This window comes from Bubalus bubalis, chromosome X (assembly GCF_019923935.1).
Source record: "Bubalus bubalis isolate 160015118507 breed Murrah chromosome X, NDDB_SH_1, whole genome shotgun sequence".
NCBI lineage: Eukaryota > Metazoa > Chordata > Mammalia > Artiodactyla > Bovidae > Bubalus > Bubalus bubalis.
Window position 1 is genome coordinate 65,375,903 of NC_059181.1, and position 72,089 is coordinate 65,447,991.

General features: G+C 36.4%; 1 protein-coding gene across 6 annotated transcripts; it reads left to right on the plus strand.

Moving 5' to 3' along the window:
• The first annotated feature begins 5,436 nt into the window (after nucleotides 1-5,436).
• Nucleotides 5,437-47,960, plus strand: CHIC1 (cysteine rich hydrophobic domain 1). Of its 6 annotated transcripts, XM_006055624.3 has the most exons (8): nucleotides 5,437-6,284; nucleotides 21,188-21,242; nucleotides 26,964-27,119; nucleotides 32,882-32,914; nucleotides 45,979-46,035; nucleotides 46,276-46,335; nucleotides 46,445-46,493; nucleotides 47,641-47,960. In XM_006055624.3, the coding sequence occupies exons 1-7, from the start codon at nucleotides 5,986-5,988 to the stop codon at nucleotides 46,469-46,471; spliced, it is 687 nt and encodes a 228-aa protein (XP_006055686.1). In that variant the 5' UTR covers nucleotides 5,437-5,985; the 3' UTR covers nucleotides 46,472-46,493; nucleotides 47,641-47,960. The 6 variants fall into 6 exon arrangements, with proteins under 6 accessions (XP_006055686.1, XP_025131945.1, XP_006055684.1 ...); XM_006055622.3 differs by lacking the exon at nucleotides 46,445-46,493 and having other exon boundaries at nucleotides 5,443-6,284; XM_025276160.2 differs by lacking the exons at nucleotides 46,276-46,335; nucleotides 46,445-46,493 and having other exon boundaries at nucleotides 5,439-6,284.
• Nucleotides 47,961-72,089: the final 24,129 nt, after the last annotated feature.

Below are 72,089 nucleotides of genomic sequence, written 5' to 3' on the forward strand. Positions count from 1 at the left end.
TTGATAAAAACCCAAGACCCATTCCTGATTTAATTTTTTTTTTAATTCAACAATCTAGGAATAGAAGGAAACTTGTTCAACCTAATTAAGGACATTTACCAAAAAAAAAAAAAAACTACAGCTAACATCATCCTTAAAAGTGAAAGACTGCTTTGGCTCTGAGATGGCCCTGAGGGATGGGATGGGGAGGGAGGTAGGAGGGGGGGTTCAGGATGGGGAACACATGTACACCCATGGCTGATTCATGTCAATGTATGGCAAAAACCACTAAAATAATGCAAAGTAATTAGCCTCCAATTAAAATAAATAAATAAATTTTTTTAAGTGAAAGACTGAGTCATTTTCTCTTGAGATTGGGAACAAGTCAAGAAATTCTGCTCTCAACCATTCAGTTCAATATTTTTTTACTGTAAATTTAAGGCCAGGTAATCAGACAGGAAAGGGAGGAAAGGAGAGAGGGAGGGAGAAGAGAAAGGAGGAGGAGGAAGAGAAGGAGAAGGAAAGGAGAAGAAAGGAAGGGAAGGAGAAGAAAAGGAACACATAAAACTATGCTTATTTTTACAGGTTACACAATTTATATGTAGAAAATCCTAAGGATTTCACATACACATAGACACACATACACAGGCTACACATCAATACACAAAAATAAACTGTATTACCATAAACTAACAATGTGCAATCCAAAAGGAAATCAATTGAACAATTCCATTCACAATAGTATTAAAAAGAACAAAATCATTTAGTAATAAATTTAACAAAAAAAATTACAAATTTTGCACACTGCAAACTATAAAACATCACTGAAGGAAATTAAGGATCTAAATAAATGAAGAGGTATCCCACCTTAACAGAGCAGAAGCGTTAACATTATTAAGTTGCCAATATTCCCAAATTCATATGCAGACTCGATGTGATTCCTATCAAAATTCCACTTGTTTTTTCTAGAAGAAATTGATAAGATGATCCTAAAATTTTTGTGGAAATGTAAAATATTCGGGGGGCAAAATATTATTGTAAAAGAGCAAATTTGGTGGACTTACATTTTCCAATTTTAACAAAATTTATAGTATCCAAGATGGTGTGGTACTGGCATGAAGATAGACATAGATGAACTGAACAGAATTAAGGGTCCAGGAATAAACCCATACATTTATGGTTAACTGATTTTCAACAAAGGTATCAAGGCAATTCAACAGGGGGAAAAAAGGTCAGTCTTCAGGAAACGATGCTGGGACATGCAAAAATATGAATTTAGACCCATGCTACATGCCATACACAAAAATTAACTCAAAATTCATCACAGATATTTAGAAAAACTTTCAGAAGTAAACAAAGACCAAGTTTTTTGACAATTCACTGGCAAAAATTTCTTAAGATATATTATCAAAGGTACAAGTGATAAAAGAAAAATTGATAAATTGAATTTCATCAAAATTTAAAACTTTTTTAGTTCAAAAGACACCATTAACAACATGAAAAGGCAAGCCACAGACTGGGAGAAAATATTTGTACACCATATATCTGATAAATAATTTCTATCTAGAATAAAGAACAGGCACCTTATAACCCAATAATATGTAAACAAATAACCAATGTCTTAAGAAGGAAAAAGCTATACACAAATGTTCATAGTAGTTTTACTTATAATATTTAAAATGTGGGGAAACAATAGTAGGTGAATAAGTAAACAAACTGCTGTACAGTCATACTGTGGAATAGTACACAGCAATAAAAAGGAATGAACCATTGATGTACTCAATAACCTAGATGATTCTCAGAAGTATAATGAGTGAAAAAGGCCAATGCCCAAAGGTCACTCACTGTATAATACAATTTACATAATATTCTTGAAACTATAATAATTAAAGTTGGTAAACAGCTTAATGGTTATGAGAAAGGAGAAGGTGATTATAAAAGGATAACAACTGGTATCCTTGTGGTGATGTAACTCTTCTGTATCTCGACTATGGTGGTGGTTAAATGAACCTACATCTGTGTATAGAACTAAATACACACACACAAATGAGTACATGTATGACTAGAAATCTGAGTAAGATGGTGGATTGTGTTAATGTTAGTTTCATGGTTGTGATAGTGTACTATAGTTACGGAAGTTGTTACCATTCAGGGTACTGAGTAAAGGATTAAATGGGACTTCTCTGTATTATGTTTTACAATTGTATATGAATCTCCAGTTACCTTAAAGTTTATTTTTTAAAATGGATCAAAAAATTTGAATAGACATTTTATCAAAGAAAGTATAAGAAAGTTCATTTGTAAATGAACAACAAGCACGTGAAAATATGCTTAACATTATTAGTCATTCAGGAAATGCAAAGTAAAACTACAAAGCAATAGTACTTCATATCCATAAGAATAGCTATAACCGAAAAGACAATAACAAATGTTGGAAAGGATGTGGAGAAAAATGGAATCCTCATACATTGCTGATGAGCATGTAAACTGAGTAAGCAACTTTGAAAACAGTTTGTCAGTTCTCTTAAATTCAAAACAGTCTTACCGTATGTCCTAGCAATTCCACCCATGGGTATTCACCCTAGAGAAATCAAAACATATGTTCATACAAGGACTTGTATGTGAATTTTCGTAACAGCATTTTCATAATATCCAAAGGTGGAAGCAATCCAAATGTCAACAATTGGTGAATGGATAAGCCAAATGTGATATATCCTTACAAAGGCATGCTATTCATCAATTAAAAGCAATGAAGTATTCATACAAGACACAACATGACCAAACCTCAAAAACATTATGCTAAGTGCAAGGAGATCCAACCAGTCCATTCTGAAGGAGATCAGCCCTGGGATTCCTTTGGAAAGAATGATGCTAAAGCTGAAACTCCAGTACTTTGGCCACCTCATGCGAAGAGTTGACTCACTGGAAAAGACTCTGATGCTGGGAGGGATTGGGGGCAGGACGAGAAGGGGACGACAGAGGATGAGATGGCTGGAGGGCATCACTGACTCGATGGACGTGAGTCTGAGTGAACTCCGGGAGTTGGTGATGGACAGGGAGGCCTGGCGTGCTGCGATTCATGGGGTCGCAAAGAGTCAGACACGACTGAGCAACTGAACTGAACTGAAGTGAAAAAAGCTAGACACAAAAGAGCACATATTGTATGGTCCAATTTATTTGAAATGCCCAGAAAAGAAATCTATACAGAAAAAAAAGTAGATTAATTATTTCCTGGGGCTGGGGTAAAGAGTGGGGAATGACTGAAAGTGGGACTGTGATTTCTGTTGAATGTGACAGAAATGTTCTAAAAGTAGTTTGTGGTGATAGTTGCACAACTCTGTGAATTCACTAAAATCACCAAGTCATATGCTTTAATAAATAAATATCTAAATAGAAAAAGAGGAAGGGAGGAACAGAAGGAGGGAGGGAGGATGAAAGTTGTTTTTCAAAAGTTGCAATTGGTTTCAGCTGTTTTAAGGTTGAAATCCACCCCCTCAAATAGTTAAACTTGTGATCTCTTGCCTCAGGTCCCCTGCCATCAGATGCGACAATTACCCCCATGCCCTGCTTAGCACGTTGGACAGAAGTTGTGTGCTTTCTTCTCCATCCACTCCTAGCTTTACTATCCTTGATGGCAGCTAAAGTATCATTTGAAAATCATGTTCTTGTGTTTTGCTGAAAAAAATGTGTTTTTCTCAGCTTGATCAATTCCAAATTCTTCTATAGTTCTGCAAAACAAATTAAGCTTGAAATCATATATGCCTTTTCAGCCCACCATATATACAGTAAAAACAGATGCGCAAATTTAACTATACTTGTGAGTTTCTCAAAGCATAGCACTTCTCTTAACTGCTTTGTTCTTTTGACATCTGACCATCAGGGGCTTCTTTGCATTTTGACTATGGAATGTCACTGTTCCTCTCCTTCCCTCCCATCTCCCACAGCCTTAATTTCTTCACTTTCACCATAGTTCCAATACCTATTTTATACCTATCACAAGTACACTCCTTATAATCCTTTCCCTTCAAATATCCCTATGTAGTCTAATCCTGAGTGGTGAAAAGAAGAAACTTAGAGTCGGACACGACTGAGTGACTGAACTGACTGACCGACTGACCAGTTAAGCAGTCATCAGCACAATACTTCCCTCTAGAGATTGACTTGGTAGACTTTCATGGATAATATAAGATGTTTGGAAATTTTTTTAAATATTGCCTGTGAGGTTTTTTGTTTTTTGCTTTTTGAAAGAGAACTGGTGCAGAATATTGATTTGATCTTAAGTCTAAGGTATTTTGCTCTGATAAATGACATATGACACATTATCAATGCCCAAGATAACAGACCTAACAGAAGTCTATTATAAAATTCTTTAACATTCCATCTTTAATTACAATTTCTGGTTAGTAGATAAAGTTCTCTCTGTTATAAAAACCTAGATTTTTTTGCTGAGAGTGTTGCAACTTATTTTTAAAGTTCCAAAATAATCAAGTTTTTGAGTACAATTTTTTTTCATTTTAATAACACAAATTCCTTGATAATAATGATGGTTTGGCTCAGACAGCCTAAATGCTTTGTTTTCACTGCTATACTGTTAATATAATACTCACTATACATTAAAGTGTGGCTTGGCTATATCTGTTTCTTCAGTCCCATCAACTAATTGGGATGCAGCCGTCTTGTAGCAGAAAGAGCAGTGAAACTGATATTAGAATACCTGGATTACAGTATTTGTTTTATCCCTTAGCAGCTGTGTTACTTTATTGTCTTAATGATCCTTGAATTATGGCATGAATTTCTGTGCTATTGCCAAATATGAAATAATTTGAGACATGGATTGGAAACTCAAAATACGTGATTTCTGTAACATTTAGCAGATGTAAGGAAGGAGGTGTTTGAAAAAGAAAATCTTAGACGAAAGGTCACCAGAGACCTTAATACATTATTTAAACTTCCTGAGACTGCTTTGTCATCTATAAAATAATGATGATGATGCCTACCCCCACAGTATTGTTTAAGGGCTAATTGAGATATTATATGTTAGAGTCTAGCCCAATGTCTGGAAAATGGATGATGTTTATCGATGTTTCCTTGGGTTGGAACGCTCCCTTTACTCCCCCCATTTCCCTCCTCCCCGCGGAAAAAGAAAAAATAAATGTCAAAATTCAAACATCTTTCAAGACGCCCAAAAGGCACCGCTCTATGAAGCTCTTCCAAACAACTTTAGGAAGTATAGCCCTTTAGTTAAGAGTGCTGGGCTTCTGGAATCAGAAGCATTGGGCAAGTTACTTCTCTCTGCATCTAGGTTTCCCATGCGTAAAATGAAATCATCATGGTACATATTTCATAGGGTTGTTTAGTATTAAATGAGACATGTACACAGAGCACTTAGCACAGTCCCTGACACTTAGTAAGTCCTCCATAAGTATTACATAGTAGAAGAAGTAATAGAAAGTTTCCCCTTCAGTAAAATGTTAATAAAAATGCCTCCCAGGGTGTGGCAAAGTTCTGCAGCAAGTCTTTTAAACTGTAATGCTGAACAAGTGTAAGGGATTGGTGAATATTTTAAGATATATGATGCAAAGTTCTAACCTCACTTTTATAGAATATCCTTTCTTTGCACTGGAGGCAAATCGGGTAATAATACCATTATTAATTAGTAGGAAGTAAAATCAGAAGATACATCCCTGGGAGACAAGCAGCAGAAGCCCAAACAGCAGTATTAAGAGCAGCACCCGCATACCGGACCTCGATAATTCCCTGGAGTTCACCTCTAACGTCCCTTTTCCCTTGGAGCCGCGCAAGCGTACACTGATTTTGCTCCTCTCTCCCTTGTGCCCTCGCCTCCCCCCGCCACCCCCACGTCCACCCCACCACGCAGGCGCATCTCCTTAAATCCAGTCCCTACACCCCTCCTGTTTGCCTGCATTAAGTTCTCCCTCCTCTTTCTGCACCTCAGCAGGTTCACACTCTTCTCCGTGAGGGTGGCGGCGATAGAGAGGTCACGTGATGAGCATCTTGCTGCCCAACATGGCGGAGTTCGATACCATCTCGGAACTGGAGGAGGAGGAGGAAGAAGAAGCGGCAACGTCGTCGTCGTCGTCGCCGTCGTCGTCGTCGTCGGTATCAGGGCCTGACGATGACGAGGAAGATGAGGAGGAGGAGGAAGAAGAAAACGAAGAGGAGGAGGAGGAAGAAGAGGAGCAGGTGGAGGAAACGCCGCCCCCGCCTCGGGTAGTGAGCGAAGAGCATCTACGGAGATATGCCCCCGACCCTGTATTGGTGCGGGGCGCCGGCCACATCACTGTGTAAGCCAGAGGGAGCTATGGGGTTTGAAAAGGCTGAGATTTGGCGACAGAGGAATAAGGCGATCGAGGGGCGTGTGGTGTGGGGGAGGGTGACTGAGGCATACAGTTAGAAAAGGACACCTGGTCTAAATGGAGAAACTGAGGGAGATAGGTGTAAAGGAAGTGAGGAGAATGCAAATACGATGCACCAACACCAGGTAAAGAGTGAGTATAAGACAGGGAAGTCTGGGGTTCGGAGCCAGAGGGATTGGAGTAGAGGTGAGTCTCCTTGCTTCTGTGTATGCTGGCGAGAATAGTCTAAACTGCAGGATGTACCAGCGGATTCTTTGCTGTTAAGATTGGTGTCTAGTGGAAAACGGTGACTGCTGTAACAAGTGACAAGACCGAGGCTTGGACTCTTCAAAACAGAAACAGGATATATTTTGTGAATAACGTTATAGAATATCCACTCACCTACATTTGCATCCATTCTTCTGTTTAATTCTTATGTAAATGAATACAATAATCCTTTCTATGTATTGATCACTCTGACATTCCTTGAATATCACACAATTAGATGTTCAGGTTGAGAGGCAGCTATGAAACGTTGAAAGAGCAATAGATTGAGAGTGAGGGCTCTTGTATGTTAGTCCCAGCTTTACTTCTTACTGGCCCTGTGACCTTGGTCAGGTTACTTCCTATTTCTGGGGCGTAGTATCTCTATCCATAAAATGAGGGGTTTGGAGTTAGATGGTTTCTAAACTCTTTCACCTCTGAGATAATTTAAGATACCTTCAGGAGATTTTGTATGTGCAAATAGTAAATATGCAAACATTAATTATGTATGGCCATCAATCCCCTAGGAGCTGAGAATGATTTTTTGAAAACTTATGCAGAGTTTTTAAAAATTGAAATCTTGGATCATATTTGAGAAAATAAAAGGGAGAGGGCCCTCATAGCATAGTAGTTGCAAAGCCAAAGAAAAATGTAGTGGTTTTCTGGGCTTTGAAGAGTGCTTTCTCATTTTTGTGTAATGCAATGGACTGTAAATACTTGAAAGTTTGAGTATTATATCATGTTCATCATCTTAAATATGCTGTCATTTACTGCATTTAAAAAACAGGACTATTTTTTCCTATTAAGTCATGCTGCCTATAATTTTGATAATGGCTCACCTACCACATTGACTTTCAATTGAGTCCATATTATCTGAAATCATGTAATATGCACCACCTCCCCCCATCATGTTAGCTTTTAATTTTAACATGTTGAGTATCTTGATTGTAATATACTTTTGTGATCTTTGCATGAAAAGATTTTGCAAGAAAGATTTTGAAATTGTGGAAGAATGTGAGGAGATTTTTAGATCTGCCATTTGGTTAGGCAAGTTTAACACAATTTTTCTTGGTTCAAGAATTTTGCAGATAGTCTACAATGTTCAGATGCCAGCTTACTACAGTTTTACTTAGATTCCTTTCATCACTATGGAGACAATCTATTACTCAAATTGATTATGATTCTGGCACCAAAGTTTATTTTCATGCAGATTATTTCACATGACTAAACAGAAAAATACTTTTTATTCTAGTCTGTAATTTTATATTCCAACACTCCTTCCCCTCATTATTTTCTAAAATTCAGAAAACAAAGAACAAGCAAGAAAACAGAATTTAAGTTCTCCAAAACTTATTTGTGGTTTCATTTTACTCTTCACACAACTTATAGATCTATTTTCAATTAAAAGCACTTGCCATGACACTTGCCATGCTCAGGCCCTTTTGATAAGTGTAATGTCCCTCCTAGCTTAATAATTATGGAATAAAGAGCGTGAAATAGTGGTGTTCTTAGTAACTGTTGGCATTAATTGAAGGTAAAACCTGAAAAGCAGCAAACCAGTACTTGAATTGCTAACCAATGTACATAGTTTGGAAAAGTATTTAGTTGTACATGTTCTCTGACCTAGAAAGAACATTTGATGTTAAATGTCTGAGATTTGGAGAAAAAAAAAAAAGGTTGAATGTTTAGGAGAAAGTTTTACTGGATCTGAGAAACTGGTCTTTCTATGATAGCAAAATCTTCCTTACAACAGATCAAGTAAAGTCCTTAGGAAATAGTTAATTTAATTTTGAAATGTCTAATATATCAGCCTTTGTTTAATTTTTTCTGACATAGGGGTATTAGTTGCCCTATCTGAATGAAATATTTCTTATTCTCTCCCATCCTTATTTTTTTCATTGTTTGTGTAGTCACTTGTTCTTTAGAGGATGTTGTTTCCTTTCAAAGTTTAAGATCTGAGAACCATCACTTCAGATTCAGTATATCTTAAACCTAATATTTTCTCTCCTTACATTGTCTGTATTCCAGTTGCCCCATTTCTGACTCTGATACTACCATTCCAATCTTCCCAGGTAATATTTCAAGTCATTGAGTCATTTTTAACTCTTCCGTCTCCTTCAATTGTCCATTGCCAGCCTGTCCCAGAATTATGTCTTCATGCCTTTTAAAATGTCTATTAGATTATTCATTTTTCTCCATTTCTACTGGCACCTTGCTAGTTTGGGTCACCATCATCTTCTACTTGAATTGCAGCCACAGTCTGCTGCCTCTTCCCACTCCAATCCATCTGGATGCTTATGCCAAACTAATTTTCTTAAAACACAGTTTAAAATGTCACTTTCCTGCTGAAAAACCTGCATTGGATCTTAATTAGGTTTGAATTTTATGCTTTCCTTCTCCACTTTCAGAGGTCAAGGAGTCCCTCCACTTGTTCAGAGCTCACCCCTCCACTGATGCCTTCCAAAACCTTTTGCAACCTCCTTCCAGGCAGCCCCTCTCTATATACTATTACCTCACTTGGCCTCTATTAGCTCAGCCTATAACTGTATTCAGAATCTAATTCTTTAAAAATAAAATAGCCTTCTTAGACCTATGTTCCCCGTTAGCTACTGTCTAATCTCTTTTCTTTCTCCAGATTTCTTAAGAGTAGCTACATTCACCATGTCTATTTCCTCTTCACCCTTCTGTTACCTGGATTTTGCCACCATGACCTCAGACAAACTGGCATCAATAAGATCATCATGACCTTCCTGTTGCTAAATTAATGGGCATCTTCCATTTTCTATCTTTCTGGTCCTCTCTATTGCATATGAGACTTATAATGACTCTGTCTTAGAGGCTTTTACTCCAGGGGTCACAAACACACAGGCCTTCAGAGGCAAGACAGGTCACAGAAAATGGTGCAGCTTAAGTAATGATGGGCCTTAGTTGAACTAGAAGGTATGTGTTTTGCCTAAAGGGTTTCAAATTCTGTTAAAAAACAAAACATTTTACCAGCCAAACAAACCTAGGAATTTCTTGGCCACTTTACTCTCCCTGGTTTCCTTATATTTTTCTGGTTATTCCTGAACTGTCTCATTCATGGGTTTTTCTTCCTCCTTTGCTCCTTGAATACCAGTGATCTCCAGAGTTTTGTTCTCATCCCACTATTCTCATTCCTTACTCTAGATAGGTGGCCTCATCTTGATTCCCATGGTTTCAGTTATCTGATGTCTCCCAAATATGTATTGCTATACCAGACTCTGCTAAGACTCTTATCTGGGCTTCCTCACCTAATGAGTCACTGAAATCTTAAATTCAATGTATTCAAAACAGAACTCATCCTCCCCTCTCCTACAACATATCCTCACACCCCCATCCCAACCCCTCAAAAAATTCCTTCTATTTCTGAGTTCTCCAACCCAGTTAACTCTGGCGAGTGGTTCGTCTTCCCCATTCAGTCTTCTCACATCTAAGAAATCAGTGAGTATAAACAATATATGGCTTAAATTTTTCTTCTTTTCCTCCCTACCACCACTTACTTCCCTGATTCAAGCCCCTTTCACCACTCTACTCATCATCTTGTCTTCATCCTAATCACCTTCACATCCATCCCTCAGTTCAGTTCAGTCACTCAGTCATGTCTGACTCTTTGCGACCTCATGAATTGCAGCACGCCAGGCCTCCCTGTCCATCACCAACTCCTGGAGTTCACCCAAACTCATGTGCATCGAGTCGTCCCTCAGTCTGCTGCTAAATGGAGACACCACTTTCCTGTTTAAGACTTCTGTCATTTTCTCTTCATCTGTAGGATAAAGTCTAAGCTTTAAAGCATGGAATATATGACTAGAACCTGCGTATCCATCAACCTGATCTCCTGACATTTCCCTTTACTGCTTGTATTTTCTTATTCATAGCATGCTATTTCTTATCTCTTTGCCTCTGCTCAAGCTGGGGCCTTCATCTAGAATTCCACCACCCACCATTCTTACCCCATATGTGGTCACTTCCTGTAAGTCTTCTCTGCCCCTGCTAAACTGGAAGTTGAAATGGCAGGATAATCACTGGTTCCCTCTGAATTTTCAGTGCCTACCACAGTGCCTTCCCTGAAGTAGACAGTAAAAGTGAGTTGAATAAATATTAGTTCTTTTAGTAAAACTCAATATGCCCACCATAGTGTGTGCTGTATTATAGGGCCTCAACAAGTGTGTGCTGTAGAATCATCCTCTGGAGAGTAGTTATGTTTCTGAGCATAAATACAAAAATACTACCAGATTGGGAAGTGCAGGGGAAGGGTATGGCATGGCCTTACCTCTGAAAGCTTTGTTGAGCAAGACTCTATGTGTCCGAAAACCCTGTCTACTTATATCACCTTTACACATTGGTTTTCTTATTTTAATAAGATCAGTCAGTCAGTTGAGTCACTCAGTTGTGTCCAACTCTTAGTAACCCCATGGACTGCAGCACACCAGGCTTCCCTGTCCATCACCAACTCCCGAAGCTTGCTCAAAGTCATGTCCATAGAGTTGGTGATGCCATCCAGCCATCTCATTCTCTGTTGGCCCCTTCTCCTCCTGCCCTCAATGTTTCCCAGCATCAGGGTCTTTTCCAGTGAGTCAGTTCTTCACATCAGGTGCGCCATAATATTGGAGCTTCAGCTTCAGCATCAGTCCTTCCAATGAATATTCAGGACTGATTCCCTTTAGGATTGACTGATTTGATCTCCTTGTAGTCCAAGAGACTCTCAAGAATCTTCTCCAACACCACATTTCAAAAGCATCAATTCTTTGGCACTCAGTTTTCTTTATGGTTCAACTCTCACATACATACATGACTACTGGAAAAACCATAGCTTTGACTACATGGACCTTTGTCAGCAAAGTAATGTCTCTGCATTTTAATATGCTGTCTAGGTTGCTCATAGCTTTTCTTCCAAGGAGCAAGCGTCTTTTAATTTCATGGCTGCAGTCACCATCTGCAGTGATTTTGGAGCCCAAGAAAATAAAATCTGTCACTGTTCCCATTGTTTCCCCATCTATTTGCCATGAAGTGATGGGACCGGATGCCATGAGCTTTGTTTTTTGAATGTTGAGTTTTAAGCCAGCTTTTTCACTCTCCACTTTCACTTTCATCAAGAGGCTTTTTAGTTCCTCTTCACTTTCTGCCATAAGGGTGGTGTCATCTGCATTTCTGAGGTTATAGATATTTCTCCCAGCAATCTTGATTCCAGCATGTGTTTCTTCCAGTCCAGCGTTTCTCATGATGTACTCTGCATTTAAGTTAAATAAGCAGGGTACCAATATACGGCCTTGACATACTCCTTTCCCAATTTGTAACCAGTCCATTGTTCCATGTCCGTTTCTAACTGTTGCTTCTTGACATGATACAGATTTCTCAGGAGGCAGGTAAGGTAGCCTGGTAGTCCCATCTCTTTAAGAATTTTCCACAGTTTGTTGGAGAAGGCAATGGCACCCCACTCCAGCACTCTTGCCTGGAAAATCCCATGGATGGAGGAGCCCGGTGGGCCACAGTCCATGGGGTCGCTAAGAGTCGGACACGACTGAGCAACTTCACTTTCACTTTTCACTTTCATGCATTGGAGAAGGAAATGGCAACCCACTCCAGTGTTCTTGCCTGGAGAATCTCAGGGACGGGGGAGCCTGGTGGGCTGCCATCTATGGGGTTGCACAGAGTCAGACACGACTGAAGTGACTTAGCAGCCACAGTTTGTTGTTATCCATGTAGTCAAAGGTTTTAGCATAGTCAATGAAGCAGAAGTAGATGTTTTTCTGGAATTCTCTTAGTTTTTCTATGATCCAACAGATATTGACAATTTGATCTCTGGTTCCTCTGCCTTTTCTAAATCCAGCTTGAACATCTGGAAGTTCTCAGTTCATGTACTGTTGAAGTCTAACTTGGAGAATTTTGACCATTACTTTGCTAGCATGTATGATGAGTGCAATTGTGCGGTAGTTTGAACATTCTTTGGCATTGCCTTTCTTTGGGAATGGAATGAAAACTGACTTTTCCAGTCCTGTGGCCACTGCTGAGTTTTCCAAATTTGCTGGCATATTGAGTGCAGCACTTTCACAGCATCGTCTTTTTAGGGTTTGAAATAGCTCAGCTGAAATTCCATCATCTCCACTAGCTTTGTTCGTAGTGATGCTTCCTAAGGCCCACTTGACCGCTCACTCCAGGCTGTCTGGTTCTAGGTGAATGATCACACCATCGTGGTTATCTGGGTCATTACGATCTTTTTTGTATAGTTCTTCTGTGTATTCTTGCCACCTCTTCTTAATATCTTCTGCTTCTTTTAGGTCCATACATTTCTGTCCTTTATTGTACCCATCTTTGCACGAAATGTTCCCTTGGTATCTCTAATTTTCTTGAAGAGATATTTAGTCTCTAATTAATATTAAATATATTTAACAAGAGTTATTTAATACCTTATCAATGAGTTATAATTTTGGGGAAGTCGAATAACCTAACCATAATAATTGTAGTTCTGAATCTGAGATGATGATGATCATAAATGGATATTTAATGATCTTTTTCCAAATAAAAATACATACATGGTTAAATTAGCTCCCACAGATTTAAGGTTTTTGAAAACAGAAATAATGAAATGTCTCTTGTAAGTGTTGTTTCAAAAACACTGTACATCTGAGTGATATAGCTTAATAGCTATGATTTTTCTTCTTGATATTTTTAGGGTAAATATTTGGATCCAGTGTATTGAAATACAAGAAAAATTTTATCTCATGAGATTATTTTCTTATTTTTAGTTATTATTAAACTCCTTATTTTTCTTAAAATATATAATTATTTACCCTCTATCAGATCAGATCAGTCGCTCAGTCGTGTCTGACTCTTTGCGACCCCATGAATCGCAGCACGCCAGGCCTCCCTGTCCATCACCAACTCCCGGAGTTCACTGAGATTCAAGTCCATCAAGTCAGTGATGCCATCCAGCCATCTCATCCTCTGTCGTCCCCTTCTCCTCTTGCCCCCAATCCCTCCCAGCATCAGAGTCTTTTCCAATGAGTCAACTCTTCGCATGAGGTGGCCAAACTACTGGAGTTTCAGCTTTAGCATCATTCCTACCAAAGAAATCCCAGGGCTGATCTCCTTCAGAATGGACTGGTTGGATCTCCTTGCAGTCCAAGGGACTCTCAAGAGTCTTCTCCAACACCACAGTTCAAAAGCATCAATTCTTCGGTGCTCAGCCTTCTTCACAGTCCAACTCTCACATCCATACATGACCACAGGAAAAACCATAGCCTTGACTAGACGAACCTTTGTTGGCAAAGTAATGTCTCTGCTTTTGAATATGCTATCTAGGTTGGTCATAATTTTCCTTCCAAGGAGTAAGCGTCTTTTAATTTCATGGCTGCAGTCACCATCTGCAGTGATTTTGGAGCCCAGAAAAATAAAGTCTGACACTGTTTCCACTGTTTCCCCATCTATTTCCCATGAAGTGATGGGACCGGATGCCATGATCTTAGTTTTCTGAATGTTGAGCTTTAAGCCAACTTTTTCACTCTCCACTTTCACTTTCATCAAGAGGCTTTTTAGTTCCTCTTCACTTTCTGCCATAAGGGTGGTGTCATCTGCATATCTGAGGTTATTGATATTTCTCCCGGCAGTCTTGATTCCAGCTTGTGTTTCTTCCAGTCCAGTGTTTCTCATGATGTACTCTGCATATAAGTTAAATAAACAGGGTGACAATATACAGCCTTGACGTACTCCTTTTCCTATTTGGAACCAGTCTGTTGTTCCATGTCCAGTTCTACCTGTTGCTTCCTGACCTGCATACAGATTTCTCAAGAGGCAGATCAGGTGGTCTGGTATTCCCATCTCTTTCAGAATTTTCCACAGTTTATTATGATCCACACAGTCAAAGGCTTTTGCATAGTCAATAAAGCATAAATAGATGTTTTTCTGGAACTCTCTTGCTTTTTCCATGATCCAGCAGATGTTGGCAATTTGATCTCTGGTTCCTCTATAGTAGAGGTATATAGTAGTAGAGATGAGAGTTTATCAATGTTCAGATATATAAAATTCTCATTAAAATTAATCTAAAAAAGCTGAAGTTATTACATATAGAATTTAAAAAGATAGCCAAATTTGTCAAACAGTGCATTTCTGCAAAAAGTTAAATAGCACTGCAAATGTTGCCTTTTCTGTAAACAGCTGTCTTTGAGAAATAACAGTGAAGCATTGTTAATTTGTGTTTGTATAAGGTAAATATTTTATAAGATTTTAGGCTTTGAAAATACTGAAGCTATAGTAATTTGTCATTTTACAAAGCAGCAAGACATATTTCCATATGGAAGATTAAAGAAATTTAATTTTTCAAAATATCTTTTAATCGTATGTCATAGACTTTCCTTTTTCTTGGTGTAGTAAATAGAATTCAATGCACATGGTTCAGAAACAGTGTTACTATAAATGCAAAGTTTTCTAGTGAAATGTGTTTTTCTTTGGCAGAATTTTAATACATTTTATCTGTTTTCTTAAACAACTTAACATATAAACTTAAAATTTGTGCAGGATTTTCAGAGGCTGATGTACAGCCATTTTCAAAAGAATTAAAGACAGTGCAAGGTGTAAAGAGGAAGAAAAGCAGAAGAGCAACTAGAGGACCCACATTTCTTTGCCTCAATTTCCTTTACTGCAAAGAATTGTCCAAGAAATTAAAATTTGGGACATTGCAGACACTTGACAAATACAATCATTAAGAACCACCAGCTGGGTCAGCTTCAAACACATAATACGCTCTTTATTTAATGAACCTGATAAAATGAAAATGTGAGCAGTTCTCAAATTCTTCTGTCTAATGCTGACAAACTCCACATCTTTACTCATGTCTCTCACTGATCACTCACTAATGGGTAGATGAGTTTGTCTAACCTCTGTGAGCTCACAGATCTTATTAACTTAATGGTGCTGAGATGTTCATCATTTAGCAGTAGCCATTTCAACATTTTCCTAGTAACTACTAAGTAAAATGTTGTGTCACAGATTATTTAAGTACTCATTTTAGGTGCTTAATAAATACCTAATGTAAAAGTTAAGGGAAAAAAACCACTGGTAGGCAAGAATGCAATTGCTACTGCCTTTTAGCCAAAATTATGAGACTATATCGGAGAAGGCAATGGCACCCCACTCCAGTACTCTTGCCTGGAAAATCCCATGGACGGAGCAGCCTTGGGGGCTGCAGTCCATGGGGTCGCTAAAAGTAGGACACAACTGAGTGACTTCACTTTCACTATTCACTTTCATGCATTGGAGAAGGAAATGGCAACCCACTCCAGTGTTCTTGCCTGGAGAATCCCAGGGATGGGGGAGTCTGGTGGGCTGCCATCTAAGGAGTCGCACAGAGTCGGACATGACTGAAGCGACTTAGCAGTAGCATGAGAATATATTGGCCCTAGTTTGCCTACCTTTATACCTTTTAAAGTAGATAAATGTAGGCCATAATGGATTATTTTAAGAAGTAAAATGACTTCTGTACCATGTCCTTACCTTCCCTTACCATTTCTGTTTTTTTGAATTTTTTTGACCATGCTGCACAGCTTGTGGGGTCTTAGTTCCCCAGCCAGGGTTTGAACTTGGGCCCTCCTCAGTGAAAGCACGAAGTCCTAAATGCTGGACTGCCTGGAAATTCCCTGCTTTACCATTTCTAATATACTTTTTATGTTTTAGAAAAGACAATCTCTTTTTATATTAGAGAAGAAAATTTGTAATGTGAATTTAGCAAGAATTTTTTGAGAACCTGAGCACTGAGCTAAACACTATGAAGAATACAGAAAAAGCAAAGTATAGGTCTTACTTTACAAAGTTAACAGGAAATTTGCCTTTAGGAAACTCATGTGGATCAGCAAAGAATAAAGGAAAATATCTTTAATACTTTTGAATTGTATAGTACAGATTAAAATTGGCTATCAGTTTTCAGAGAAAGGGAAATCCATGAAGACTTGCAGCAAGGGTTGGAACTTGGCTTGAGCCTTAAAGACTGCACTGGATTTAAACCAGGGAGAGGAAGCAAAACCAGGAAGAGGATGCTAAAGCTGAAACTCCAATACTTTGGCCACCTGATGCAAAGAACTGACTCATTGGAAAAGACCCTGATGCTGGGAAAGATTGAAGGCAGGAGGAGAAGGGAATAACAGAGGATGAGATGGTTGGATGGCATCACTGATGCGATGGACATGAGTTTGAGTAGGCTCTGGAAGTTGGTGATGGACAGGGAAGCCTGGCACACTATAGTCCATGGGTCGCAAAGAGTCAGACACGACTGAGAGACTGAACTGAACTGAACTGAGGAAGCAAGAGAAACCTCATAAGCAAAGAGCCAATGTAACAGTGGCAGTGGAAAGGAATAAATGTTATAAGAATGATTTCAAAGGAACAAATAACAGTATTTGGGACCACTTGGATATAAGCAAGGTGTGAAAAGTAGGAGATAAAAGGTACAAAAACGATACCAGGATCTAGGTTAAAGAGAGTCAATGCGCCATTGAAAGAGATGAAGAATTTGAAAGGAAGGAGCCAGTTTCAAATAAAAGGTAACATTTAATTTTACATGTGTTCACGTGAGGTATAAAGCTATCCAAATGGAAGTTTTTATTTTTGTTGTTGTTTTAATTTATTGTATTCAAGTATAGTTATTTACAATGTTGTGTTAATTTCTGCTGTACAGCACAGTGATTCATTTACATATGTATATATTCTTTTTCATATTCTTTTCCACTGTGGTTTATCACAGGATATTGAATACAGTCCCCTGTGCTATATATTTGGAGAAGGTGATGGCACCCCACTCCAGTACTCTTGCCTGGCAAATCCCATGGATGGAGGAGCCTGGTGGGCTGCAGTCCATGGGGTCACGGAGAATCAGACAGGACTGAGCGACTTCGCTTTCACTTTTCACTTTCATTCATTTGAGAAGGAAATGGCAACCCACTCCAGTGTTCTTGCCTGGAGAATCCCAGGGACAGGGGAGCCTGGTGGGCTGCTGTCTCTGGGGTCACACAGAGTCAGACACGATGGAAGCGACTTAGCAGCAGCAGCAGCAGTGCTATATATTAGGATCTTGTTAATCCATTCTATATATGTTAGTTTACATCTGCTCACCCCAAATTCCTACTCCATCCCTCCCTCGCTCCCCTCCCCCTTGGCAACCATAAGTCTGTTCTCTCTGTCTGTGTGTCTGCTTCATAAATAATTTTGTTTGTGTCATATTTTAGATTCCACATATAAGTGGTATCATATGGTATTTGTCTTTCTCTTTCTGACTTATTTCACTTAGTAAATAACCTTTAAGTTCATCCATCTTGTTGCAAAAGGCATTATTTCCAAATGGAAATTTTTAGTATGCAATTAGAGGTGAGGGTCTAGAGCATGTTGGGAAATACAGAATTGGAGATATAGATCTGATGGTCATCAGAATAGAAGTGATTTTTCAAAGCTATTAAAATAGATGAACTGTTAAAATTCCTTTAGAAAGAGAAGCAGATGACTAAAAGCTAAATTTTGGGAAAAGATAAGAGTGTTAGGAGAGAGTGAACAAATGGGAGAGTGTTGAGAAGGGAGTGGTAAACAGCATCACAGACTGCAAAGTCAGGAGGGGAAGTTCTGAAAAGAGGGTATTGAATTTAGCAATAAATAAGATGAACTTTGGAGAAGCCAATGGCACCCCACTCCAGTACTCTTTTGCCTGGAAAATCCCATGGATGGAGGAGCCTGGTAGGCTGCAGTCCATGGGGTCGCTAAGAGTCGGACATGACTAGCAACTTCACTTTCACTTTTCACTTTCATGCATTGGAGAAGGAAATGGCAACCCACTCCAGTGTTCTTGCCTGGAGAATCCCAGGGATGGGGGAGCCTGGTGGGCTGCCATCTATGGGGCCACACAGGGTTGGACACGACTGAAGCGACTTAGCAGTAAGATGAACTTGTCTTTCTAAATAAATTTGCCAAATAAGGAATTATTTTCAGTAAAATAACAATATCAAAAGACAAACTTCAAAAGATTAAAGGATGGGATATTAAGGAAATGGAAACAGAGACAAAAAGTTCATTTGTCTGATGATAAATGCAAAGAGAGAATAGCAAAGCTAATTTTTTTAATAATAGAAATATTCCATACATTTTGAGGAACACGTATGTCTATATCCTCTATGTATTTGGTATATGATAAAAGAATGGCAACTTGGAAAAATCTATAATGGCGGCAATCTCTAATAGGGGTAGGAACAAATTATAAACATTGCATCTAAAAGACAAGAAGGAAAAGGACTCCACACTTCCATTGCAGGGGGTACGGGTTTGATCCCCTGTCAAACTAACATCCAGGTGGCATGGTCATAAATGAATACATAAATAAAATTGGATTTGAAAAATAAAAGACGAGATATAAGAATGGAAATAGAACTCTACTTTCAAATGTATCATGTCTATTTTCATGAAAACTATATCTGTTTCTTTGTTATACAATAAGAATTCTGTGGAATAATGAATTGAATTACATCTTCCTGACTAGTGATAAAGCCACTGTTTAACTAAATATTATTTAAATGAAATGTTTCTTGCTCTGTTAAATATTTGCTGTTTTACTGATCACTTAGTACACAATTGCAAATATATAAATAATACTAGAGTTATCAATTTCTCTAACAGCACATGAAAGTTGTCATAAAAATTTATGTACAAGAGTACTGTTTTAAGTTTGACTGTACTCCTCTACGTAAAGACTTAAAGAAAATGTTATTATGAGGATGTTATCCTGAAAATACTATGTTTTCATTACATGTACTGACACCTAGAGAAGTAATGATATTTTTAATGAAGTTACGGTCTTTTTATAATTGCTAATTAATTTTCTCAACTCTTTTAAAAACTAGAATTTTTTGTTTTAAAATACATTTTAAACATATAAAGTAAAATTTATTTATGCATGGATGTGTTCCTTGCTGCTAGCTACTAAGTATAGAGTCTTTGTGTTTAAGACTCGCTTGGGTCCTTGTAAAGGAGCTATTAGCATAAATAATACAAGGAGACTATGATATTCTCACAGAGTTTTAATAGGACATTGGATTCTTAAGATGTCTATAAAATGACCCTAAGACCGAAATGCCATACATCAGTAGAATCAAACAGTACACACAGTAGCTCATTGTTCAACAAACTTTTATTAAGCACTTAGATTCCATTGTGCTGCTAAGCATAATGGAAGATAGCAAAGTAAATAAACCATAGTTTTTGTTCTTCAGGAGCTTAATATAGGACAGAAAGAATTTAAGGATTAGCATTTGAATTTTGGTTGTCCTTACTCCCTGGTGGCTCAGAGGGTCAAGAATCTGCCTGCAATGTGGGAGACCTGGGTTCCATCCCTAGGTTGGGAAGATCCCTCAGAGGAGGGCATGGCAACCCACTCCAGTATTCTTGCCTGGAGAATCCCCATGAACAGAGGAGCCTGGTGGGCTACAGTCCACAGGGTCTCAAAGAGTTGGACACGACTGAGCGACTAAGCACAAGAGAATACAAAATAAATAAATAAGCACAATCTCTTACTATAATAACTTTGGGCAAATCATTTAATTAATTTTTGAAATAAAAATTTTCTGTCAGATTCCTTCTCTGTAAAACAGAGATAACAATACCTCTATTGCAGGGTTGTAAAGCTTAGAGGTAATATATTTACCTATAACAGTGTCTAACTCATGGTAAATAGTTACTAATAGCTGTTACTATTATTGTCTACCTCACAATGAGTTCTTATTAACTGTTGGATGTTTTTTTTTTCCTTTTGCTTACACTAACATAAATTGTAGTCACTCTGATATATCATCTAACGTGCAGGAAGTGACTTTTGTTGTTCCTACTGAAATCAACAAGGAGGTGAAGGAAGGCTTATAAAAATCATCTTGACATAGTACAGATTTCAGTTAAGTGTACTTAAAGTCAGAGCTTTTGAGGCTGGGATCTGTTTTCTTAAAATTGGTTGCATGTACATAAAAGCCATTCATAAGGATCAACCTTTGATTATCTGAATAGTCACTGATCATAAGTTATCAAGCTCTATAGTTCCAAAAGCTACATTAATTTTTATTAGGAAAATTTTTATATATCCACAGAAGTAGAAAAAAATAGTATAATCCACTCCCACATACAACCCATCAGTTCCAACAGTTATCAACTACAATGGGTTTTACCAGAAATATCCACAGAAGTAGAAAAAAACAGTATAATCCACTCCCTCATACAACCCATCAGTTCCAACAGTTATCAACTACAATGGGTTTTAATAGAAATATTTCAATCAAAAATTACAATATTTCCAGCTCTATATCAGTGTTTCTGTATTATTTTTTAATCTCATATCATGGCTTTTGTTGGAAACCTACTTTAACATTGGCTCCTTAAGTTCCTTTTACTTTTAATTTGGATTAATAGTCAAACACTTATTTTCTATAAATATCAAATTATTTTTAGGACATGCTTTTAGGTCACAGAATCAAAGGAAAAATGCATGGCTTTGTAACTTTTTTAAGGAAAAGAGTTAAATACGCTGGGTAGAATGTATTTTGTTCTTTGTTTTTAAGGTTTGGCTTGAGCAACAAGTTTGATACTGAATTTCCCTCAGTTCTAACAGGGAAGGTAAGTGAGAGTTTGCATTGAACTTTTCAATTCTAAAAGCATTGGTGTATGGCTGATTTAGTGTTATGACAGGTGCTTTGATGCACTGTAATGAAGTCTAATAGTAAGAGGCCAGGATAATTTTAGGCTGTATCATTAGTGACTGAAAACTGTCTCCGTGACTACTAGCCTATGACCAGTTATTTTGTTCATTGTCTAATGATGCCAGCTATCATTTACTTATCTATTCAGTTTTTCCAGTTTTGCCTTTTTTTCTCAGCACTGGTAGCTATAATCGTTTTAATTTAGATCAGTAATTTCCAATGATTTTAGAGTTAACAAAATTATTGTTCAACTTTGTATCACTCTGTGAATTTTAAAGTATCCTGTGATGTGATTTGTTACACCAGTACATAAAAAAAATCAAAATTTTCTGCACTTTAGACAGTTTGAGTTTCTATAATTAGACTCACTGCAATAAATTGTTACCACCTTTTTGTTTCCTGGTTCCTCTACACTCAGTAGTATCTTCTAGCATTGAGGTTCAATCTTCAGAGACCTTCTAGGATTCATAAGTGTTTGGAAAATCCTCTTACAACAGTAATGCTAACTTCTAAGCCCAAAGGAAAAGGCTCTGATAAGACAAAAGAGAATATATAGAACACCTAGTGTATTGTCAGGTACTTATTAGTTTCACAGTGTAAGTTTGTGATTGTTACTGACAATTCTTCATCAGTATATCCTAGTTTTATCCTGATTGTTTTTCCAGTTTTCTCTACTCAACATCTTTCCATTTTAATTGCTTTTGCTACTTTAACCTTGTTCTTCTGAGTAATTTTTTGTTCTCAGTCCCACCAATAATTTGTGCTCTCTCCTGATATATAATGTCAAATCATTCCAGACAGTAATAAACAAGTAGTGATAGTCCCTGGCTAAGTGAACATTAGAAAATATGTGGCCATTTATCTTTTTAGGTTACAAAGAGCCCTTTGGTTTGAGATTTTGGCCTCATTTTCTAGTATGTTATACCTTCCTGTCCTGATCATATAGAATAATTCACCAATTTAAGCAGCAGTTCAGATTTACATTTGTTTTAGATAAATTTTTTTTCCAAGGAAAAATAGCTATGGGAAAAAAATCTCTTGAATAATAATTGGCTTGTAGAAAGATGGCAAATTCAATATTAAAATTAAAGACAATGTGAGTTAAGATATCTCCAATGGAAAACTTGTTCTTTATATTTCCCTTGTTGCTGCCAAATGTGTGGTCTTAGCAGTTGCATCCAGTTTTAATATTGGTTTAGTTAGAAAGAGTTTGAATTACAATTCCAAGTAATTCTAAAAACTGAATAATCGAAAAAGTCAGAGAATAGAGTTTCCAGGTATAAGACTTATCCATCTTTCCATCTTTGAAATTGGCCAGTTTTATGTGCTCAAGTAATCTTCAGAATATTTCTTCACCTTTCCAAGTCTTCTAAAAACTGAAATTCCACCAGTGCAAAGAATAGTACAGTTCTTTAAACTAGGGAAGTAGGAATATTGGACTTCCCTGGTGGCTCATCGATAAAAAATCTGCCTGCAACCTGGGCCTGGTTTCGATCCCTGGGTCTGAAAGGTCCCCTGGAGGAGGGCATGGCAACCCACTCTAGTACTCTTGCCTAGCAAATCCCATGGACAGAGGAGCCTGGTAAGCTGAAGTCCATAGGGTCGCACAGAGTCAGACACAACTGAAGCAACTAAGCAACAGCACCAGGAATATTAAGCTGGATATGAACTGTTCTTAAAGACATCCATTCTTTTCAGGTGACCATTTTTGTAACACATAATGATTGGATATTTATTCTAGTGTACATTATTTAAATGCACAAAATTTCTCATATGTTGAATGAGGCATAAATGATACAGTGATCCTAGTTTAGTGTTTGATGATGGAAAACACTGAAGGAATTCTGAAAGTCTGATTTTGAAAAATCATATGGTGGCTTTGTTTTCTCTTTATTTTCTCTTTCATGAGATTATTTTTCTCCAGTAGGCACTATTTCATATGTAAAGGTTATTCTGGATTATCAAAATGCATCTCTGATAACTATGAAGAAGAAGCAGAAAAAAAAATTTACATGTTTCAGGAAAAAGCTAAAGAAAAAAAGTTTGAATTCCAGACTGAGCAGCAGTGTAAATATATTTCACAATGAATAAATGCAGTAGCTAAAATAGAAAATTAAATCTGCATTTTATAAAACCAGTATTCTAGCATGAATGGAATTCTTAAATAGCTTTTATGCCTAAACTAAGCAAAATTGCAGGGTGAATTCCAAAAATCTCGAAAGCCATTTTGTTAAGCTCTATGGCTTAGTATTAATTTTGTGCTTCTTATGTGTTAGTGCTTTTACTATAAATAAAAAGATAATCTTTTACATTAAATTAAGCAAAGATTGTTTCCATCTTTCACTAAGATAAGTCCTATCATGATAGGATGTATGAAACAGGTGTATACATACAAATTTTGGTGACCAGAAAATGAAAGAACCACAGAATTTCAGAAAAGAAATAAAAGCTTTCAGCCCTCAGCTTGAAACAGTTAAATGGTGTTACAAGGAAATTAGCGTGCAGTGTTGGGAATTGTAAACCATAAAGTCCACCTTTACTATTGTGATCCAGTATGACAAGTGATTGATGGGGTTGTGTTCCCCATGACTGAAGGAGGCAAATCAGTCCTGCTGGGTTTTGCTTAGATTTTCTTCTGTTTGCAAAGTCTTTTGCATCCTGTTATAAAATATTATGACCCTTTCCCCCACTTTCATGATGTGACTTTCTTTTTTCTAAGAAAGTTAAGAGGAATTAAATGTTTCTTTACAACCTGCCATTCAGCTACAAAGTAAAAGGCTTCCATCTAACCTTCATTACTAGTGATACTCAAATTATATGGAAGTAAATGAGTAAAATGTTATTAACTCTGATTCCACACAGTTAACTAAACATTTCTTTCACATTGTTTAAAATTGGGAGTTAACCAGTTCTCATTTCCTATGCCTTTATTTCTGTTTTATGACTTTTACTGTTATTCAAATACAGATTTTTTTTTTTCAAAGACAATTCTGGCTTCCTTTTAAAGTCAAAATGCAGATTTTAGTTTATTGTGTGAAATTCTAGTAAAAGTTTTATTTTCGGTATGTTTCTGTTATGACTTCAAAAAATTTGAATTGTCATTTTTAGAAACTTGAATGTTTTAGTTTTTAATTTATCCATAGTGATAGAGTACTAGCTATGAATATTATGTATTACATGTGGAAAATATTGGTGGGGAAAAAGGAAAATTGCCACATTTTAGAAATGGTTTTATTAATTCATTTCCAGAAGCATGTAATGACAGATAAATCTTATAACAAATTTTACATACCTTGGCATGCAATTTAACAAATTTTATATACCTTGGCATGCAATTTATTTCATTCACAGTGTTTTAAACAAAAATCAAGTTTTACTTTTTGGATTGATTCTTTTCTGGCTTTAGCCTCATTCTTTACTTTTTTTCATCTGTGCTTACATTACACACTTTTAAATAAAAGTTATATATAAAAATTTTACTTTTTAAACAAAATTTAAATTCTAATTACAGGTACTTAAATTTGTAAATGGACAGATTTAATATGAGTATATCAAAATTTGCCATATTTTAAAAATGTATTAGTGTTTCTAGATACACAATTTAAAGAAAATTGATAATGGTATATTACAGATTAGAGCTAAATATATAAATACATTTTCCTTGTTTTAACTTCCATTTGGTTGCTCACTGGTTCACTAGGAAAAAAGAAGCTGAATGTCACTGTTTAAGAGGTAAATGAAGATAGCAACTTAGTACCTAGATTTTAAAAAAGAACATTTTTTTCTCTAAAGAATTGAAAACCATTAAATTTGCATTCAAAATATAGCAGATTATCCTTTTATGTAGAATAGAATGTGTAGAAAACCTGTGGAGTTTAACGCTGTTAAGTTACCTGATCCAAACCTTCAGTTGATACTCCATGCAAAAAAAAACCTTGCTTTTTTTCTCCAAATCTAATCAGAGATATGATTCACTGTCTTCCTTTTTCAAAGCATTCTAGGCAGGAAGTTCTTTCTAAGGTATAATTTCCATTCCCCATGAGGTATATAATAGAAAAATTATTTTTCTCATTTTATAGATGGAAGACTAAAGCTCACAAAAATTGAATGAACTTACCTAGAATTTTTTATAATTAATAAGAAACTAGAATCTAGATCTTGATTTATTGTCTTAATGTGCTTAGCCTGTTGGTGTTTTGTTTCCAGTTGTCAGCCATAATTCCCTGAATTTATTTTCGTATTTACTCTAGAAATTTAGTTATTTATTTGGAATTCTTTTTCCGTGGTGATTGTCTTTAAATCATATTGGAGAATGAAATAAATTTACTTTCGTCTTGTAAATACAATTTTGAGCCTTACAATTTCATAACTAATTAACATATTACAAAAAAAGGAAAATTTATAGGTTAAGCAAGTAGCATCATTATTAGGTAGCATGAACAATTCTAATAAAGCTAATATAATTATTTAATGTTTTAATCATGATAGTACTGAATTATGTGGTCGTGTATCTTTCTAACATCCGTTAATCAGTATGTATTATAATATTGATTCTAAGACATGTCTATTAAAAGACAAAAATGTAATAATTTGATTCCTGTAGAACAGTTTTTACTTAGAAGAGTTGTGGAGCTCTATATTTTTGATGCCAAACATGCTAATGGGATTTTTATTTTACAGCAACTTATTTTTCTTAACAATTTCCTAATTTTTGCCTGCATAGCCAGATGGTGGAATTTTTTCTTATAGATTTTACAGTGTGACAGCTTTCTAAATGAAAGGGAATCATTTTTGTGATCTAGAAATGTGATTTCACTGAAAGCAGTCTTTTTAGTATACCTTTGAATTGTATAACCTTCAAGCAGAATTTTCGGTATAAATCTAATTATGCTTGTCATGATCGTCCCTCTGAACTGACTTTGTCGTTGTTTACAGAGAACCATAAGCATCCACTTCCAGGAATGGAGGTAGTAATTAAAAATATTAAATTTGTATATTTAAGGATCTCTCAACTTCTAAAATTTACAGCAGTTATGAATCCATTTTATGCTAAAGTGTTTTTTGAATGTGATCATTTCTCACTCTTTTGTTAATGTACCTTTTCCGTACAAACAATGGCAAATGTTTAAGTTGTTATGTTGCAAATTTACCAGGGAGAAAAGATTTGAGAGTTGCCTTTTTAAAAGTAATCCAGGAATATTACCGAGGTCTAAATTTAATTCTATTTCCACTAGTAGTATTGAGGTTTTATTGTTATTTTATGCTTCTAGTCTTATTCAACCTTTAGTCAGAGTGACTGGAGACTATAAATAATATTGCCATAATAATGAGAATAACTGGTAAGAAAACTGTGTGACGGTATCCTTTACTACGAATTTTACTGTTGTCATTTTATTATTGGTAATTTCAGAAGATTGTTTTCAAACATCAGAATAAGTTGTGTAAACATGAAATTATATTGTTTTGCTTTCTAATGTCATCCAAGAGCATGTAATACCTATTTATAGGGAAAGATAGGGAGGAAATAAATATGTTAATTCCTTAAAGTGTTTGTAATAAGACAAACATTTTATTTAGGTTTAGAGATAAATAGTAGAAAGCTGCCCTCAAAGTGTTAAAGATTGTGCCCTTGTTGTAGGTGGCCCCAGAAGAATTTAAGACCAGCATTGGCCGTGTGAATGCATGTTTGAAAAAGGCTCTCCCAGTCAATGTGAAATGGTTGCTCTGTGGTTGTCTCTGCTGCTGTTGCACATTGGGTTGCAGCCTGTGGCCTGTTATTTGTCTCAACAAAAGAGTGAGTAACCATTTTATTGTGCAATAATAATGAGCTAACATTTATTGAACACTTGTTGTGTGCCAAGTACTTTACAGGATTTAATTCTCCTAGCAATGCTGTCCTCATTCTAGACATAAAGAAACTCAGGGCCAGTGATATTAAGCCATTTGTCCAACCTTTATCAACATTTTATTACTTAATATGGGTTCCAGTCATTATTTTAAATAAGTACAAAGTAAGTGGAGTACTTAAGTAAATGTAACTTGGCTACTTATTCTTTTTATAAAACCTGAAGTTATGATTTAAAGTATTTCCAAGTCACAAGTGTATGGGAGAGCTTTTTCTTGATCTGAAGAAGTGAAAGTAATCTACAAAGTTGGTGGGGGAAATCTTGGTTAGTTTTGAACATGTTGAAACAACGTTCTGGCATGACATTACTCATTGTAGCATAGATTTAAGACTACTATCTTAATCTGATTTTCTTTAAAATTTTATTTTGATCTTCAGAATGATATTGTACCCACTGGGAAGATATCTTTACACTTTTTAATTCAAGTCAATGAGGAAAATTAATTCATTTACCTCCAATTCTTTTCCCTGTACAACATTGATGATTCACTTAAACTTCTAAATAATAAGCATATTCAAATTCACAGCACCTTGATGGGGTATAATTAATGGTACAGTTGTTTCATAAAAACCAGAAAAATTCCCACCAAGTACTCATATTTTACTCTCCATCTTTCTCCTGCCCTTCTTAATGTCTGCTTCAAAAAATAAAATGCTGCCACCCCTATCATTTTTTGAATGGAAAATTGGACATTTTATTAATCCTTTTGGTCACTACCAGTAGGTCAGAGCTTTATTTTAAATAGAGCTTAGTTTATTGTTTGTCAAAGCATGAACAGTGTTCTCAAATGGCTTTCTATAAGTTAAATTATGGGATTTTTTTCATCACACAGATATAGCCAATTTCAGTTACTTTAAGAACAGAGTTTTTGATTTTAATATTATCCAGGATCTTTTTTTTCTGATGACCTGTTTACATAGTTGCCTGTTTATTACCACCTCCACCACAAGGCCTGAAATAGAAGCAGTTTATTCAGTCATGTGATTTCACAATGAGCACTACTGATTTGACATTAACACTGATGCTATGATTTCTCCCTACCCCCTCTATGGTTAATTAAGTATTCATATTGAAATTAAGGTATCAGTATATTCTTAGATCACTGATCTGTCAATTTTTAAAGTCTATTAAGTACAGATGTGCAGACTGTTGTCCTGTGGGCTAAATCCAACCCACTCTGTTCTTTAAACATTTAAATCAATTGCTAGCATTTAAAAATTAGAATATTAAAATAAAATTTGAAATAGCCAGTGTCTCTTGTAAAATCTAAAAGTCTGGCAATATGGGACCCACATGCCTACATTTCAGCAGTTGGCCCTTGCTGAGTGGTGGCTGCTTCCTTTAAATAGGACATGTGGTCTCTGATTCACCACAGAACTACCCAGCATTTACATTATCTGCCTTGCTCTGGACACTTTATCATTAGGACCCTCAATGTTGTACATACTAACTTGTTAACACACTAGACAATGAGCACCAAGCATATTCTAGTAACCTTGTACAAGACACTGTCCTTTTTGGAGCCTTAACTTCTTCACCTATAAAATCCAGATAATATTACTTACTTTAAGGTGGTTGTGAAGATGAAGAGATTTAAGATACCTCACTGCTTTTTTTGTCTACATGGAGAAATAAAAAATAAAATGCAGCAATTTAAGAGTGGCTCTTGCCTTTCTAATGAGGAATCTAGCTTCATGAAAGTCATGTCTGCGTTTATCCACAAAATAAAATGGAAATAATATGATTAATCTGCCCTGTGTCAAAGGTCATTGCTGTATAAATGAATGTTTATAAAATGTTTCCAAGAAAGAACTATGTAAACAGTCTGCCTTGTAAACTATTTTTTGCCAGTATACATCATGGTTATTTTTCTAGCAAATTGGTTAAAAGAAAAGAAATACAAACCAGAATGCCCTGAGCTGCTCCTAGTCTCTCTTAGCTCTGATAGGATTTTATGGCTACATGATATATGAAATGAAGGTTTTCACTTAACCATTTTTATATTTACCACAGTGATATTACATCAATTTTCAGGCCTAAGCATACTATCATCCTTAAATTTGAAATTACTTTTAACATTTACCTTTGTTTTTGCTATAATATTTACTAAATTGAGAGGGATGTTCAGAGGGAAGGGACTATTATCTCAGGCTTACAACATGAACCAATAATGTTGTTTTCCTTATGATTTCTAATTTAATTCCATTGTTATTAGAAAAGATACTTTGTATGATTTTAATCTTTTTAAATTTATTGAGGCTTATTTAGTGGTATAACATATAGCTTATCCTGGAGAATACTCCATGTACACTCAAGAAGAAAATTGTATTGTTGTGGGGTGAAAGGTTCTATATATGCCTGTTAGATCTAGTTGTTGCACAGTGTTGTTCAAGTCCTGCCTTTCTGTATTGATCTTCTGCATAATTGTTTTATCCACTATTGAAAGTGGGGTATTGAAGTCCTAGCTATTATTGTAAAATTGTCTGTTTCTCCCTTCAGTTCTGTCAGTTTTTGCTTCATGTATTTTGCAGATCTGTTGATAGTTGTATATATGTTTATAATTGTCATTTCCTCTTGAAAGATTTTATTATTTTTTTTTCTTTATTTTATTTTATTTTATTTTTTTGGGAAAATGGCATTAAAACATGTATAAGAAATGAAAGATTTTATTTTCATCACTATATATTGTTATGGAATTGTGTTCCCTCAAAAGTCATATATTCCAGCCCTCCCCTTTAATCTAATGGTATTTAGAGGTGGTTGGTACTTTGGCCCTTGGAAGGTAATTAGATTTAGATAAAGTCATGAACATGGGGTCCTCATGGTATATTAATGCCCTTATAAGAAAAGATCAGAGAGCTGTTCTCTATCTCTCTACTGTGTGAGGATACAGCAAAAAGGAAGTTATCCATAAGCCAGGATGAGTGCTCCCATAAGAATTCAACCAACCATGTTGATACTCTGATCTAAGACTTCCCATACTTTAGAGCTGTTGTTTAAGCCACCTAGAATATGGTCTTTTGTCATAGTAGCCTGAGTATATTAATACATATACTGAGCATCTTTTTCTCTTGTAACTTTTTTTTAGTTGAAATCTATTTTGTCCAGTACTATCTACCCTAGCCCTTTTTTTTTTTTTTTTTTTGGTTACTATTTACAGTGGAAAGTCTTTTTCTGTCCTCTCACTTTCAACCTACTTGTGTCTTGAATCTAAACTGAGTTTCCTGTAGACTCATGGATCATATTTTTATATCCATGCTGTAGATCTCTCCCTTTTAATTGAGAGTTTAATCTATTTGCATTTAGAGTCATTAATGATAACATATTAGTTTGCCAGGGCTGCCTTAATAAAGTACCACAGACTAGGTGGTTTAGACAACAGAAATGCATTTTCTCAAAGTTCCAGAGGCTGTAAGTCTGAAGTCAAGGTTTTCGGAAAGCTGATGCTTTTTTTTTTTTTTTTTTCCTGAATCTTCTCTCCTTGCCTTATAGATGGCTGTTTTTTTCCCTAGGTCTTCATGTGCCTTCACCTGGTTCCCTCTATACATATCTGTGTCCTAATCTCTTTTTAAAAGGACACTAGTCATATTGCAGCAGCAGCATATTGGATTAGGGCAAACCCTAATTTTGGGGTTTCCCTGGTGGCTCAGATCATAAAGAAAATGCCTGCAATGTGGGAGACCTGGGTTCGATCCCTGAGTTGGGAAGATTCCCTGGAGGAGGGCATGGCAACCCACTCCAGTATTCTTGCCTAGAGAATACCCATGGACAGAGGAGCTTGGTGGGCTATAGTCCATGGGATTGCAAAATCGGACACAACTGAGTGACTAAACACACAAACACTAATTATCTCATTTTAGATTAATTACCACTTTAAAACCCACATCTCCAAATACAGTCACATTCCCAGGTACTGGTGATTATGACACTTGAATATATGAATTTGGGGGGAACATAATTCAATCTGTAATAGATAAGGGAGAACTTCTGTCATTTTGTCTTTTGTTTTCCATGTGTCATATCTTTTTTTTTATACTCACTCCATTACTTCCTTATTTTATATTTAAATAATTTTTATAGTGTACCATGTGCCTTCTCATTTCCTTTTTTGTATATATTTTTAGCTATTTTCTTATTTGTTACCCTGGGGTTTATAACTAATATCTCAAACTTGTAACACACTAGTTTGAATTAATACCACTTTAACTTCAGTAATATACAGATTCTGCTTCTGTCCATGCATATACCTCCCCATATGTGTTATTATCACAAATTGCATCTTATATATTATGTATCTTTTAATATATATTTATAATTATCATTTTATACATTTGTCTTTTAAATCATATAGGATGAAAATATAAATTTCAAAATAAAAACAATATTGGCTTTTATATTTATTTATTCAGTTTTACTAATGTTCTTTATTTCATCATATAGCTTGAGTTATTGTCCAGTGTTCTTTCATTTCAGTCTGAAGGACAGTTTTTATCATTTTTTATGCTGCTGCTGCTGCTGCTAAGTCGCTTCAGTCGTGTCTGACCCTGTGTGACCCCAGAGACGGCAGCCTACCAGGCTGCCCCGTCCCTGGGATTCTCCAGGCAAGAACACTGGAGTGGGTTGCCATTTCCTTCTCCAATGCATGAAAGTGAAAAGTGAAAGTGAAGTCGCTCAGTCATGCCTGACTCTTAGCGACCCCATGGACTGCAGCCTACCAGGCTCCTCCATCCATAGGATTTTCCAGGCAAGAGTACTGGAGTGGGGTGCCATTGCCTTCTCCGATCATTTCTTATAGGCAATTCTAATAGCAGTGAACTCCCTCGGTGCTTATCTGGGAGTATCATAATTTCTCCTTTTTTTGAAAGGATAGTTTTGTTAAGTATAGAATTCTTGAATGACATTTTTTTTTTCCTTTAGCACTTTAAAAATGTCATTCTACTTCTTCTGAACCTCTTGGTTGCTGATGTGAAATTGGCTGTTAATCTGACTGAAAAGCTCTTTATACATAAGTTGCTTCTCTATTGCTGCTTTCAAGATTTTTCTTTTTGTTTTTGGCTTTCAAAGGTTTGAATAAAGTTTCTATCAGTATTGGTCTCTGAGTTTATCCTACTTGGAATTCATTGAGCTTCTCAGTTTTCCTTTTTCTGTATGTGGACTCATACTAATACCTGATGTGCTGTGGTTTCAGCCTGAGGAACTCCCCACAGTATTTCTTATATGGTAGGTCTGTAGGCAGTGGATTCTCTCAGTTTTTATCCAAGAATATCATTTCATTAGTACTTTTTATAGATAATATCTTAATTAATAGACCATTTTTGAACAATTTGAGGTTTACAGAAAAAAATTGAGAAAAAGCAAAGTTCCCATATACTTCCCTCACTCAACCCCCAATTTTCCCTGTTATTAACATCTTGCTCTATTGAAGTACAATTGTTAAAACTGATGAGCCAGTATTGACACATCATTATTACTAACTAAAGTCCATAGTTTACATAAGAGTTCACTCTTCATGTTGTACATTCCATGGGTTTTGATGATGTATAAAGATGTGTACCATCATGTATACCAATATACATTGGTATGTTAATCTTGTATCCTGCATCCTTTCTATAATTGCATATTAATTCAAGGAGTTTTGTTGATTTTTCAGGTTTTCTACATAGACAATCATGTCATCTATGAAGTAAGATAATTTTTATTTCTTTTTTCTTATTATGTATACCATTTTTTCTTATCTTATTGTATTACCTAGGGCTTCTAGAATGATATTGAAAAGCAGTGGTGAGAGGGAATATCCTTGCCTTGTTCCTGATCTTAATAGGAAAGCTTTGAGTTTCTCATCATCAAGTATGATATTAACTGTAGGTTTTTTGGTAAGATGTTCTTTATCAACTTGAAGAAGCTCCTGTCTTCCTAGTTTGCCAAGAATTTTTATCGTAAATGAGTGTTGTATTTTGTCAAATATTTTTTCTGCCTCTGTTGATGTGATTATGTGATTTTTCTTTTTTAATCTGTTAATGGGATGGCTTACATATTAATTGATTTTTGAATGATGAACCAGATTTGCATAAACCAGATAAACCCACTTATTGTAGTGTATATTGTTGTATTTCTTTGCTAATGTTCTGTACAGGTTTTTGCATCTATGTTCATGAGAAATATTGGGTCTGCAGTTTTCTTTTCATATAATACCTTTGTCTGGTTCTGTAATACTGGCCTCATAGAATGAATTAGGAAATATTCTCTCTGTTTCTGTTTTATGGAAGAGATTGTAGAGTGCCACATCCAGCACAACAGGTGAGAAAGACCTGAAACAGGGATGAGCACGTAATGAAAAGACAGACACATATAATTTGGCAAATGAGGAATCAGGGGGCCCTCCTGCTCTCCATGGCAGGAGGACAAAATGGCTCCTTTCAGCCCGCACTTTTATTGGCAGAAGTCACATGAGCTCATTAGGGAATAGCTATACTGGGGAGTTTGATTAGCACAGGCTCTGCTGTTGATCAGGAATATCTTGTTTTGTTTCCATGGAGATGGATGCAGGGGTAGGCAGTGAAGTGGAGCAGAGAGCAGGTCCCACTCCAAGAATGTCTGTTCGACATACTTGGATGATCACAAGGGCACAGTTTGCCACACCCTCAAGTCTGGTCTGTGCTCTGCCAGGCTGCAACAGTAGAGCACTGGTATTTCTTCCTTAAATGTTTGAACCCATCTGGGCATGATGTTTTCTATTTGGGGAGGTTATTAATTATTGACTCAGTTTCTTGAATAGACATAAGCCTATCAAGATTGTCTATTTCTCCTTACATGGGCTTTAGTAGACAGTGTTTTTCACATAATCCACCCTTTTCATCTAGCTTATCAGATTCATGGGCATAGATTTGTTAATAATGTTCCTATATTTTCCTTTTGATCTCCATGGCTTCAGTAGTGATAACCCATATTTTGTTTCTGAAACTTTGTAACATTTTTGTCTCCTTTCTTTTTTTTGTAGTTAACCTGCCTAGACACATTAATTTTACTGATCTTTCAAAGAGCCAGTTATTTATTTGTTGACTTTTCTCTATTGAAGTCCTATTATTAGTATCATTGATTTTTATTATAATTTTTATTTATTTTCTTCTTACTTTGGTTTGCTATTTTTTCCCCTAAGGTGTAAGCATATATGGTTGATTCAAGGTATTTCTTCTTTACTAATATATACATTCAGTGCTACTGCTTTTAATGCATCCTACAAATTTTGATAAGTTTTGTTTTCATTTACAATTAGTTCAAAATATTTTAAAATTTCTCTTGAGATTTCTTCTTAGCCATGTGTTACTTGGAAGTGTGCTGTTTAATCTCCAAGTGTTTGTGGATTTTCCACTATTTTTCTCTTGTGGTCTGAGAGCATATATTGTATGATTTCTGTTCTTTGAAATCTCTAAAGATGTGTTTTATGACCCACAATGTGGTCTGTCTTGGTATATGTTCCACCTCAGCTTGAGAATAATCTATTATTTGCTGTTGTTAGATGAAGTAGTCTGTAGATGTCAAATATATCCAGTAGATCAGTAGTGCTCTTGAGTTCACCTGTGTCCTTACCAACTTTATGCCTACTTGATCTGTTTCTGATAGAGGGCTATTGAAGTTGCCAACTATAATAGGGGACTCCTCTGTTTCTCCTTGCAGGTCCATCAGTTTTTACCTCATGTAGTTTGATGCTCTTTTGTTAGGCATCACTTCAGTCCTCAGTCATGTCAGACTCTTTGCGACCCCATAGACTGCAGCAACCAGGCCTCCCTGTCCATCACCAACCCCCGGAGTTTACTCAAACTCATGCCCATTGAGTCAGTGATGCCATCTAACCATTTCATCCTCTGTCATCCCCTTCTCCTCCCTCCTTCAATCTTTCCCAGCATCAGGGTCTTTTCAAATGAGTCAGTTCTTCGCATCAGGTGGCCAAAGTATTGGAGTTTCAGCTTCAACACCAGTCCTTCGGTGAATATTCAGGACTGATTTCCTTTTGAATAGGCTGGTTGGATGTCCTTGCAGTCCAGGGGACTCTCAAGAGTCTTTTCCAACACCACAGTTCAAAAGCATCAATTCTTTGGTGCTCAGATTTCTCTATAGTCCAACTCTCACATCCATACAAGGACTACTGGAAAAACAATAGCCTTGATTAGATGGAACTTTGTTGGCAAAGTAACGTCTCTACTTTTTAATATGCTGTCTAGGTTGATCATAACTTTTCTTCCAAGGAGTAAGTGTCTTTTAATTTCATGGCTGCAATCACCATCTGAAGTGATTTTGGAGCCCAAAAAAATAAAGTCTGCCACTGTTTCCACTGTTTATCCATCTATTTGCCATGAAGTGATGGGACTGGATGCCATGATCTTAGTTTTCTGAATGTTGAGCTTTAAGCCAACTTTTTCACTCTCCTCTTTCATTTTCATCAAGAGGGGCTCTTTAGTTCTTCTTCACTTTCTGCCATAAGGGTGGTGTCATCTGTATATCTGAGGTTATTGATATTTCTCCCGGCATCTTGATTCCAGCTTGTGCTTCCTCCAGCCCAGCGTTTCTCATGATGTACTCTGCATATAAGTTAAATAAGCAGGGTGACAATATACAGGCTTGATGTACTCCTTTTCCTATTTCAAATCAGTCTGTGTTCCAAGTCCAGTTCTAACTATTGCTTCCTGACCTGCATATAGATTTCTCAAGAGGCAGGTCAGGTGGTCTGATATACCCATATTTTCCAGAATTTTCCACAGTTTATTGTGATCCACATAGTCAAAGGCTTTGGCATAGTCAATAAAGCAGAAATGGATGTTTTTCTGGAACTCTCTTGCTTTTTCAGTAATCCAGCGGATGTTGCCAATTTGATCTCTGGTTCCTATTGCCTTTTCTAAATCCAGCTTGAACATCTGGAATTTCACGCTTCATTTACGTTGAAGCCTGGCTTGGAGAATTTTGAGCATTACTTTACTAGCATGTGAGATGAGTGCAATTGTGTGGTAGTTTGAGCATTCTTTGGCATTGCCTTTCTTTGGGATTGGAATGAAAACTGACCTTTTCCAGTCCTGTGGAACACTGCTGAGTTTTCCCAATTTGCTGGCATATTGAGTGCAGCACTTTGACAGAATCATCTTTTAGGATTTGAAATAGCTCAACTGGAATTCCATTACCTCCACTAGCTTTGTTTGTAATGATGCTTCCTAAGGCCCACTTGACTTCACATTCCAGGATGTCTGGCTCCAGGTGAGTGATCACACCATCATGATTATCTGGGTCATGAAGATAATTTTTATAGAGTTCTTCTGTGTATTCTTGCCACCTCTTCTTATTATCTTCTGCTTCTGTTAGGTCCATACCATTTCTGTCCTTTATTGAGCCCATCTTTGCATGAAATGTTCCCTTGGTATGTCTAATTTTCTTGAAGAGATCTCTAATCTTTCCCATTCTGTTGTTTTCCTCTATTTCTTTGCATTGATCGCAGAGAAAGGCTTTCTTATCTCTCCTTGCTATTCTTTGGAACTATGCATTCAAAGGGGTATATCTTTCCTTTTCTCCTTTGCTTTTTGCTTCTCTTCTTTTTACAGCTGTTTGTATGCTATGCTATGCTAAGTCACTTCAGTCGTGTCCGACTCTGTCCGACCCCATAGATAGCAGCCCACCAGGCTCCCCCATCCCTGGGATTCTCCAGGCAAGAACACTGGAGTGGGTTGTCATTTCCTTCTCCAATGCATGAAAGTGAAAAGTGAAAGTGAAGTCGCTCAGTCGTGTCTGACTCTCAGCGACCCCATGGACCGCAGCCTAGCAGGCTCCTCCGTCCATGGGATTTTCCAGGCAAGAGTACTGGAGTGGGGTGCCATCGCCTTCTCCGAGCTATTTGTAAGGCCTCCTCAGACAGCCTTTTTGCTTTTTTCTATTTCTTTTCTTGGGGATGGTCTTGATCCCTGTCTCCTGTACAACGTCATGAACCTCCATCCATAATTCATTAGGCACTCTGTCTATCAGATCTAATCCCTTGAATTTATTTCTCCCTTCCACTGTATAATTGTAAGGGATTTGATTTAGGTCATACCTGAATGGTCTAGTGGTTTTCCCTACTTTCTTCAGTTTAAGTCTGAATTTGGCGATAAGGAGTGCATGATCTGAGCCACAGTCAGCTCCCGGTCTTGTTTTTGCTGAATGTGTAGAGCTTCTCCATCTTTGGCTGCAAAGAATATAATCAGTCTGATTTCGGTATTGACCATCTGGTGATGTCCATGTGTAGAGTCTTCTCTTGTGTTGTTGGAAGAGGGTGTTTGCTATGACCAGTGCATTCTCTTGGCAAAACTGTATTAGCCTTTGCCCTGCTTCATTCTGTACTCCCAAGGCCAGATTTGCCTGTTACTCCAGGTATTTCTTGACTTCCTGCTTTTGCATTCCAGTCCCCTATAATGAAAAAGACATCTTTTTTGGGTGTTAGTTCTAGAAGGTCTTGTAGGTCTTCTTAGAACCATTCAACGTCAGCTTCTTCAGCATTACTGGCCGGGGCATAGACTTGGATTACTGTGATATTTAATGGTTTGCCTTGGAAACAAACAGAGATCATTCTGTCATTTTTGAGATTGCATCCAAGTAATTCATTTCAGGCTCTTTTGTTGACCATGATGGCTACTCCATTTCTTCTAAGGGATTCTTGCCCACAGTAGTAGATATAATGGTCATCTGAGTTAAATTCAGTTAAGAATTGTTATGTCTTAGAAAGTTGACCCTTTTTCATTATGTAGTATCTCTTTATTTCTGAATATTTTCTTTGCTCTGAAGTCTGCTTTGTTTAAAATTGCTAAAGTGACTCTAGCTTTCCTTTGATTAGTATTACTATGATGTATCTTTCTCCATCTTTTTACTTATAATCTCTGTATGTCTTCATATTTAAAGTGGTTGTCTTGTAAACAGCACTTAGTTGTTTTATTTCTTGATCCCTTCTGACAGTCTCTGTTTTTTAATTGATATATTTAAACCTTTGATATTTAAAGTGATTATTGTTATAATTTGACTAATATTTACCTTGTTTGTTACTGTTTTCTATTCATTACTCTTGTCCTTTGTTCACATTTTTGTCTTGCAGTCTTTTTGCCTTCTGTTTAATTATTTTTGTATGACAGTATTATTTATCTTCCCTTACTATATCACTAATCCTACTTTTTAATCTTTTTAGTGGTTGCTCACTAAAGAGAGTTTGCAATATATATATACATATAAAACCAATCCAGGTCCCCTTTCAAATAACACAGTACCACTTCCCATGTAGAACAATTACCTTATTACAGAATATTCCCAGCTCCTCCCTCCGATCCCTTATAACATTGCTGTCATTCACTTTACTTATCCATAAGCTATATTCATGGAATACATTATTGTTATTAACAAACTGCTATTAGATCAGTTGAGAATAGAAGAAATAAAAGATTTTATTTTACATCCATTTGTTTCTTCTCTACACTCTTTCTTTATGTAGACCCAGATTTCTTACATGTAGTGTTTTCAGTTCAGTTCAGTCGCTCAGTCGTGTCTGACTCTTTGCGACCCCATGAATCACAGCACGCCAGGCTTTACTTCTTTCTAAATAAAACTTTTTTTAACATTTCTTGCAAGGAGGGTCTAGTAGCAACAGAGGCCCTTAATTTTTTGTCTTAGTCTTTATTTCTCTTTGATCTTTGAAGGACAGTTTTGCTGGGCACAGATGGAATTCTAGATTGGTAGTATTTTATTTTAAAACATTAAACATTTCATTCCACTTTTTTCTTTGCTTGAATAGTTAATAAGGAGGTGGCTAATATGACTCTTATCCTTGCTTCTTTATATGTAAGGTATTTTCTCCCCTGGCATGTTTGAACATTTTTCCTTGACTTTCTGTAGTTTGAATATGAGATAATTAGGTGTAGATTTTGGAGTATTTATCTAGCTTTGTTGGAGAAGGAAATGGCAACCCACTCCAGTATTCTTGCCTGGAGAATCCCATGGACAAAGGAACCCGGCAGGCTACAGTCCATGGGGTCACAACAGTCACGACACAACTTAGCGACTAAACTACCACCACCATCCGGCTTTGTATTCTGAGCTTTTTCTATCTATGAGTTTGATGCCTTTCATTAATTTGGGGAAATTGTATTGTCATTATTGCTTTAACTATTTCATCTCTTTTTTCTCTTTACCTTCTGATATTTCTATTATGTAGGGCTTCCCTTGTGGCACAGAAGTAGAGTTTCTATTATGGGTCTATTGCTCCTTTTGTAATTGTCCCATAGTTCTTGGATATTCTGTTTTGTTTTTCTTTTTTCTTTTCTTTTTCTTCTAGTTTTGTAAGTTTCTACTGATATGCCTTCAATCTTCTTTGGTGGTTTCTTCAGCCATTTCCAATCATTGATGAGCCCATCAAAGGCATTCTTCATTTCTGTTATGATATTTTGGCTCTCTGCCATTTCCTTTTGATTTTTTCTTATAGTTTCCATTTCTCTTCTAACATTATCCATCTATTCTTTCATGTTATCTACTTTTTTTTATTAGAGCATGTAGTATATTTTTCATAGTTGATTTATATTCCCAGTCTGATCATTTCAACATCTCTGCCATTTCTGAGACTGATTCTAATGCTTGCTCTGTCTTTTCAAACTTTTTGTCTTTTAGTATGACTTCTAATTTTTGTTTTTGTTTTTGTTTTTTTTAAACTTTACATAATTGTATTAGTTTTGCCAAATATCAAAATGAATCCACCACAGGTATACATGTGTTCCCCATCCTGAACCCTCCTCCCTCCTCCCTCCCCATACCATCCCTCTGGGTCGTCCCAGTGCACCAGCCCCAAGCATCCAGTATGGTGCATCAAACCTGGACTGGCAACTCGTTTCATACATGATATTTTACATGTTTCAATGCCATTCTCCCAAATCTTCCCACCCTCTCCCACAGAGTCCATAAGACTGTTCTATACATCAGTGTCTCTTTTGCTGTCTCGTACACAGGGTTATTGTTACCATCTTTCTAAATTCCATATATATGCATTAGTATACTGTATTGGTGTTTTTCTTTCTGGCTTACTTCACTCTGTATAATAGGCTCCAGTTTCATCCACCTCATTAGAACTGATTCAAATGTATTCTTTTTAATGGCTGAGTAATACTCCATTGTGTATATGTACCACAGCTTTCTTATCCATTCATCTGCTGATGGACATCTAGGTTGCTTCCATGTCCTGGCTATTATAAACAGTGCTGCGATGAACATTGGGGTACACGTGTCTCTTTCCCTTCTGGTTTCCGCTATACATGATGTCCTAGGTAAAAGGAACTGAGATAAATAGGCCTTTAAAGTGAGATTTTATTTTTTTGTTTGACTGTGTTTACTGTTTACTGTAGCTGTTATAGGGCTTCCCAGGTGGTGCAATGATAAAAAATCTGCCTGCCAATGCAGAAGACACGAGTTTGATCCCTGGGTCGGAAAGATCCCCTAGAGTAGGAAATGGCAGTACACTGCAGTATTCTCATCTGGAAAATTCTATGAACACTGGAGCCTGGAGAGCTACAGTCTGTGAGGTTGCGAACAGTTTGACACAAATGAGCACGCATGCACATAGCTATTAGAAATCGAAGGCTAAATGTTTCTTAGTGTCCTTGTTTTTGTCTGGCCTATTTTCCTTGGATTTCCCTACAGACTTCTTAGATATCATCTGAGATGCACAGTTCTTTTAATTGTATTCCTTGTATTATAATACAGAAGCCTTATTGATGTAGTGGTAAGGTGCTGGGGAAGGAGGCTTCCCTGGTGGCTCAGTGGTAAAGAATCCGTCTGCCAATGAGGGAGATGCAGGTTCAATCCCTGGGTTGGGAAGATCCCAAGTACAAGGAAATGGCAACCCACTTCAGTATTTCTGCCTGGGAAATCCCATGGACAGTGGAGCCTGGCAGGCTACAGTCCATGGGGTTTCAAAGAGTAGGACACAACTTAACGACTAAACAAGGTGTTGGGGGACTGGACATGTTCTATTGTATTATGTCTAGGCTTAATTTTTTATTGAGACTGTGCTCCTGGGCTGTACCCGACAGAAGTGCTTCTCAGATTTTTTGTTGTTTTGTTTTCTCCTTTAGGTGGGACAGGAAAGCTAGAGGATGCTAGTGTTGTGTATTGCCTTCTCCAAGATTGGTTAGGCTCTAGTAATATCCCAGTAGATTAGGCTCTGGTACAGTAGTTTCTCTGAAGGGCAGGCTTTGCTAAGAAGAACAGAATGTTATGGGCATATATAAATGTGACTGACTGTTCTTCCCTTTCTCCTGCTGGAAGGATGAGGGGATTTTTCTGCAATCACTGTGAGAACCTGATAGGTCTCCTGGTAATAAAGTCATAAAAGTGTGGGAGTCTCCACCAAGACTGGACCCCTTTGGAATTTCGAACTCTCAAACTTGTCCCCACTGAGCTTCCAACAATTCATCAATTAAAGTTCAGGCATTGATATCAAACAAACAGCAACAACAAAAATTGCTATCCTAGTCCTAGTTCCCACAGAGTTTTCTCTTCTGCATTTCTACTCTGGTAAACTGTGCACAAGGTTTCCAGTTTCTCCAGATCTTCACCAACATTCACTATTTTCCATTTTATTGATAAAAGCCACCATAATGAGTGTGAAGTGATATCTCATTGTGGTTTTGATTTGTATTTCCTTAATGACTAGTAGTGTTGAGCATTTTACATTTGCTTATTGACCATTTGTATATTAGGTACTTTGCCCATTTTGTAACTAGCTTGTTTAGTTATTTGTTGTTGAGTTGTGGCATATATATTCTTGTTATTAATTCCCTATCAGATATGTAATTTGCAGATATTTTCTGCAAATTTTGGCCTGTGCTTCACTGTCATATCTAAGAAATAATTGCAAAATTCAGTGTCGTGAAGATTGTCTCCTGTATTTTCTTCTAAGACTTTTGTGATTGTCATTCCTATGTTTAATTCTTTGATCCATTTTGAGTTAATTTTTGCATATGGCATAAATTTAAAATTCAACTTAATTCATTCACATATGGATATCTAGTTTTTGCAGTATTTAAAAGTCCTTTTTCCCCATTGAATGGTTGTCACTCTTGTCAGAAATCTGTTGACTGTTTATTTGAGGGGTTTATTTCTAGGCTCTCTGTTCTATTCCATTGGTCTATACATCTATCTTTATGCCAGTACTATATTCTTTTGGTTATTATTGCTTTGTAATAAGTTTTAAAATCAGAAAATGTGAGTCCTTTATATTTGTTTCTCATTTTCAAGATTTTTTGGCTAATAAGAGTCTTCTGGGGTTCCATGTGAATTTTAAGATGAAATTTTCTATTTCTATATAAAAAGTCACTGGGATTCTAATAAGGATTGCATTGGATCTGTGGTCATTTTGGATAATATTGTCTTCTTAACAATATTAAATCTTCCAATTTATGAACATGGGATTCTTTACATTTATTTAAGTCTTTAGTTTCTTTTAGTATCATTTTATAATTTTATGTGTACAAGTCTTTTGCCTCCTTGCTTAAATTTATTAAGTTATTTTCTTCTTTTGATATTATTAGAAATGTTATGTTTTCTTAATTCCTTTTTTGAATTGTTTACTGCTGTTATATAGAAATGCATCTGAATTTTGCATGTTGATTTCATATTCTGAAATGTTCCTGAATTTGTTAGCTAGCTCTAACAGGGTTTTTTGTGGATTCTTTAAGGTTTTCTACACATAATATAATGTCACCTTCAAAGAGAGATAATTTTATTTCTTTCTCTTTGATTTGGATGCCTTTTATTTCTTTTCTTGCTTAATTTCTCTGTCTAGAATTTCCAGTAATATGTTGAATAAAAGTGGCAATCATTGTCTTCTTTCTGTCTTAGAGGAAAAGCTTTCAATCTTTAACCATTTAGTATGATATTAGTTGTGGATTTTTTCTTAACCTAAAGCCAGGGAGAGTGGGGTCTGCTAATATTCCCCATTTTTCATATCTACCCAGAATATGTCTGCCATAGGATGCTGGGAAGATAGCAACTGCCACTCAGTTGTCAGAGCAACTGTAACAGCTCACCTACAACATAGATGTGTACCAGAAAGAGGGACTGCATTCTTTGCCAACTATCCTGCCTATTTTTCAGAAGCTGTGGGTAGGGAAATAGGTGCTGCTCTCCTGACATCACCCACTTGATTTAGGCCTTTTATTGCACAGAACTATGGAAAATGGTATCTACCTACTTTCACTGTCTGCCCAAACTAACCAGAAGAACTGTTCTACTCCAGGTATCTGGGAGATGCGGAAACTGCCTTACACTGAAGCAGTTCTTCCACAAGGCAGATATGAGTATAGTGTCTAGCTCCAATGCCAAGGCTTCCCACTATTATTGCTTATTTCCCATAGATTTTGTTGAATAACTACTTCTCAATCTGTTGTAAACCCTTTGATCAACCTCTAGAACATTTGAATGATTGTACTTGATAATACTGATAAGCTTAATAGTTGTCTCTCCAGGAAAGAGATTTCCCTAAGGTCCTCACATTGACATTCTGGGTGGGCTCTTACTAACTTGATATTATATTTGACACATAAAAACTTTTAATTTGATTAAGTCAAATTTATCTTTTAAAATAGTCTTGCTTGTACCTTTTATATCATATCTTAAGAGGGCTTTGCCTAACTCAAGATTTAAAAGATGTACTCCTGTGTTTTCTTCCAGTTGTTTGGATGTTTCTTATGACTTGGTCTTTGATCCATTTTGAGTTAGTTTTGTGCATACACTACTTTAAAAGATAAATTTGACTTAATCAAATTAAAAGTTTTTATGTGTCAAATATAACATCAAGTTAGTAAGAGCCCACCCAGAATGTCAATGTGAGGACTGACTCATGAATATATATATATATATGGGATATTGTCCATTTATTTACCTCTTTTGAAATTTATTTTAGCAGTGTTTTTTGTTCTTTGGAGTTTTTATTTGGCCACACTGTGCAGCTTACAGGATCTTAGTTTCCCAACCAGGGATCCAACCCAGGCTCCCTGGACCACCAGGGAATTCCCTTTAGCAATGTATTTTAGTTTTCACCTTACACATCTTATACTTCTTTTGTTAAATTTATTCCTAAATATTTTATACTTAAATCTGTTGTGAATAGGGATAAATTAGGAGGATGGGATTAACATATAAAAAGAAAAATCTATTGTGAGTGGAATTAATCTTTTACTTTCTTTTTCAGATTGTTCATTGATAGTATATAGAAATAAAATTGATTTTTATATGTAAGAACCTTGTATTACTTTTCTGTCTAGCATAACAAATTTCCACAAACTTAATGACTTAACACTATTTTATTAATTCACAGTCAGAAGTCTAGGTACAGTGTGGCTTAATTGGGTTCTCTTATTCACAAAGAGTCGGACACAACTGAGCGACTTCACTTTCACATTTTTTTTTTTTAATTAGAATCTTATAAGGCCAAAATCAGGGTGCTGGCAAAGCTGCATGCCTTTCTGGAGATTCTGGGAAAGAATTTACTCCCAGGCTCTTTCAGATTTCAGAAATCATCTCCTCCTTAGACTTTCTATGTGACCTTTCCATCTTAAAGCCAGCAATGATGGTTCGAGTACTTCTTGTGTTTCAGACCCCTCTGGGTATTCTTCCATCAGCTGGAAAAAATTCTCTGCTTTTATGGGCTCATGGAATTACATTGGGTCTGCCAAAATAATCTAGAATAATCTCCCTATGTTAAAGGCAAATGATTAATAACTTTAATTACAATTGCAATGTCCCTTTTGCAGTGTAGTATAACATTCACAGGTGTAACTCCAGGAAGTAAAGATCATGGGGGCCAGAATTCTTATTTATTAGTTCAAGTAATGTTTTAGATTCCTTAGGGTTTTCTCTATACAAGATCATGTCCTCTGCAAATGAAGATGGTTTCATGTTTCCTTTTACAATTTGGATGCCTTTATTATTTTTGTCTAATTGCCCTGACTATAACATCTATATGCTGTTGAATAAAACTAGCGGGAGGAGACATCTTGTCTTGTTCCTAATCTTAGGAGGAAAATATTTAGTCTCTCTCCATTTATTGTGATTCCCTGATGGCTCAGATGGTAAAGAATCCACCTGCAATGCAGGAGACCCAAGTTTGGTTAAAAATAAAAAATGCCTAACAGTCTTTAATTTTAATGTTTTGGAACATTTTGCAAACTTTTCTTATTCCTTTCAAAATACATGCACTCCAAATGAGAAACTCAGCCTCTGTCCTCCTGTTTACTACAGTGCTGCTTCTCTTGTTTTTACTTTTTCCTCTAAATATAAATTTTTCAACTGCCTGATTTTGTACTTCTTTTCAGTGTAAATTTTGATATGTGTTGGTTTGTTTTACTCAACTTGTAGACCTTGACTACTATTTGTCAGGTATTATGCTAAGAACTCTGATAGGAAAACATTTGATGAGTAATCAGATTAGCTTGGCATATTATATGTATATTAAAAAACTAACCTTGTGAAAAGATATACGAAAGTCTAGATTTAGGTTCATAAATGGACTACTAGCAGTACTAGTAATGTTTTTATATAGTCCGTTTAATGGACTCACAACACAGAGTAATTTGTACATGTTTTGTTTTGAAAAGAAAAGGCAAGAGGAGAAAATAATGGGATCTTACAAGTATGCAGAAGAATATACACATAGTTTACAAAGCTCTTTATCTTGTAACAAAGTCTTATTCTTTCTCATAGACCAGAAGATCAATTCAGAAGTTGTTAGAATGGGAAAATAACAGATTGTATCACAAGGTAAGAAAGTTTAAGCAAATAAGTATTCCATTCATATTTGCATTAATAAACTGAAAAAATGGAAAGTTTTCAGCCACAAAAGCATGGATTAGAGAATACTCACTTTTTAATATTTATTCTTTACAAAGTGTTTTTAAAAGTATCTTATTCCTGGATTGTTGTTCAGTGGTTTATTCTAATGTGTAGGTAATAATTAATATAAATTGTTGTTAAAATTCTTAACAAACTTTACCTTCTTAGCTTGCTTTGCACTGGAAGTTGACTAAAAGGAAATGTGAAACTAGCAATATGATGGAGTATGTAAGTATGCAGTTATCTTTAATTGCATATTTTTGGATTCCATCCTGAATGTTACATTTTACTATATTTATCATTTGTCACATCTTCTTTCTACCTTTTTTCTTCTCAGCTTGAACTTTTGTCATTTGGAACATAGAGGTTTCCTTCCACATTTTTAGGTTTGTAGCCAACATAAAATATCTTGAAAGCTGACAATTATTTATATCTTAGAAAAACTTTAGCTACTATGCTCAGATGAAAACATGGTAAAACCTTAATCTTCTTCTAACGCGGGTGCAAACCATAACACATGTTGATAGGCACAGATGAACAAATATTCCTAAATGTAATCTTGTCAAAACTTACATAAAATAGGAATTGACTTCTGGATTCATATTCCTGGCTTTTTTTTCCCCTTAGCTGATATTTATTAATAGCTTTCAGTGAAGAATCTATAGATTCTAATTTTTTTAAACTGAAAGATCTGCGATCTTAGTTACAACGCATAAAGTCATATATAGCCAATGTGACAAATTGAGTATCATTAACATTCAAAAGAATATGAAATTTATCCAAACTTTAAGTTGCTGCCATGTAATATATATTTAATAATAAACATTCCATTTCTATTTCATAAGTAAGGATTATTATGTATCTTTCTCCACTTTGAATAGTTTTGAGGATAATGAGCAAATGACCACAAATCTAAAATTCTCTGTAGGTAAAACCTTGTATAAATTATTGTAACTTTATGTAACTTTATAAATATATTGTTTTTATTCCCAAACCTTTTTTAAATTAAAATGTTTTAATCAATCCATTTGAACACTATTTTTTACAAAAAAGCTTCTAAAAGATAGTAATACTCAACCAATATCAGCTGTTTTAATTGAAAAATATATAAATGTAATATAAGTGAAGGTATTTTTTTCTAATCCTAATAAATTTTTGTTAGAGATTCTAATAAAATTTGTATCCTTCCCATTTAATCCCTTCCACTTTGCTACAAAAAAAGGGAACCAAGGGAAAATGGGAAAGACATTAAAATATAATAGGGTTTGCTTTTCTGTTAACTAAATGGTTACTGTAAATCAGATAATAAAAACTATGAGCTATAGCAAGTAATTATGTTTTTCAGTTTAATTGCCAATCTAACGATAACTTGTGGTAAGTTCCTTTTGTAACTGTTTTATATATTTCACTTGCTTTATAGTATAAGACTAAAACATAGTCCTGTAAGAAATGATTATAGACTTTTTGGGTTATGTATAAGTTACAGTAAATGAAAATTTTGTCAATATATTCTTGTTTATTTTTATTTTACAGGTAATACTAATAGAATTCTTACCAAAATATCCCATATTCCGACCTGACTGAGGAATTTTATTCAGTCACTTCTGTTTTACCTGTCATTTCCTACCCTTAGTGCCTTGTAGATGATTTTGGAATGAAGATGGTCTCCTTTGCTGTTTTCAATTTATTCTTTATAATGGTAGAATATTCTCCTCACACTTTTCATTTGTGTTGGTTTAAGAAGAAATTTTGCACATCCTTTTTGTTGTTGTTAAATGAGGCTTGTATTTTGCACTGTCAATTTTTAAATAAATACACACACATATATATGTGTGTGTGTGTATATGTGTATATATATACATATATATATATATAGTTGCCACTAAATATAACATCAGTGCAGGTGTTTAAAAAACAAAAACATGTTCTGAGCATGCTGCCTTATAATTTTCATACTTACTGTTTCTAAATATGCATCATTTTTCTAGGCTATTTAATGCTCTGTAATCCCTTACTGAACATACATAAATAAGCTTCTGGTAGCTTTTAGAAACGGTTTTACTCTTACCTGCTTTTAAAGGACATGCAATTAATAGCACTGATTTTGTTCTGCACTTTGCTTAATTATCACTTACATTAGTGGATAAAATATTTAAACTCCTAAAGACCTGTAAATATTGTTTCTTTGCATAAAGTAAAAAAATGTGATATGTCATGGTTTACAGAATGTACTGTTATTCTTAATATGTTGCCAACAATTCTGCATAAATTTTAATGTGAATGAAGTTTGCAAGCATCCTTTTGAATGTATAGATTGTTAACATGCTGTGTTATGGCAAAGCCATAATAAGTATGTTAAAAATTTCAGGTGTGGGCAGGATGGCCCTTTGTAATGAGAAGATTAAAATTGAAATCATTGTCTGAGATCTTCTGCATTGCACCTGAAACCAAGAACCTTATTTTTTCCCTTTAGTTCAATACATCCCATTTTGTCCTCCACTTACAAAAGAATTCATTTGACGTCTGACACATTTCACAGCCTCACTCTCCTCATTTGTCTCCCTTTATGTATCCTTTTCTTCACTTGGAAATATACAGGATTATGACCTTTTAAGGAGTGTCTCAAGTTTCAGGTGTTTTAGGAAGTATCTAGACCCCACCCACCCCACTCCAGTACTCTTGCCTGAAAAATCCCATGGACGGAGGAGCCTGGTAGGCTGCAGTCCATGAGGTCGCTAAGAGTCAGACACGACTGAGTGACTTCACTTTCACTTTTCACTTTCATGTATTGGAGAAGGAAATGGCAACCCACTCCAGTATTCTTGCCTGGAGAATCCCAGGGATGGGGGAGCCCAGTGGGCTACCGTCTGTGGGGTCGCACAGAGTCAAACACGACTGAAGCGACTTAGCAGCAGCAGCAGCAGCAGCAGCAGACCTCATCCCCAGGAAAGCCACCGCTAACCCCTTTCTGGAGTTATGATCCACTTTGAGAAAGAGAGAGCTAATTGAAAAGCTCTACCTAAAGTGGCAGATTCATAATTGATTAAATACTCTTAATCCTCATTTTGGGGATCTTTTGTAAAGGTATGGATACAATTAATGAGGAAAGACAAGAGTTTAACTAAAATATTTTAATTTCTAAAGTAGCCACACATGCAGCCTTTTCATTGGTATGTGCATATTTCTCTATTTCTCTTCACATTGGAATAAGAGCAGGCACTCTTAATTCTTCTAGAATTTGAGTTTTTAACATAATGAAAGCTTTACATTGCATTAGTTCAACTGCAAATTTATGTCTGTATGCAGACACTATTTGTCATTCCTAGTGTTAAAAATAAAAGTATCTGAGACTGAATAATATTTTATTTATTATTTTAGTCTATTAGTTAACTTTTTTAGGCAAACGTTAATCCCAATGAAGAAAGCAATCATTTTTTTCATACAAGGTCAAGCCTTTTAAAGCCACTTTAAAAATTTATGCCTAATTTGAAATCCACAGTCCTGGACCAGTAAAAGAAGAGGGGAAAAAAGAGATTTTTGATATGTGATTATAATTGCATGAACAACTTTTCCACCTCTCTCTGTAGAACCCTGTTACCCCCATACCACCCAGAATCTCTAACTTTTAATATATTGTGTGTGCCTGCAAATATCATTTGTCTGTCTGCTGCAAAATTGAAGGTGTATTTTTATAGACAAAGTGGAAACCTCTGAAAATGTATACCAAATGTCTTGTTTTATAGATAAATTCGGGGAAAAATTGTATCTGTGGTTTATGTTCCAGCTAATATCATCATGTTTAGGTTTCAAATTGTGACAGTTTAATACCAAAATTGATTTCCAGCATAATACAAAATTTCTAATTATCACTGATAGAATAATTACTTTGAGTCAACCATTATAATCTCATTTTTTTCCTGTAAACTTAGAATTTGGCCATATGATGGTCATAGTAACTTTTTCTGCCATGTATAGATCACACTTGTTTTGCTCAAAGAACAGCAGGAAGTGGTGAATTGTTTCTATAAAACAAATATTGAGACAGGAATAGAGTGCATCTGGAGGTAACAGAGTATATAATTCAAGTTACAGTAGTATTTATCATAAAAAAATTTACCAGCATGTGTAAACTTAATTTTAAAACCTATTCTAATAACTCTTAAATTTATTATCTTATTATTCATTATGTTGATTGACTTATTTTCTTGAACTACTCAGAAAATACCCAATTTTTTTTCTTTCTTCTATGACTGCTTTTTCAAGCTCTTTTCCTTTGGAGGGAACTAATTAGCAGTTGAGTATTTTTGAGTCCTTCAAGAGATTTGTTTTCTTTTCAGTGATATTGGCAGCAGTGAATGCTGAAATGACAGAGTACACTGTGGACATTAATTTCTCACTCACTGACTTTTTTCTTATATCCTCAGGATAGAGCACGTCAAGTTAATGAAGTATTTTTGTGCCAGTTGTTTTTAGATTAAAGAAACAAATTTGAGTTTTCTTTGTTATATAATATTGATTTATGAAACCTGCTATGGATGTTTCCAGAGAAAATAACATGTATCTGCTGAAGTATATAAATCTTACAAAGTTTTGAGGTTACAAGTTAAAACTGTTCCTTCTCTGACTTTCCATTATGCATCTCTACCCCCATAAATTGTGTATAAAATGAAATAAGCTTTAACATTTTTAAGCTACTCTTTGATCCTTTCTACCCTCTATACTAATCTATGAAGAAACCATTGTAGTCAAATGTTAGAAGTAGATGGAGAAGTGCCTTGTCCTCTTTGAATAAAGATAACATTTTATGTTGAAGGAAGCAGAACAAATGAATTGGTAAATCATTACGTTAAAACCATCCTTTTCAGCTAAGTATAATATAAGAATATTTTACTAGTATATTGTATTTCTTCTATTTCTTATTTAAAGCCTATTTCCTGGGTTTTCCCCAATCATGAGATATATTAGTGACAAAATATTACAGAACAGAAGTATCGGGCACTTATAAAACTAGTATAACTCTAATGCTAGTAAACATGTAATTTAACATGGTCCTGAAAAAGCAGTAGTCTTTGACTGAAGCTCTACTAAAGCCTACTGAAGTATTTAACATACTGTTCATGTTATCATGACCTATAAACACTAATGTCTGATCAGTTAAGCAAACTGTTACTATTTAACACTCTACCATTTTAATGAAATTTATTCTTGTTTTATCATAATTTGAGTGAAGTTCCATAACATTTGTAAGTCTTCAAACGGGTTTTTTTTATGTAAAATCTCTTTAAAAATCATTACCATTTTAATTTTGTTTATAAATTACCACTCAAAAAATCAGGCCTCACTACTTAAAGCCTCCAGTTTTTTATTAGAATTAACTATATTGACCTGAGAGGATATATAGAAATTTGTATACACCCATTTAATTGGAGAAGTTTCACATGGTGGAAATACTTTTTGCTAATTTGATAATAAGATGCTCAAATTCACTGAAATTAAGTCCTCTTATGCTTATAAAATTCTACTTTAATCCATTGTGTAACAATTGTCAAATCCTTTGGGTTACTTTAAATGATGAACTGTTGGAAAATTTTCCCTAGAAAATGAATAATGAATAGATTTTATTAATAATACCTGTCCATGTAATATGTGGAATATATATATATGTATGTGTGTGTATATTATATATACACATCTTCCTATATTGCTCCCAGTTTCTCTTTTCCTGATTCTGAGCCAGCCTTTTCATTTTTATGATGGCAACCTGAGAATATGTTCCATTTTCTGTGGACTTTGTCAGATTCATACTATATGAGGAAATGATCTAATGTGCTCCAGGCAAGTCACTTACATTACATGTCAGTCTCTTCATCTGTAAAATCATGGGATTTAACCTAGAGCTGGACAGAAAATAGAGGTCACCTGACATTCTGTGATACTAGGAATCCTTAGGAAGTTTTTACTCTACAAAATCTCAGAATGATTTTTCTCAAATCTACTACCCTTTGTGGAAATTCTCGCAGTGCCTTGCACACAATAAAAGTTTGATTTGCCAACAGGCACCTAGCTGGTATGTGTTCATATCATACAGACTCAAAGAACCTGATGCCTGTGAGATCTCAGCACCTCCCTGCTGATAAGAATGATTGTAGTTTCTCTAGGAACTGAGGACTGAGGTCTATGGGCTTTACCTATGTGGAATCTGACTATATATGCAGTTGGTACCTGAGCAAGAATTACGGCTGCAACAGATGTGGAGGTATGGTAAGACCCACCTTGACATTGATGTGAAAAAGAATTTTATATCCCATCCAATATCTGCTTCAGTGTCTTAATTATTTCCATATCCTCAAAAACATCTGTTGGAACAAATTAGTAATATTAGAAAGGAAAGTAGTATAGAAGTCAAACCCAAGTCACTTCTGGTTTAATTCTTAGCTCTGCTGCTTAATTCCTCTATACCTCATGTCCTCATGGTGGAAGTGGGGACAATAATCTGGACCTACCTCACAGGGGAATTGAGGATTTTTTCATATATAAATGTGCTTTTGAAATTGACTGAAGGATATATTGCATATCATAATTTTGTAACTTCTAAATAGAGTCCTTTAAATCTATGTTGTTATGTTTTCTTTCTCAGTCAAACCTTACAGAAAGAGTATTGCAATTAATCTAGTTTTGGTAGTAATTTTGTTATTAATCCCTTACGTATTAACATGGATAATTGTGTTATAATTGTGTTATATTGTGTTATAATACTTGATTTAGAGAGGAAAAGCACGTGGATATAAACCAATGGTTCTCAACTTGGGGCAGATGAAAATAGCAGTGGGGTCATCCTGAACCTTTTTCAACATTTTAAAAAGTATACTAGAAATCATACATTTACCCATAACATTTCTACTGCACAAGCCAACTAAGACAGAATTTTTACACATTTTGCTTATATTTCTTCAATTCTAACACTGGTTATCTATATTGATCAGAAACTGTGAATGGTAGTTAGGCTTTTAATTATTTTTTTAAATGAGAAAGCCTATTGTAATATGCAGTTTAATAAATAAAATACTTGAAAATATGGGGAAGGAATAATAAAGGAATCCTCATGGCAGAAATGTTAGGAGCCACTTTCATAAAGGAACCGAAATTATTTGACCTCCACAGGTTGCTTACCTAGTCCCTAAATAATGAAATGCTAAAGTATGTGTGTGTGTTTTGGCTAGACTGGGCTATATAACTTCAGATTAGAATTTGCCTTCAGTTTTTTTTTGTTTCAAGATGATATAATTGAGCTAATTTATCTGGGTGTATATGTGTAAATCATACATATACACACATACAGGATTACAAGTGTAAAAAGTGTTATAATGTTGTCTTCTAGCATTGGAGTAAACACCAATATCTGAGTCTCAAAGTAGTTCTGTATATAAAGTCAACATGAAGTCAATTATTGCCTTAAGCAATAATTTCTCAAATGTTTCTTTTATTCCTGCTTATTTTGTTTGCTATGATCTTTAATTTTTTAATTTTTCATTTTATAGTAAGCAAATAGTATAAAATTGATTTAATGCCTGGACTTTGAAACCAGTTACCTATGTTTGAAATTATATGATCTACAAGCTAGTTTGCCATCCTTGAACAAACCATGTACAAATGTGAGTCAGCTGCAAAAATAGGAAATCCTGCTAGAAGGTGGGCACTGATCAAAATATGTCTGAAAAACCTAGGATTTCTACTTTGGGGCAGAGGATTCCTGTTGAGACAGTTTTACCAGAAAAGGGTAAAAGTGAATATGTCCATTTAAGCCAAGAACTTTCATGCATCTTGTATTGTTATATAGCCTGTGGAATGAATCATTTTTTCTCCCTTGAGTTCCGGAGTGACTCTCCTGGAAAACTCAACCTATATACCTGTGCCAAAAGGAAGGATACCTGCCTCTCTGAAACTTTCACTGCTGCTTCTGTCGTTGTTCAATTGTCAGATATTAAATTTTATTATCTCAGGATGCAAAATTACAATAAAGTGCAAATCTCTGTTAATGAATTGTGTATTCTTTGGTGCATCTTCCTTCTTCCATCCCTGCTTTCATCATTATAAGGTAACTAAGGATTCCTTTTAAAATGTTTGTTTTGCATATTGCCCCCTCCCACATTTGCTAGTGTTATGTCTAATACTGTAATTCATTCTCTCTGTTGGTTTTGTGGGCCTTTGTTGTGTCCAGGGTTTGGCATTTGACTAAGTAGGAATTTGTTTCTAAACAACTTTGCATTCACCTTGTATGCCTACTTATGAATTATAAAAATAAAGTACAAGTGGATTTCCACCGTACTAAGCATAATGTTTTAATACAAGAAATGTTGAAATGTGAAGCTATTTGGCAAAAGTTTTGACTCTTGTCAGCAGATTATATGACACTAAGTGTTGACTCAAGGTGGTTAACATGCAATAATACTAGATTTTTAAAAACTTGTTCCAAACTCCTACAAATTTAGCAAAACAGCAAAATGTAACATAACAAGAAAAACTGTTTAATGTTTCCCACTATCTTTGTCAATTGTATTGAACATTTCAAAGACTATAAATTTCAAAATGTTAAATTGAAGATGACACACTTAAACATAGAAGTTTCATGTTTTGTTTTAAAATTCTTTTTTGAAGTGTTACTATATGGGTGGATAAAGATCTATACTTTTCATTGATAATTCCTTGATGTGGTATAGGATGTGCTATGTAAGAAATACTTTTACATTGCATTTTATATTATTGAGGGCAGAGCCAGGCCTTTAAATCTGCCATTAAATATTTAACAGTTTATGGGATACTTCACTTACCTAAATGCAGGAAATTCTCTGCGGGTTAGAAAATTCTCCAGTTGTAACTACCATAAATCTGAGTTGTTATCCCTGTTCTATCACCCGAGTGACCTCTAGCAAAAATCAGGTCATTTAGTCTGATTTTATCCATCATCCCCAAAGTAGGAAGTTGGGTTAGAGCAAGGTTGCAAACTAAACTATAACCAGTTCTCACATACACGTCTTTTTGACCTGCAGAATTTTTTTTCACACATTTTGAATTAGTTGCCAGCAATTAAGTGATTTCATGTAGAAAACCAGATTCTGTCTTCGTGAGAAATTCCACATGTGAACAGTCAGCAAGAGCTGAGTAGCAACCTGCCCCTTTTTGATGGAGTATTCATTTTTTCTTTCTGTCTCTTTTTAATGTTTGATAAACTTGACCACATACAGTTGAAGCAAAATTGATCTTTATACATACCCCAAGCAAAGACAATGACAACAAATGGGTGTGGGGAGCATTTGTGCAAATATATGTGTAATAAGAAAATGGACATCAGCATTACTCATTATAAGAACAGAACACTTGGAAAATAAAGCCATTAAGAGGGACCAAGTAAGTAAATTTTGGTACATTTACACAATGCAATGCTATCAATTTGTGTTTTGGTTTTTATTTTTAATTGAAGTATAGTTGGTTTACAATGTGGAATTAGTTTCTGGTGTACAGCAAAGTGATTCAGTTATATGTGTGTATACTTTTTGTTCTTTTATTACATATACATTTTCAGATTCCTTTCCATTATAGATTACAAGATATTGATATAATTCACTGTGCTATACAGCAGGAATTTGGTGTTTTATATATAGTGGGTACATGTTCATTTCAAGCTCTGAATTTATGTCTCCCCCCCGCCACCCGCTTTCTCCTTTGGTAACCATAAGTTTGTTTTCTATGTCTGTGAATCTGTTTCTGTTTTATAAATAAGTTCATTTATGTAATTTTTTTAGATTCCACATATAAGTGATATATTTGTCTGACCTTACTTAGTATGTTAATCTCTAGATCCATCCATGTTGCTCCAAATAGCATTATTTCATTCTTTTTATAACTGTATGTATATTACCACATCTTTATCCATTCATCTATCAATTAACACTTAAATTGCTTCCATGTCTTGGCTATTGTAAATAGTACTGCTATGAACATTGAGGTGCATGTGTCTTTTTTAAGTAGAGTGTTCTTTGGATATATGCCCAGGAGTGGGATTGCTGGATCATATGGTAAGTCTAGTTTTTTAAGGAACTTCCATACTGTTCTCCATGGTGGCTGTACCAGTTTACATTCCTGCCAACAATTTAGGAGGGCTCCCTTTTCTCCAAACCTTTTCCAGCATTTATTCTTTGCAGACTTTTTGATGATGGCCATTCTGACTGGTGTGAGATTGGAGCATTTGTTTTCTGTTTTTCCAGTGTAATACTATTCCCTCTTGTCCCCCTGAAACTCAGATTGTTTTGTTTGTCTTATGATGTAGTTGAAAAGGAAGCAATATATTTCTTGAACCCGTATCTCTTTCAAAGTTGAGGGAAAGATGCAGACCATGGTAGGTACATGTATTATTTAATATTCATTTGGTTGGAGGTATGGAGAGAGTGCCTTATTTGTGGAAGGGAAGTGTTTACTTACTAATGACCTGTGTGGATGAAAAATGTCACCTGCCATATCAGTAAACAAAGGAGGATGTTGCAGCCTGCAAGCCAGCAGCCACTGCAGCCACCCCCAACTGTGCATCCTGAGGTGATACACAATGGGGAAAAGCAGGATACTGGCCCTACAAGTTAAGGTGCATATCAAAAGAGTAATTTTGATGAGTCCATACACACAAAGGCACCTAATTCATCAACTTCAGAAGTCTGGTTTTCTTTAATTAACTGTAATTTGTTTAAAGTTCAAGCTACCTGGTTTTTATTGCAAAACTCCTGCTCCCTTTCAGAGCAGTCCCTCAGAGCTACCTGAGAGGCTGTGTTCTGGGGTTAAGGCCTCAATTTTGTCCACCAAATAAAACAATTCTCAACTGTTAGGTTGTGCATTTTTTTAGTCAGCACCTACTGCATTCATTGATGTTACCTAGTAATAATGGACGCTTGATTTAATGATTCCATAAACTAGATGATTGTTACAGCCTCATTTAAATCTGACATTCTGAGTGTCCATGAGATGATTTTGTGACATAGGTGTATTTAAAATTATTTTGCCTTTGAGGGCCTGTTTATGATGATGAAGTGATGGTGTTAATAAAACTGACCAGACTTCCAAACAATAGCATCCAAGACCCCATCTAGTGAAACACAGCCACAAGCAGGGAGAACCAACTCGTTAGAACTGATCTTTACTTCATAACTTTAAACAAAGTTTTGTCATGCACCCAAAACAGCACCTTCCTTGTTATCCTAGAGAATAATATTGCCTAAGGTGATACCACCAAGTTAAGAACTCTAGGTAAGAATCTATAAAACCTGTCCTGTTTTGATTAGCTAGGACTACTGATTATTTTTTCTCATTTTTACTATGTTGAGCCAAAATGATATTAATTTTTTTTAATTCAGAAAAACATTTCAAGAATAAGTTAGATTCAATATGTTCAGATAATGCAACCAGAAATAAATCAGTTTATGCTTAAATAAGGATCTGTATTAGGGTGTGATGGATGGAAAATATGGCCATTAAGATTAGTTTTTCTTTATTATAAAAATACTTGCATCTACTAGAAAATATATGAAATAGAAGTATGAAGAAAAAAAATAAAATCTCCCATAAGTTTGCTATATACTACAATTTTATGTGTATGTGTATATAATTAAAGTTTTCAAAGTGTATTGCTTTTACACTTTCATATTTCCCCATATCAATATATGTTCTTTGAAACTAATAGCAGAACAATGTCTGAATATGCCATAATTTATTCATTTCACTTTGATATTTAGTCTGTTTTCAGTGGTTTGTGTATTATAAATAATGACTTCATGAGTATCTTTATACATAAATCTTTACCTGAATCTGATCCTTTGGATATATTTTTATGAATGGATTACAGAGTGAAAGAGTTGAAGTCTTTTTTTTAATTATGAATTATGAATTATGAATAATTATGAATTAAATAATTATGAATTATTTAATTATGAAAGTATGATAACACAGACTTGAAAAATACATACAGTTACATATAGTTCCACTATATATTACAATTATTTTTTAAGTAAATTCAGATTTTTAGTTGGAGTTTCAATGTCAAATTCTCAAAAATTAATAGAATGAATATACAGAGAAGTAGAAGGATATAGTAGACCTAAAAGGCACTATGAACCAATTCACCATAATTAAGATTTATACAATTTTCATGCAACAGTAGGATACAAATTCTATTCAAGTTCCAACCTAGATAGCATATTCAAAAGCAGAGACATTGCCAAGAAAGGTCCATCTAGTCAAGGCTATGGTTTTTCCAGTAGTCATGTATGGATGTGAGAGTTGGACTGTGAAGAAGGCTGAGTGCCGAAGAACTGATGCTTTTGAACTGTGGTGTTGGAGAAGACTCTTGAGAGTCCCTTGGACTGCACGGAGATCCAACCAGTCCATTCTAAAGGAGATCAGCCCTAGGATTTCTTTGGAAGGAATGATGCTAAAGCTGAAACTCCAGTACTTTGGCCACCTCATGCGAAGAGTTGACTCATTGGAAAAGACTCTGATGCTGGGAGGGATTGGGGGCAGGAGGAGAAGGGGACGACAGAGGATGAGATGGCTGGATGGCATCACTGACTCGATGGAAGTGAGTCTGAGTGAACTCCGGGAGTTGGTGATGGACAGGGAGGCATGGCATGCTGCGATTCATGGGGTCACAAAGAGTCGGACATGACTAAGCGACTGAACTGAACTGATAGACTATAAACTAGGAGACACTGGAATGTATTTAACGAAATAAAACAAGATGCAAAAATTTAATGGTCTAAAGATGTTGAAATTATACAGTCTGTTCTCTTATCACTGTGGAGTTATGATAGAAATCAATATCAAAAGATATTTGAAAATAACCCACACATTTTCAAGTGCAATATACCATTTACCAAGAGAGATCTTCAATTTAGCCATTGAAAGCCCAAATAAAGTTAGACTGAAAAAAAAAAAAAAAAGATGATTGTGAAGAAGCATTTAAATGAGAATATTAAAGATACTTTAAACAAAATCCCATAATTGGAAATTAAATGTCCACTTTTAAAAGATGGATGTGTCTAAGAAGACATAACAAAGAAAATTAGAAGATATTTGTAATAGAATAAAGTTTTTAAAATTTACCAGAATTTGTTGCATGTAGCTGAAGCTGCTCAATGCAATTAAATACAACATGGAGTCTTGAATAAGGTATGAAAATAAATAATGGACATTAACAAAATTTTTTGCAATTTGAACAAATGTGTACTTAATAATACTGTATCACTTGTTAATTTTTGGATTTTGTTTTTACAACATAGCACTTCTTTATATTCTCAGAATTGGATTAGAAGTTTCAAGCCTCATTCAATTTTTTTAAAATCACTAAGATAATAAACTTTCTAGACTTTGAGCAGTAATACTAGATGCCAAAATACATGAAACTATATCAAGTTTTCAGTGAATATAGATTAGAAATCTAGCGTTCTATTCATACTAAGACAAACAAGTGGAATCAAAACGTCATGAATTTTTTAGCTAGGCAAAAATTCACAAATTTTTAAAATATATATATTATGCAATATATATATATATATAAGTTCAGTTCAGTTAAGTCACTCAGTCGTGTCCAACTCTTTGCGACCCCATGAATTGCATCACACCATGCCTCCCTGTCCATCACCATCTCCCAGAGTTCACTCAAACTCACGTCCATTGAGTCAGTGATGCCATCCAGCCATCTCATCCTCTGTCGTCCCCTTCTCAATTTGGGGGGTTAAGTAGAGTAATATGGTAAGTGGACATGCATATATGCACATGTTTTCATCTGTCCAGCCAGTCTATTTCTTTTGGTTGGTGCATTTGATCTGTTTGCAGTTAAGGTAATTATCGAGTGGAAACAGTGTCAGACTTTATTTTTGGGGGCTCCAAAATCACTGCAGATGGTGACTGCAGCCATGAAATTAAAAGACACTCCTTGGAAGAAAAGTTATGACCAACTTAGATAGCATATTGAAAAGCAGAGACATTACTTTGCCAACAAAGGTCCGTCTAGTCAAGGCTATGGTTTTTCCAGTGGTCATGTATGGATGTGAGAGTTGGACTGTGATGAAAGCTGAACGCTGAAGAATTAATGCTTTTGAACTGTGGTGTTGGAGAAGACTCTTGCGAGTCCCTTGGACTGCAAGGAGATCCAACCAGTCCATTCTGAAGGAGATCAGCCCTGGGATTTCTATGGAAGGACTGATGCTGAAGCTGAAACTCCAATACTTTGGCCACCTCATGCGAAGAGTTGACTCATTGGAAAAGACTCTGATGCTGGGAGGGATTGGGGGCAGGAGGAGAAGGGGACGACAGAGGATGAGATGGCTGGATGGCGTCACTGACTCGATGGACGTGAGTCTGAGTGAACTCCGGGAGTTGGTGATGGACAAGGAGGCCTGACGTGCTGCGATTCATGGGGTCGCAAAGAGCCGGACACGGCTGAGCAACTGAACTGAACTGATGATCCTATTACCATTTTCTTAGTTGTTCTGGATTTATTTTGTGTGGGTCTTTCCTTCTGTGTTTCCTGCCTAGAGAAGTTTCTTTATTATTTTTTGTAAAGCTGGTTTTGTTGTGCTAAATTCTCTTAACTTTTGCTTACCTGGAAAACTTTTGATTTCTCTATCATACCTGCCAACCCACACTTTTGTAGGAGACCCTCCAACACTCACAGGTAGGCCTAAGTCAATCTCCTGTGGGATCATTGCTTCTTTCCCCTGGGTCCTGGTTTGCACAATGTTTTGTATGTGCCCTCCAATAATGGAGTCTCTTGCTTCCCCCAGGCGTGTGGAAGTCTGGTCTTCAAGGTCAGATTTCCTGAGGATTCCGAGTCCCTTTGTTGGATTCCCAGGCTGGGAAGCCTGACATGGGGGTTCAGAACCTTCACAACAGTGGGAAAACTTACTTGGTATTATTGTTCTCCAGACTGTGGATCACCCACCTGGCAGCCGATAAAATATTGAATCACTATGTTGTGCACCTGAAACTAATATATTATAAATCAACTATACTTCAATAAAAAAATCTGTACCACCATCCAATATACATTTATCAATATTTACTTCATTTTTCATTTTATTTTTTTATATTTTACTTTTAAATTTACATGAGTTTTGCTGTGTTAAGTAATGTATAAGAATCATATGTATTATAATTCTCCCAAAAGTTTAACTAATTTTCTCATTATCATTATTATATCTTTCTCCTGTTACTATTGATTAAAATTCTACCTACATTCCATGATAAACACATGTGTATTTCCTCCCCCAGAAAAAAGATGTTTTTTTAAAAAAATAATAGGGAATACAGATACATGCATAAATAGCATATATTATACACTATTGCTAATTAAGTGTCAAAGGAGTGACATGCATAAATAGCATATATTATACACAATTGCTAATTAAGTGTCAAAGGAGTGGGACAGACAGAGTGCTACAAGGAAGACTTCTTTTATATGGAGTGGTCAATAAAATCTTCACCAAAGAGTTAAGATATATAGGTTTGGGGAAAAGAGGGGGAAATCATTCTAAACATAAACATAGTGTTTATCAGAATATTGCTCCATATTGGAGGGAATCCCGTATTGGGAAAGTGTTAATATCACAACTTAAAAGGTTTATGGTGTGGCCTAAGTAATGAATCCAAGTCTACATAGCTCAATATTCTAATCTGACTTTGTGTTACATTCAGCAACAAATTAACTTTATTTGAGCCTCATTTATCCATAGTAGGAGAAATACCTCAGGGGTGGTTACTAGATGGCATGAAAGCAAACCACCAGATAATGAAGGTGATATAAAAATGTCAGAAATATATAAACTTGTACAGAAACATACCAACTTACAGATATCTACATCTCCTATAGATGCAACCAAATGCTAGATCCTGTCAGACTGTAGTCTGCTAAGGTCAGGTAAGCTTTGTCCTTCATTTGGCTTCTGGCTGAGTCCCCAAGGAGTTATCTTTGTGTTTATAGAGATCTGTTTTCTTCTGTGGAAATGACAGCTGTTTAGTGGGTCACTTAAGATGCCAGTTTCAATCAAGAGAGAGCCAGGAGATTCTTCAAATTCATAGAATACAGTAGTGAATTTATTCAAATGAATAATTTTAACAAACAAAAGTTTCACATAAAGAACTTGGAAAGATGTATACAGTGGTCTTACAATGTATACAATAATATTGGGATAAAATTTTAGAACTGGAAAAAACATGAAAACTTGAAGTCTCTCTGTCTCTCTTTTTGGGGCATGCTGCATGGCTTGTGGAATCTTAGTTCTCCTACCATGGATCACACCTGTGTCCCCTGCAGTGGAAGCATGGAGGCTTAACCACTGGACCACCAGGGAAACCCCAAAGTCTCTTATTTGACTGTAGAAAAACTGAAGCCCAGGTTGTCTTTCTCACAGTTAGTAAATGGAAAAGGCAGGACTAGAATCCTGGCCTTAAAAAATATACTTGGACCAGTGTTCTCTCTATCATACTGTACAATCACCCACAAACCATGTAAGAATGTCTAACATTTATTAATTAAGTTTTTGCTTTATGTCAGACTATGGGTTAAGCACTTACATGTACTGTCTCACTGAATTCTTACAAGAATACTGAGAATCGGGTACTATTAATATGGTAATATTAATGAGGAAACTGAGGTTTTGAGAGGTTAAATGAATTAAACTCTAGATTAAAGAGCTACTAAGTAACTGGAAATGTAAGCTAGTATGTTACTGTGACATAGGGGACTGGAATGCAAAAGTAGGAAGTCAAGAGATAACTGAGTAACAGGCAAGTTTGGCCTTGGAGTACAAAATGAAGCAGGACAAAGGCTGACAGAGTTTTGCCAAGAGAACATACTGGTCATAGCAAACACCCTCTTTCAACAACACAAGAAATGCTCATGGACATCACCAGATGGTCAATACTGAAATCAGATTGATTATATTCTTGGTAGCCAAAGGTGGAGAAGCTCAATACATTCAGCAAAAACAAGACTGGAACTGACTGTGGCTCAGTTCATGAACTCCTTACTGCAAAATTCAGACTTAAATGGAAAAAAGTAGGGGAAACCACTAGACCATTCAGGTACGACCTAAATCAAATCCCTTATGATTATCCACTGAAAGTGACTTCAGTGGATTCAAGGGATTAGATCTGATCAGATCAGATCAGTCGCTCAGTCGTGTCCGACTCTGCGACCCCATGAATCGCAGCACGTCAGGCTTCCCAGTCCATCACCAACTCCCGGAGTTCACTCAGACTCATGTCCATCGAGTCAGTGATGCCATCCAGCCATCTCATCCTCTGTCGTCCCCTTCTCCTCCTGCCCCCAATCCCTCCCAGGATCAGAGTCTTTTCCAATGAGTCAACTCTTCGCATGAGGTGGCCAAAGTACTGGAGTTTCAGCTTTAGCATCATTCCTTCCAAAGAAATCCTAGGGCTGATCTCCTTTAGAATGGACTGGTTGGATCTCCGTGCAGTCCAAGGGACTCTCAAGAGTCTTCTCCAACACCACAGTTCAAAAGCATCAGTTCTTCGGCACTCAGCCTTCTTCACAGTCCAACTCTCATATCCATACATGACCACTGGAAAAACAATAGCCTTGACTAGACGAACCTTTGTTGGCAAAGTAATATCTCTGCTTTTGAATATGCTATCTAGGTTGGTCATAACTTTCCTTCCAAGAAGTAAGCGTCTTTTAATTTCATGGCTGCAGTCACCATCTGCAGTGATTTTGGAGCCCAGAAAAATAAAGTCTGACATTGTTTCCACTGTTTCCCCATCTATTTCCCATGAAGTGATGGGACCGGATGCCATGATCTTCGTTTTCTGAATGTTGAGCTTTAAGTCAACTTTTTCACTCTCTACTTTCACCTTCATCAAGAGGCTTTTTAGTTCCTCTTCACTTTGTGCTATAAGGGTGGTGTCATCTGCATATCTGAGGTTATTGATATTTCTCCCGGCAATCTTGATTCCAGCTTGTGTTTCTTCAAGAACTTAGATCTGATAGAGTTCCATAAATCCATGGTCAGAGAGAGGCAGTCCTAAGATGGCAGAGGAATAGGATGGGGAAACCACTTTGTCACCCACAAATTCACTGAAAGATCATTTGAATGCTGAACAAGTACCACAAAACAACTTCTGAACGCTGGTAGAGAACACCAGGCACCCAGAAAGGCAGCCTTCAAAAGGAGGTAGGACAAAATATAAAAGATAAAAAGAGAGACAAAAGAGTTAGGGACGGAGACCCATCCCAGGGAGGGAGTCATAAAAGGAGAAGTTTCCAAACACTAGGAAACCTTCTCACTGGCGGGTCTGTGGGGAGTTTTGGAATCTCTGAGGGCAACATAACTGGGAGCAAAAAAGAAATAAATAAAACCCACAGATTTTGCACCTAACTGCAACTCCCAGAAGAGAAGTAGCCCAGATGCTTGCGTCCACCACCAGCAAGCAGGGGCTGAACAGGGAGGCGCGGGCTGCATCGCTTAGGGTAAGGACTGGGCCTGAATGCCCTAAGGGCAATCTGAGAGAGCTAACGTGAGATAGCAATGCAAAACATGGGATAGCCAGAGGGGGGGGGAAAAAGAAAGAGAAGAAAGAGAACTTTTCCATGAAAAGCACTAAGCTAAGGCACTGCCAGGCTCACTCACCGAACAAAGGACTGAGCAAATACCAGAGGAGAGCTAGCCTGCAGCGGACCGGCCCATCCTCTGCCAGAGGCAGGGAGGCAGGCAGGTGACAGACAGAGCCAGAAGGCAAGGGGCAAACTCGGCCCCAGAGATGCCATCCTCTACCAAACTGCGAGCAGGCTCACAGTTGCTAACCAAGTCTTCCTGGGATCGTGGATGGTTGACACCTGCCACGAGATCAGCTCCCCAGAGGAGACACATGGCACACCTGAGATGGTGCTCCCACTGCACACACAGGACACTTAACGACTGGGACAGGGGAGGTGATAAGACACACCACCCCACCTGGGGAATGTGTGCTCACCAAGCACCTCGTCGCCTGAGCTTCTCAGACCTGAGAAGGGCACAAAACGCAGGCCCAACAGAGTCTGTGCCTTTGTGGGGTACCCGAGAACCTAAACCTGAGCAGTTTAGACCTGGGAAGTGCATGCAACCCAGGGCCTGCCTTAGACAGTTCCTCTGCAGAGCAACCTGGAGACTGAGCAGCATAGACAGAGAAAGCACACACACCTGTGAGCAGCAGCAAACCCAGTGTGGCCCAGATACTGCAAGCACTCCCCACACACGCCAGTGATATTTGTTTGCAGTGTTCCTCCCTCCCCACAGTACAATTGAACAAGTGAGCATAAATAAATGACCACCTTCGCCCCCTTGTGTCAGGGGAGAAGTTAGATACTGAAGAGACTTGCAAACAGAGGAAGCCAAAATAAACAAACAAGAGGGAACCACTTTGGAAGTGACAGGTGTAACAGATTAAAACCCTGTAGTTAGCATTGGCTACATTGGAAGGGACCTATAGACCTTGAGAAGAAGTATAAGGTGGAACAAGGAACTATCTGTAACTGAATTGACCCCACACTGCCCTCAACGGCTCCAGAGAAATTCCTAGATATATTTTACTATTATCATTTTTTAATTAAAAAATTTAAGTCCTTTATTACTCCTTTAATTTTCATTTTTAAAACCTACTATTACCTTGCAAAAAAAGCCCCTATTTTTAAAGCAAATTTCATATTTTTTATAACTTTTGTGATTTTGTTTTGTTAATATTATATTTTTGAGAGTATAACCTCTACTCTAGATTTTTAATCTTTGCTTTTTGGTATTTGTAAACAATTCTGTACATTTAAGAATCTAATCTTCAGTACCCATTTTTACTTAAGAGTGTGATTACTGGCTTGATTGCTCTCTCCCCTTTTGACTTTCCTTTTTCTCCCCCAGGTCACTTCTATCTCCTTCCCCTCCCCCTTCCCTTCTCTACTTAACTCTGTGAATCTCTTTGGGTGTTCTGGGCTGTGGAGAACACTTAAGGAACTGATCTCAGGCTAGATTGGTCTCTCTCCTTTTGGCTCCCCCTACTCTCCTCCTGGTCACCTCTATATCATTCCTCCCTCTTCTCTTCTCTATGGAACTCCATGAACCTCTCTGAGTGTTCCAGACTGTGGAGAGCAAATAGGGAATTGATTACTGGCTAGATTGCGCTCTCCCCTTTTGATTCCCCCTCTTCTCCTCTTGGTCACCTCTATCTTCCTCCTCTCTCTTCTCTTCTCCATGTAACTCTGTGAACCTCTCTGGGTGTCCCCCACTGTGGAGAATCTTTCCACCATTAACCTAGATGTTTTATCATCGGTGCTATATGGATGAAGAAGTCTTGAGGCTACTGTAATAATAAGACTGAAAGCCACAGGCAGGAGGCTTAAATCCAAAACTTGAGAGCATCAGAAAACTCACTCCAGGGAACATTAATCAACAAGAGCTCATTGAATAGCCTCCATACCTACACTGAAACCAAGCTCCACCAAAGAGCCAACAAGTTTCAGAGCAAGATATACCAAGATAATTCTCCAACAACACAGGAACATAACACTGAGCACAAAAATACAGGCGGCCAAAAGTCACACCAAATCCATAGATACCTCAAAACTCACTACTGGACCCTTCATTGCACTCCAGAGAGAAGAGTTCCAGCTCCACCCACCAGAACATGGACGCAAGCTTCCCTAACCAGAAAACCTTGACAAGCCACTTGTCCAATCCAACTCACAGGGAGGAACCTCCTCTACAATAAAGAGGAACCACAAACTTCCAGCATACAGAAAGGCCACGTCAAACACAGCAACCTAAACAAGATGAAAAGGCAGAGAAATATTCAGCAGGTAAAGGAACATGGTAAAACCCACCAAACCATACAAAAGAGGAAGAGATATGGAGTTTACCTGAAAAAGAATTTAGAATAATGGCAGTAAAAATGATCCAAAATCTTGAAAACAAAATGGAGTTACAGATAAATAGTCTGGAGACAAGGATTGAGAAGATGCAAGAAAAGTTTAACAAGGACATAGAAGATATAAAAAAGAGTCAATAAATAATGAATAATGCAATAACTGAGGTCAAAAGCACTCTAGAGGGAACCAACAGTAGAATAACGGAGGCAGAAGATAGGATAAGTGAGGTGGAAGAAGATAGAATGGTGGAAATAAATGAAGCAAAGAGGAAAAAAGAAAAAAGAATTAAAAGAAATGAGGACAACCTTAGAGACCTCTGGGACAACGTTAAACACCCCAACATTCGAATCATAGGAGTCCCAGAAGAAGAAGATAAAAAGAAAGGCCATGCGAAAATACTTGAGGAGATAATAGTAGAAAACTTCCCTAAATGGAGAAGGAAATAGCCACCCAAGTCCAAGAAACCTAGAGAGTCCCAAACAGGATAAACCTAAGGTGAAACACCCCAAGACACATATTAATCAAATAAACAAAGATCAAACACAAAGAATAAATATTAAAAGAAGCAAGGGAAAAACAACAAATAACTCACAAGGGGATCTCCATAAGGATAACAGCTGACCTTTCAATAGAAACTCTTCAGGTAAAAAGGAATGGCAGGACATAATTAAAGTGATGAAAGAGAAAAACCTACAGCCCAGATTACTGTGCCCAGCAAGGATCTCATTCAAATATGTAGGAGAAATCAAAAGCTTTACAGACAAGCAAAAGCTGAGAGAATTCAGCACCACCAAACCAGCTCTTAAACAAATGCTAAACGATCTTCTCTAGACAGGAAACAGAAAATGTTTATAAACTCAAACCCCAAACAATAAAGTAAATGGCAATGGGACCATACTTATCAATAATTACCTTAAATGTAAATGGGTTGAATGCTCCAACCAAAAGACAAAAACTGGCTGAATGGATAAAAAAAAACAAGACCCTTATACATGCTGTCTACAAGAGACCCACCTCAAAGCTAGGGACACATTCAGACTAAAAGTAAAAGGCTAGAAAAAGATATATCACACAAAGAAAGAAAGTGAAGTCACTCAGTCGTGTCTGACTCTTTGCGACCCCATGGAGTGTAGCCCACCAGGCTCCTCCATTCATTGAATTTTCTAGGTAAGAGTACTGAAGTGGGTTGCCATTTCCTTCTCCAGGGGATTTTCCCAGCCCAGGGATTGAACCCAGGTCTCCCGCATTGCGGGCAGATCCTTTACCGTCTGAGCCACCAGGGAATCCCATTATCATGCAAATGGAGACCAAAAGAAAGCAGAAGTAAACACTCATGTCAGAAAAAATAGACTTTGAAATAAAGGCCGTGAAAAGAGACAAAGAAGGACAGTATATAATGATCAAAGGATCAACCCAAGAAGAAGATATAACAATTATAAATATATATGCACCCAACATAGGAGCACCACAATATGTAAGACAAATGCTAACAAATATGAAAGGGGAAATTAACAGTAACACAATAATAGTGGGAGACTTTAATACCCCACTCACACTTATGGATACATCAACTAAACAGAAAATTAACAAGGAAACACAAACTTTAAATGATACAATAGACCAATTAGACCTAATTGATATCTATAGCCCACTAAAACAATGAATTTCACCTTTTCCTCAAGTGCACACGAAACCTTCTCCAGGCTAGATTACATCCTGGGCCATAAATCTAGTCTTGGTAAATTAAAAAAAAAAAATTGAAATTATTCCAGCATCTTTTCTGAACACAGTGAGGTAAGATTAGATGTCAGCTACAGGAAAAAAAAAAAAAAAAAACTATTAAAAATACAAACATATGGAGGCTAAACAATGCACTTCTGAATAACCAACAAAGCACAGAAGAAATAAAAAAAGAAATCAAAATATGCATAGAAATGAATGAAAACGAAAACACAATAACCCCAAACCTATGGGATTCAGTAAAAACAGTGCTAAGGGGGAAGGTTCATAGCAATAGAAGCCTACCTCAAGAAACAGGAGAGAAATCAAATAAATAACCTAACTCTACACCTAAAGCAACTAGAAAAAGAAGAAATGCAGCATCCCAGGGTTAGTAGAAGGAAAGAAATCATAAAAATTAGGGCAGAAATAAATGCAAAATAAACAAAGGAGACCATAGCCAAAATCAACAAAGCTAAAAGCTGGTTCTTTGAGAAGATAAATAAAATAGACAAACGATTAGCTAGACTCATCAAGAAAAAAAGGGAGAAGAATCAAATCAACAAAATTAGAAATGAAAATGGAGAAATCACAACAGACAACACAGAAATACAAAGGATCATAAGAGACTACTATCAGCAACTATATGCCAATAAAATGGACAACTTGGAAGGAATGGACAAGTTCTTAGAAAAGTATAACTTTCCAAAACTGAATTGCTGCTCTCAAAAAGTCTACAAATAATAAACATTGTAGAGGGTGTGGAGAAAAGGGAACCCTCTTACACTGTTGGTGGGAATGCAAACTAGTACAGCTACTATGGAGAACAGTGTGGAGATTCCTTAAAAAGCTGGAAATAGAACTGCCATACACCCAGCAATACCACTGCTGGGCATACACACTGAGAAAACCAGAATTGAAAGAGACACATGTACCCCAGTGTTCATTGCAGCACTGTTTATAATAGCCAGGACATGGAAGCAACCTAGATGTCCATTGGCAGACGAATGGATAAGAAAGCTGTGGTACATATACACAATGGAATATTACTCAGCTATTAAAAAGAATGCATTTGAATCAGTTCTAATGAGGTGGATGAAACTGGATCCTAATATACAGAGTGAAGTATTCAGAAAGAAAACATCAATATAGTATATTAACACATATATATGGAATTTAGAAAGATGGTAATGATAACCCTATATGTGAGACAGCAAAAGAGACACAGATATAAAGAACAGACTTTTGAACTCTGTGGGAGAAGGCAAGGGTGCAATGATTTGAGAGAATAGCATTGAATCATGTATATACCATATGTGAAATAGATGACCAGTGCAAGTTTAATGCATGAAACAGGGCACTCAAAGCCAGTGCACTGGGACAACCCAGAGGGATGGAAAGGGGAGGGAGGTAGGAGGGCGGTTTGGGATGGGGGACACATGTACACCTATGGCTGATTAATGTCAATGTATGGCAAAAAAAACACACCAGAATATTGTAAAGTAATTAGCTTCCAATTAAAATAAATAAATTAATTTAAAAAAAAAGAAAAGGCAGAGGAACCAGAGATCAAATTGCCAACATTCGCTGGATCATAGAAAAAGCAAGAGAATTCCAGAGAAACATCTACTTCTTCATTGACTATGCTATAGCCTTTGATATTGTGGATCACAACAAAGTGTGGACAATTTGTAAAGAGATGGGGATATCAGACCACTTTACCTACACCCTGAGAAACCTGTATGCAGGTCAAGAAGCAACAGTTAGAACCAGACATGGAACAACATACTGGTTCCAAATTGGGAAAGGAGTACATCAAGGCTGTATATTGTCACCCTGATTATTTACCTTATATGAAGAGTGCATCATGTGAAATGCTGGGCTGGATGAAGCATAAGCTAGAATCAAGATTGCTGGGAGAAATATCAATAACCTCAGATATGCAGATGACACCACCCTTATGACAGAAAACAAAGAGTAACTGAAGAACCTCTTGATAAAAGGTAAAAGAGGTGAGTGAAAAAGCTGGCTTAAAACTCAACATTCAAAAAATGAAGATCACGGCATTCAGTCCCATCACTTAATAAATAGGAAAACAATGGAAGCAGTGACAGAGTTTATTTTCTTGGGCTCCAAAATCACTGCAGATGGTGAATGCAGCCATGACATTAAAAGATGCTTGCTCCTTGGAAGAAAAGTTATGACCAACCTAGATGGCATATTAAAAAGCAGAGACATTACCTAGCCAAGAAGGTACATATTGTCAAAACTATGTTTATTCCAGTAGTCATGTATGGATGTGAAAGGTGGACCGTAAAGAAGGCTAAGTGCCGAAGAACTGATGCTTTTGAACTGTGGCATTGGAGAAGACTCTTGCAAGGAGATCAATCTGGTCAATCCTAAAGGATATCAGTCCTGAATATTCATTGGAAGGACTGAGCCTGAAGCTGAAGCTCCAATACTATGGCCACCTGATGCGAAGAGCTGACTCTTTAGAAAAGACCCTGATGCTGAGAAAGATTGAAGGCAGGATAAGGGGCCGACAGAGGATGAGATGGTTGGATGGCATCACCAACTCAATGGACATGAGTTTGAGCAAGCCCTGGGAGTTGGTGATGGACAGGGAAGTCTGGCGTGTTGCAGTCCATGGGGTCGCAAAGAGCTGGACACAATTGAGTGACTGAACTGAAATGACTTGACTTAGGTCTATTTAGCACCAAAGCTCATTATTTTCATAATTACACCACAGTGTCTACAAATAGTAAACTGTACTTGAAACTGCTCAGAATCATTAAAAATAAATGCAAACTGAATTATTAGATAAATTTCACTTGTCTTAAGTTACTAATAATGATAAAGCTGCTTAATGCCGGTCAGGCTTCCAAGAATAAGGAATATTTATGTATTGCTGATAGCTATATAATTAGTATAAATCTTCATAGAAAGCAATTTGGCATTATGCATATGGAGTTATACAGGAATCTAGAAAGATAGTGCTGATGGTCCTATGTGCAGGCAGCAAAAGAGACACAGACATAAACAGACTTTTAGACACAGTGGGAGTAGAGGGTGGGATGATTTAAGAGAATAGCACTGAAACATATACATAACAATATGTAAAATAGATAGCCAGTGGGAGTTTGATGTATGATGCAGGGAACCCAAAACTGGTGCTCTGTGACAACCTGGAGGGATGAGATGGGGAGGGAAGTGGGAGAGGGGTACAGGAGAGATGAGACACATGTATGCCCATGGCGAATTCATGTCGATCTATGGCAGAAACCATCACAATATTTTAAAGTAATTATTCTCC

Excerpts from the sequence above, each read along its gene's own strand:
- CHIC1 (XM_006055622.3), top strand. The coding sequence starts at position 5,986 with ATGAGCATCTTGCTGCCCAACATGGCGGAGTTCGATACCATCTCGGAA. Across the intron at positions 21,243-26,963 it reads CCTCAGTTCTAACAGGGAAG|GTGGCCCCAGAAGAATTTAA; the intron begins GTAAGTGAGAGT and ends CCCTTGTTGTAG. Across the intron at positions 46,336-47,640 it reads CTAGCAATATGATGGAGTAT|GTAATACTAATAGAATTCTT; the intron begins GTAAGTATGCAG and ends TTTATTTTACAG.